The sequence below is a fragment of the Podarcis tiliguerta genome (assembly GCF_965153285.1).
Source record: "Podarcis tiliguerta genome assembly, chromosome: 2".
Lineage (NCBI taxonomy): Eukaryota > Metazoa > Chordata > Lepidosauria > Squamata > Lacertidae > Podarcis > Podarcis tiliguerta.
In genome coordinates this window covers 76,572,078-76,644,166 of record NC_139535.1, presented here as the reverse complement: position 1 = coordinate 76,644,166, position 72,089 = coordinate 76,572,078, and the positions used below count along the sequence as shown (strand labels likewise).

Here is a 72,089-nt window from a genome sequence, read left to right as displayed (position 1 = left end):
TGACTGTCAAAGAATGTTTAGTTCTTCCCAAGGAGAGAGACTACACAAACACCCACGTATCAGAGTGGAAGAATCAGCATGCCTCTATCACATGAATGGAATACTTTTCTATATGGGCAAGACATCATGTCACGCACTGGTACCCAAGTGCTCACTGCTGATGCTGCCAAGTAATTGGCAGTGGCATTCTAGAGCTCTCTGTCCAACCCCAGCATTTAAGTGCTTGGAAGTAGCCTAGCAGGGAACGGTTGCATGTTGCATTTTAGGGGGCATTTGCAACCCAATTGTTGACACATTGATCTCCATCTTATATAACAGTGGGTGGGGGGCAAGTGTTTTGTAAGATTCAGCAACAGAAGCATGCCTCTGAATCCCAGTTGCTAGGAATCATGAGTAGGGAGAATTCAGTTGCTCTTCAGTCCTGCTTGCAGGCTTCCCACCGACATCTCCTTGGCCACTGAAGTAATAGGATATCCTGTACTAAATGGGTCATTGGCCAATTCAGGAGGGCTGCTCCTATGCTGTAACCTGCTGCAATGTGAATTCTCTCAGTTTTGCCCATTTCAATCATCAATGTTTATTTCTACTTATATATATTTATAGTAGGTCTTTTTTTTTTTTACTATATTTTAGTAACACTTCCTTCCATTTTATTATTGGCTTTTTAATTTTCTCTATATTGGTAAGAGCATAATTAGGATGTAATTTTACCAAAAACACACAGGAGCTTCTATTACATTTCATCTCCCCTACTTATGTATTTCAACTTCCTTTAGGGCAGCAGAGGGAGAGATCAGATACACCCCCAGTCATGTCTAGACAGCCCCATCCTGAGTCAGAGCATTTATAAGGACATAGGAAGACTAAAGGCCTGTCTAGCCCAGCATCCCATGATCAACCAGATGCTGATGGAAAGCCCCCAGGCAAGGCATGAGCATAGTAGCCTTCTTCTGCTCTTGTTCTCCAGTGACTGGTATTCAGAGGCATGGCATGACACACTACACATTTGTAATTCCCATCAATTAGAATCAGAGGCATACAGGGATGAAGGTTCTTGGCCAGTTTACTAGATAAATCAAATTCCTACTGCTGTATGTCAGCAAAACACAGACTTTCCAGGTTTCGTTATGAGTTTTGGGGACTCCCAATGCTTGCTTCAAAGAAGAAGTGTCCAAGCTGTCTGCCACTGAGTCAGCCTCAGAGTCTTCTTCAGTAGCCCTTGGGTAAAGTTCATTTTCCATCAGAATCTTGCATTAGAGATGTGCATCCACTTTGAAGAAAAACCAAATACTGAATCGAAATGGTCTGCTGTAGAGGTATATGCACTTTCTCAAAAATTATGTTGGGCTTCTTTCATTGCTTAGGACCTACTGTGGATAATCAGAAGGATGTTTTTACCATCTTCTTCTCCTTCTCCAATTGAATACGTTTCTGAACTTCTCCCAAGGAAACAGTTAAATTTGGCACAGTGGCGACAGTGGCATAGTTTTGTGACTGACAGCTAAAGTTTACAACCAGGGAATTATTTAACCAGGTCTCTTCAATCCATTTCAGAGGGTACTGAAATAACATAGCAGAAGTTATTCTAATATTTTCAGCATTCTTTTGAATATTGGCTAATAGGAATAGCAAAAATGAAAGAGTTGTGGACTTAGTGGTTGTTCTGGTTGTGTGGCCTTCTTATTCCAACCCAGACCAATGCTTTCCTTACTCTTGCCATTGTTCATTTGTTTGTGTCTATCATGAGTCTGTTTTGGTAAGTTACTTAACCCTTCATTCCTGCCCCTCATTTTGTAAGGATCTAATTTCATCAATGTACACCAGTGGTGATGCACTGGTTAAATCACAACACAAAACTGATGAACTACACATATGTCATCTATGAAATCAATTTTAGAAAGCAAAGCGAAACCATAGAACAAAAACAGAATGGTGGAAATCCACTCATACCACTTATGGATCACCAAAAATGATTAGCAATGTGCAAGCTCCCTTCTCCGTTCAGAACTGGCTTGAAATTTAAAGGCTTTCTTGACTGGTATTTAACCCCAGCCCCCCTCCCCAAACCCCAATACACCCAGAAATGATCTGGAATGGGGATAATATTCAATGTTGGAAATGAAGGGAACTAATTGATCAAAATGAAAGGCTTCTTAGTTACATTGTCTGGTCACATGGTTCACCACAATCGATGAGAGTTTCACTGAGAGGACTGTGTTAGCAGCCAGGTTTGGATACTTGGATACTGAATACTGATCTTGCAGTTATAGAAATTTGTTTAAAAGGTGGAGGGGACTTAGCTCAGTGGTAGAGCTTTGCACACAGAAGGTCCCAGGGTCAACCCACAACATCTCCAGGAGAAGCTAAGAATTTCCAATCTGAAAATCTGAAAAACCGCTGCCAGACAGCATAGACAATGCTACGTAAGCTTAGATGGACAAATGGCCTGACCCTTTATAAGTCAGCTTCATATTCTGAGTCAGAGAAGAACTTCTGGGTGAAATGCCACTCCATTTCTAATACAGTCAAGAATTATGCAGTGAACAAAGCTGGTATGGCCTAGTTCTTTGTGGGACTCTGAGTGTTCTTTGGAATATTTGTAAAATGGCTCAAACTGGCAGGACCAAGTGCTATTAATTGTTCCTGCAATCAGTCAAAAGAGCAAGATTTTGCCTGTTGTATGAAAAGCCAATCAGAGTTTCTTTGTGAAAGCTGATTATATATATTTTTTCAAATCGTAATCCAATTGTAAATCAAATATTGCTGATAAATGTTAGATAATCAGCAGAAGAAGGTTTAGCCAATCATATTTAACTGCATTTCATGTCTCGAGTTCCAAAATACTAAAACGTATTAGAAATCAGAAGTTGTATTACATGATTAATTGTGAATCATTATTCTATCTCACTCAAGAAAAAGGATTTTCAGATAACTTTCTATAAACACTGCCCTCTTATATTGCATCCCCCTGCAAAAATTAGGTGTGCTGTTATGTATATTTTTCTGTATTTACAAAAAATGGACAAATTCATTTTTTGTGCTTCCTATAGATTTTTATGTACTTATTATGAATGTGACATTGAAGTTCTGTAGTTTTTATGCTATGAAGCAGTGGGGAGGTAGGGGAACATGTGCTGGGAAATGTTACTTTAAAAAAAGTATTAAAAACAATGTTCTGACACTTTCCTGCACAATGAGGTCTTACATTAAGCATTTATGACAGCTACAAATTCACAGTATGGGTTTGATGCTGTAATAAAAAAAGAAAAGAAAAAGAAATTGGGTCCAACTGAGATTTTACAACTGGAACAAAGTGTTGAAAATTTAAGACTTATCTCAAAATTCTCTATGTCTACAGCTAAGCTGCATATCAACTACATGAAACTCTTTCCAGGACAAAAAAGGGCTGGTAAATTAGAGCCTTCGGTTATGCCAAAAGACAAGCAACTTAAATGAAACGCAATCACCAAGGGTCAAAAATTTCTTTGGAGTTAATATCCTGAAATTAAAGAAGTTCATAAATGCCAATCCATTTATAATTCACTTTTTACATTAATTAAGATAGAACAGCCTTAGAGCCCCTTCAGCATTACAGTGCAAAAATCAGCAGTCTGGAGTGCAGGAGTAATACATTTAGGATTACAGTGCTGTGTGGCACGTTGCACAGGGCTAGGAACAAGGACTATATGAACACCCCTTTTCACGATAGGCTATCTCAAATAGAAATGCATTGAAGTTTTTCCATTCATCTTGTGGGTCTTCGCAAATGTTCTGCAGCAATGCCTTTGATTAGGCATCAAGCTTCCAACTTTATTCAGATGTTTTACTTGCATAAATATGGCTAATTAGCTCCAGTTCTTTTCTTTTTCCAATGTGTAGACTTCTTTAATAGTGTGAGGATTGGATGGGGTGTTTGATAGCATTTCTTTAAGTGTATTTAGCAAAATAAATGAGCAAACTTGAATTCTTAGCTCTGCCAAATGGTGTCATTGAAATCTACGTCTGGAGCATAGCTCCAGGCTGTTGAAGGGAGAACATGTTGTTGTTATTTCTGACGATATCATCACCATCACCACCACCACCATCATCATAACTGAGGTTATATCCTACCCTCCCCCCCCCAAAGGAACCTAGGGTGGCAAACACACATGCAGTTTTTAAAAAATAAAATTACAAATAAAATTAAAACATATTTAAAACATCAAAACAATAAATCATGTAACCAAATTATGTCTCAGGATAGGCTCACCAATGTCAATGTTGTCTCCCCACTACAGTTTGTATCCTACACAGCAGTCTGTGGCACTCCAATGTAGGGTGGACATTTATGCACTACCTAAAAAGAAGATAGTTGGCACTGTATTTTTGTTCATATATTAATTATCATGGGGAAGAACTGGGCCCTCTGTGTATGCTCCATTTGTGATCCAGGTGCTAACAGTTGATGTACAACTTCAACCCGCCTGCTGCCTGTCCTCATGCATTTTTTTACCATTAAACTGAGATTAGCATAGGGAAAGGGCACCTTCTATTAGACGACTGTGCTCTATAAGGTAGGACACCTGGCCACCTTACTCCTAAGCAAGGTAACTAGCTGGTGTTCTAAATTTTCTATCTTGGATAAGGGAAGTTGTATATTCTGAAGCTGATTTGTTTTTAACCTTCTCTTCAGTTTGTATTAGCACAACACCAGCACAGCTGGATACTGTGGTGGGGCAAAATGGAGCAAGGAATTGTAATTTGGCTGATACGGGTTTGCAGAAGGGTTTCAAGGTTATTAAGTTATTTTTTTACAGTTCTGTGTAGCACCTTTAAGACTAACCAGTATAGGCTGAATCCCAATACACATCACAGTCAGGATGGAAGCCTTATGAAATTCAACAGTGTTACTTGTGAATAGAAATTATTAGGAGTGTATAGTTACTGTGGTATAAACCCATTTCTGGCCATATGAGGTTATGTCAAAATAAGTTCAAGTGTAGTCCCTGCAGTGTTGAAATTCATTCTCATGGAGGGCAATCCTACATACACCTGCACAGAATTAAGCCTTGCTGATGGATAAGCATATAGGATTGCAGATTAAGTTTGACCTTTTTATGGTTCCACAAGTAACTTTTCAGCTATGTTGCAACCCAGAGAAATGAGTCACATGTATTTTACCATATTGTACACTTCAATAGCTTTTCGTTGTGAAGCAGTTTTTTAAATCTGAAAATAAATAAAATGGATAATACTCTGCAGCAATCTTTGGGCACTGCAGCTGCTATTTTATAACACTTAACTTTGCACATCACTAATACATAGACACTGAGATTTATAAACAGGCTTCCTGTATGTATGTGCCTCACTGAATTCAGTGGAACCTACTTCTGAATATGCATGCTTAGCGTTGCACTGCCAGTAAACTAACTTGCTTGTCTTATTCTCAAGTAATATTACTTCCTTTTCTTCATTTGTTTTATGCTTAATGTATCTGTATTGTTAGTTAGAATACAGGAATTTAAGAAGAAGTCTTTTAACATGCTGGTTTCCACCCAGTAGTTTACAGCATAATTTAAAAGGTGTTTGTGGCCAATTCGCTGACTGTTAATTGTGTTCCAGGAAATGCTTTTATGTGCCAATTTGTATTGCAGTAGTGAGGCATGAGAACTACAGGCCCAAGTATTACCTCTGTTATCTGAACCTGCTTCCTGAAACATCAACAGGCACAGGGTATTTTTTTTAAGTACTTCTCATTGTGTTCTGCTCTGCTGCGCCAGTTCAAAATGGCTTTCTGTCTCACTCCACTGGTTTCATGGAGGTGGGGATTGATCTGTGAATCTCTTGCATGATATGTTTGAAATATTTATCTGAGGTTGAGCTGTCAGGAGGTGTCCAACTCACTCATTACTAGGCAGCAGAGGGAGGCAATGCTGTCAGAAAGTTATCATTTTCACAAGATATAGCTCTGTTTTGATTTTTATGGACAGCAGGTTCTACGCTTTGCTAGACTTTGCTCCGGAAGAGCTAGTTACAGGGGACTTAATTGAAATACTGAAAATGTTGATGCAGTGCAGTAGTGAATTACACAGTAATGTAAAATACCTGATTATCTTTAGAATTCACTTTTTTCCACCCTCTGCTTTTCTGCCTATTTTGTCCCTGTGTTTACCATCTCTGCTCCCTCTTCACCACTTCCCTTTTTTGTTTTTCTTCAGTGGGCATATGTCAGTAGTTGCAATGTCCAGTTTAATAATGGTTTGTGCATTGCTTCAATCAGAGTACTCTACTGATTTCCTTGGTACTATAGGGAGGAAAAAAGAGAGAGAACAAGCTCTACAACAAGGTGCATTGAGGGAAATTGTTCTGGTAAGACCCTGTGCACCAGTAAACACCTTCCTTGCCTTCCTTACATCAATCATCAGGTTGGCTCTACCGCCGATTACTTAGTAAGGAGTAAAGCATCAAACAAAGCAAGACAGGTCAATTTCCCAGTTGTGTCCATCCATTCCTTCCCCATGCCACCCCTGAAATAGAACATTGCAGTCCATTTAGTGAGCACCCTCTGTTTAGACCCACTCCTTTCATTAAATGTGGAAACTGACCGGCATTTTTACATTATACAAACTGACTAAAATTGTATTTCTTAAATGTTTCTGGTGTTTCAAAATCATGCGATGCTGTTGTAGGAATTGGAATGTTATCTTTAGCTTAAATTACAAGGTGCTGAGGCATGTCACAGTTTATCATAAGTCCTATTTTGGGGTTGTGCAAGCATTTTTTAAAACCCTCTATATCCACTGAATTTGTGGCACTTTTTCAGTTTTAGTAAAGGACTGCTGATTGCATGTTATGAGATGTCGTAAACCTGCAACAGCCTTATTTTAAAATAATTCCATTCAAATAATGACACATGGGATGAAAGTGTTACCGAGCAAGGTGATTTAGATACAGTTCTTTCTTTGCGTATATTGTTTACTCTAGTGTGCATGTAGAGTGAAAGTCTTGACACTTCCAGTATTTTGATAATTTTATATTTGATTCTTTATGTCAGTTGACAAAGTATGTTTACCCAAATGGGAAGGTTCCCAATTGTAAATTGCAAACGGTGAGACAGTCATATCATCTGAGGCTGCAATCCTATACTGACTTAGCTGTGTGTAAGCCACATTAAAACCAATAGGACTTAGTTCTGAGTAGACATGTATAGGGTTGCACTGCTACAAATATATCTTTCAATACCTCTGCTCTAAAATGATTAGGGGCAGAATCCATCTTAAAAGGGTACAAACAAGAACCAAAAAGTAGAACATAATACAGTACATGGGGGTAGCCCGGGGGGGGGAGCTGCCTCCCCTAAATCAAATAAATAAAAAGAACTAACTAACTGCATCACAGATAACCTGGTTCTGCCCCCCCCAACATAAAGCCTGCCCCCCCCCCAAATAAATCATGATACGGTACAAATTTTCTGTAACTGAATAAGGTTGTGTACACATTAGCAGCTTAAAACACTGTGAGGTCATTCCCACCCCTACTGCTGCATTTCAAGTCATGTTTGCACACTTTTGTGCACAGCACAGAGGCAGCAGGGATGTATTCATCTCATGTGCATTACCTGTTTGGTTTCCCCAGACTTGCAACACCCCTGAACTCCTATTCATGAAGCTGTCATCTGCACATGTGCAGTGGCTGTCTCAAATTGACAAACCTTAGCTTAACTGCAAAGTGAGTGTGGATTGTGTTAGCAAGTTGAATGGAAGCCATATCAAGCAGCAGTACTTCTCAAGAAACCACATGGTATATATGGATTGTAGCTAACATCACATAGATGTGACATCAAACACCAGCCATTAAAATATGAAACTCGCTACCATACATATTTAGAAGTGGCCATTAACCTGGATGGCTTTAAGGGGGATTTAGATAAATTAAGGAAGAAAAAGCTATCAGTGGCTACTAGGCATGAGGGGTATGTATTGACTCCAGTGTAAAAGGCAGGCAGTATGCTTTTGAATATCAGTTGCTGGGAATCATAACTGGAGAGAACAGCATGGCTGCTCTGCTCAGGTCCTCCTTGTAGGCTTCCCAAGGCATCTGACTGGCCACTGTGAGAACAAGAAGCTGGCCTAGATGGGCCTTTGGTCTAACTGACCAGGACTTTTCATATGTTCTTTGAATGCCCTTAATAATGAGGAACACATTGGAAATACTAGGCTAGTGAAGGAATTAGAGCCTTTTGCATACAGTTCATTAGAATGATAGAGAAAATTGAAAACGTAGAAAAGGGGAAACTAGCCTTCTCTCTTTTGAAAGGTGAGTGATCCTTCCTGTAATTTAGACATAAAATAAACACTACTCCACCAATAGCTAACATGCATGTGAACCTCTAATGTGGCATCTGGTGGGGGGGCGGGTATCACAGTGGCATGCTCTGACTCCAACCTTGAATATGCCAAGGCCAACATCTGCCACCATAATGTCGTATACACACTTATTCCGCCCAAATATATGCCTTGAAACTGCTTGGCTTCTTATACTAGTGCTGGCAATTGGTCTCACCCCATCTATTAAGTAGCAGCTGTTGACAGTGCTGCTCCAAAGCTGAGAGGGTTTTTTCTTTAAGAAAGAGAGAGAAGGAGAAGAAGAAACTTTTTCATAAGAGAGAGCACATAGAGGCTTCCTTTGCCAACTCCTTCAGGGGCAGCAGGCCAGCAGCTCTATTCACCTAACACCAGCACAAACCTGCCCTGGAAGAAAAAGTGGACTGAGGGTTGGAAAGCTTTTCAGAGGGTAGCATGACAGAGCTTCCCAGAATTGTCCAACTTTCCTCTTGCAAAGTGTTCTTATCATTACTGCAGGGAACTTTTTGCTCTTGGAACAGCTGTAGCAGGGGATAGGATCATGCTTCAAGTGAAAGTTCCTGAAATCTATTCATTGTTGCGGTTAGAATGGGGATACAAACCAATGTTAATAGGGTGGATTATTCACAAAGAGGGAGTCTTAAGGATTGCCCTCGATTGCTCTTAAGGGGCATTTTCAAACGACATTGCTCTTTTTCTTTCTTTTGCTGAATTTTAACTTCTTCTATTTTAATTAGGCTTTCCTTAGCACTCAGTTCAGTAAGGGAGCTGTGGGTGCATATCTGCGTATTTAATTTGTTGAACTCGGCAGTTACTAACGTTGTTAGATTAAAGAGCCAAAATGTTATGTATTCAATTATCCTGTTAAGGTAATGTTATTTGGTGTTACCAAGAAAGATTACTTGTAGAACTGACACAATTTACTTACTGTTGCTTAATAGTGCAATCTCCTTGATGTCTTGGAGCAAGGTGCACTGTAAATCCTTTATTTTTATTTTTTTTCAAGGGCTGATCATTCAGTTAACTGTATAGAGCAGGGGAATGTGGTAGAATTAAGAGATCAAAAATACAGCTAGAGAAATTGTGCTGCACACTAGATATTGAAGAGAAGTTCACTCATGAAAGTTTACATTATAGTATCAGAAACAGACAATTTTGTGATGCACTGGGGAATTATGTGTGGCATGGAGAAGCTATTGTGTGGAAGCAGGGTTCAGAACACTTATACATTTATATTCCCTGTTATTGCATCATGAACCTCAGCAGAGTACATTGTGTTCCTTCCCAAACTGTCTGCCATCCAGATACAGATCAGATCCAGACCTGCTTAGCTTTTGCAAGGTGGATGCATCATGTGCATGTGGTAATCATGTCTCTGTGGCAATCGCGCCTTGGATAATTGTGAAATTTGTTGGCCTTTTGGGGGAAGAGAACTGTGATAGGCGTTTATCAATAAATCCATCAATTAAATTTCTGTCCCACTCTCCCTTGAATGAGCCAAGGGCAGGAAACATGTGGAGATACCCCACTACTGCCACGACAATGTCAGGGGTCTCCATCCTGCTGCCTCATGTGTTTTTAAATTCTTCTTGAATGTTAACAATGAGTGTGACAGACACTCTTCACCAGGGAAAGAATTTCACAAACAAGGAACTGTCTCCGAGAACATCCTATCTCGGGTAAGTGCCAACTGGGCAGCACCCAGAAGTGGCACCACCATTTGTGTAAGTCTTTAGTGTCACTTTCTAAAAATTGGCCATTGAAAAAATGCATTTCATATGTGCCTCCCTGCATGCAACAATGTGCATGGAAGATGAAATACACACCAAAAAAATGTGGTTCAGCCATAGAAACTTAAACATCTTGAGATTCTTGGTACTAAATCCTATGTGGTCACTTTGTACTAGCAGAAGCACCTTTTTTTGCCAAGTAAAGCACCTATTTTTATTTTTATTTTAAAAAAACTACCCTATCCAATGCAGAGTCCTCAAACTCCAAAAACCTTTGTCTGAGGTTTCGGTGTGTGGGGTGACTAGAACAATATAGAAAATAACATAGTGAGCTGCATTTGGTAGGAAGGGGGATTTGGAAAAATGTGTTGTCTTGCTTTATGGAAGCAGAGACACTTCTGCTAGCACTGAGACATCACTGAATACAACTTTAATCTCCAGAAGCATGGTAGGGCAGCTGTATTTTGTACAAAGCATCTTGTTTTCCTGATTGACCCCAAACTGCCCCCCCCCATTTGATAACAGTTAGCACTAAAGTGAATTCCTATTGAGTCACCCAGCTCAGATCCCATAAGGAGAAAATATAATCCTTTGACCACAGGAATCAATTACAGGAATTTTACTATCTCATTATTTTTCAAAAATAGATTTTTGCCAAACAATTTTCCCAATACCTTTAAAGTTTCTAATGCATTTAAATAAATTAAATAGGAGAATTAATCAAATAGTCAGGAATAATGAATAGCTTTAAAAGTTCTACTCAGTTGGAAATACTGAATTGCTTTGTATGAAATTTGGTATCAATAATAACCCAAATGCAGAAAACAAGTGAAAAGTGTTTTATAAGAGCCTATTAAGAAACATTGTGTGGGAAAATTCTACTAAGATAAAAGTAAATTTTGACACAGTGTGTCTGTAGGAAGTAATATTAACAATGGGCATATGCGAACATAGTTACAAATCAAAGAAACTGCCACTTTTTAGGCTATAGAAGGTAAAGCATTAAAGGGTTTTTTTTTAGAGTGCTTTGTCAGTAGTGATATATAAGCACCTCAAATAGGTCATATTGTTCTGTGAGATTAGATGGAAATGAATTAAATCACAATGGCTAACTATTTCTATGAAAAGAGCTATGTGTGTGCATGTGTGAGTGAGTGAGTGAGCATGCATGTGTGTCAAGGACAGCTCACAGATTTTTTAAAAGACCACTTCATTTTAGATAGATTTTTTTCTCTTGTGAAGTATGGGTTCTTCTACGTATGTTGGTATGTTACTACTGCTGCTAAGAATATGTTTCATCATCCTGAATCACATGGAATGATGACCTATGGCATGGATGGCCCCAGGACATACAATAGGTTTAAGATACCACTGCATATGAAGAAAATCTCTCCTAATCCTGAGAGGTGAGGGAACAGAAGTAAAACACCAGTGAGAAGCAAAACGAGGTATTGATCGGGGGTGGGGGTAGGGTAGTGAGCCAATAAAAAGTCCTATTAGCAGCAAAATTAAATGAGTGTATTATCCTACTGGGGATCATGTCATGACAAGGAAGTCTTAATAATTTCATAAGGAAATCCATCTCTGTGGCAAGCTGGTAAGGAAAGAACAAATACTGACCATTGGTTAGTATATTACAGAGTAAAAGCAAAGACCCCTCTAGTGCTAGGATTATACTATTGTAATAGTATTTATCTTTCTGCTTTGTAGAATTGTGTTGGGAAGCATCAGAGAACAAGATTATGTTTATGATAGATATCTATCATCGTACTTGTGTATTAAACTTCTTTTTAAACCATTCAAAGATTGAACTTGAATGATGTACTCATAAGAAGGATTTTTATTTTAAAAGGTTGTTGGTGAAATTTAATATTTATCCCTATGCCCTCCAAAAAAAATATTTCAAAGAACATTGTGACTTTAAAATATCATTTCCATCATGCCTTCTCTTGTGTGTTTTTATATTTAAAGAACACAAGGTACTTTTACTGTTTGTGATTTAAAATATATTTCAGTTCAATTGTTTCCATATTATTTATAGCAATTACAGCTACATAGGTTCTACTGAAAGGTCAGGAAAGACCCCATAGATTATTTGAGCGGTAACATTTTAAATATATGGGAAAGCAGGAAAGTAAGGTACATCAAAAGATGTTAGCAAGAGCTGGTTATATTTAAAAACTACTATAGTCCAATAGATTCTAGGCAGAGCCAGCTCCAGGTTTAAGAGTACTCTTGGAAGAGCAGTTGAAATGCTGTGATGAGCACTGGCTTAAAGCTGTCATCTGAATTTCCCACAATGCCCACAGTATAGCATCACTCTGGAGTATTGTGGGAAATGTAAATGGAAGACAGCCCCCAGACCCAGCAACCAAGTGCAGGAGGACCCTCCCTGAGCAGATGTCAGTTCAGTTGTGGGCCTTGCCACGATGCTAGGGCCCTGCCAGCTGCCCAAGGATGCCACAGGCTGGCAGCAAACCTGATTTTACATGAAAGGTATTCCTCAAGGTTAGGCATAAAAAACATTCATGTGAACAAAGATTTGATAACAAGGAGTCAGTGGGACTCAGTGCTGGGTGATCTTATGCATATTGTTGGAGAAATTCCATTTTGCTCCCAAGAAATTGTTGATAGGATCTAATACCCACTTACCTAGAAACGAATTAATGCCAACTTAATGCAATGGTTTGTTTGTTTGTTTGTTTGTTTGTTTGTTTGCCATTCACTCAGCAAAATGGTTTCTAATCAGTTTTGAGTAGACATGTGTAGGATTGGACTGAGAGCTATGCTTTCAGTGGAATATAAGGGTTAATATCTCTGAATGGGGTCCAAGATTCTTAAAAAAAAAAAAAAAAGCTTTACAAGTTTTATTTTATGTTATCTGAAGCAGAAAATCAACACTCAATAAGTGTGAACTTCTTGAATTACTTTTATATTGCCCACAAGACCTTGAAAAACACAATTATGGCTGAACTTCTCTACACAGTTACCTGTGACTAAGTCTCACTTAACTCCATGGAATTTCTGAGTGTGTGTGTGTGTGTGTGTGTGTGTGTGAATGATTGTGCTGCAAGCAAAGGAAGTTTAAAAAACACATCAAATCCTGTCAAACTATCATAGCAGGAATACTGAGGAGTATATATTTAATTATTTTTATACAATAAAGACAATTGAAATTTGTCATCTTCTGCTTGTATCTAACAATATTTGTGGAGTTGGTACTTGCTTAAAAATGTACCTGCTCTTGCAGTTCCTCTGGGCCATGGAAAAGGAGAGGAAAGGAATTTGTGTACCAAAGCATGGAGTGGAGAAAGGGACATTTCAGAGATCCAGGGTGACCAGCCCAAGGATGCAACCCCATTATTATGAAGCAGGAGGGGAACTGGGACTGAATTGTAAATTCCATTTCATTTCATTCATTAGCCTTATTAGTCGATTGTCACTTGAAGGTCTCCAAGCGACTAACAGAAAGAAAATAAAGATATACAATACATATTACCATAGTGGAGGAAAGTGAGAGGAATCATATAATACATTAATATTTCATATAACATAACATCCATTAAAAACATATTCAAATAATAAACAAAGCAATGCTCAGACCCACTAGTTAACAAATAAAGAAAAATAAACCAACCCTCAACCTCCCTCTAGTCCATTATGCTTGAGGATATTTACAGCAGCTTATTCTCTTGTATATATGCATCTATTGTAGGGTAGCCATGTGTCCTCTATTTATAGTCCTGTATTTTGAAAAGCTGTCAGAAAACAGTCTGTTTGAAGAGCTGTCTGGTTTCAAGATAAGAAACCCTAAAAAGGGAGTTCAGGGGCCTTGAAGTTGCAGCCGCCAGGACAGCATCTTGATAGCAGTCAGAAGAGACACACGGGTCACCTGCTCAAAGGCTTCCCCACTAGTGTGACGTGTACTGTTTTTCAATTTAAGGTATAGTAATCATTTCAAATTTGAATATATGCATATTACCATATGCATAACTTTATGCAAAGCAATGTTCTCTTTTGGTCTCTGTTTTAGCAATGTGTGAAGTGGCCATCCTGAACTATTGTCAAGATCTTGTGAGATCTACTGGAGCCAGTCAGAACCAGTGCTGGAGAGAACAAACAACATTCTGAACAGCATGTTGCTGGCCAAAGCCTTTTTCTAGAACAGAGAGTGTGTCCTCATGCTGTTAAACTACGCCTTGTAGAGAGAGGGAGGGGGTATGCTTCCCTATGTGATGGCATGCTCTTTCAAGATCTATCGTTCTTTCTCAGCCGTACATGGAAATGCCAGAGATGAATGAGGGACCTTTTTCATGCAAGGCACGAGCTCGCTCTGCCACTGACCCACAACCCTTCCCTGAGAAGTACTCTTCTGCGATCCACATTTGTATGCTTGTGTTTCAAAATTTCAGTAATACACAACTGTAATCGGCATAAAAAATACAATTTGTTACATTTCATAGCTGAGTGGGCATTTGAACCTGTTTATCTGACATCTAAGTCCGAGTCACTAGTGACCTGCGGCTCACAGCTTCTTGTATAAGCAGGTTCTCCTTTACATATCTGATCTTCTGGCCTCCAGTCAGAGTAAAATAATTTTTTAAAAGTTTAGTATGATTCCGTGATTTGCTTTATTCCGTGATTCCTTTGGTTTGCTTTATTAAATGTTGCAATGGGTCATAGCAAATATAAATGCTATCTTCTGTAGCTCATCACACATGGATCTTGAATTAACATCCCTTAACATTAGCAGAATCCACATTGTAGCTTCCAGCCATTAGCATTATAAAATCAACTTAAAATATATACTAGACTTATATATATTTCTCCCAAGGAGTCTCCCTGGTTTCCTGATATTAAGAGTCTTTAATTATTGAGCATTTGGTGTTGCATGTTGTTTACATCACAGGGAATGTTTTTGTTCTTCTAATAAGAGACTTCACATCATGTGGTGGGAGAGAAAAAGACTGTGTGCACATACACAAATCAGATGCAAATGCGGAGTACAAAGTAAACTAGCTTCATATCATTGCTCATAGTACACATTTTGTCAGTTTCTGTAGAATGCTGGTAGATAATTGGCCTGAGATGTAAAGGCTCATTCCACTGTTCAAGGAACAAAGAGAGACAGCTTTAGCCCACGAGGCCATATTTTGTGAAACGTACTCGTCCTTTCTCTTAATGAGCTGAAACACACTGCTATTCTCTCCGCTGTAAAAAATCAGTTGCCCTTTATTCTTCATGAGCTCTATGAGATATTCAGACTGATACCGTTTATTCTAGTCTTTATCATCTTATGGTAAAGTGGTCTTTCATACTATGAAGATAATATGTGCTGTCATCCTAACCAAATGGAAATAATGATAGTGCTCCAGGAAAATCTCTTGAGCCTAAACCAAAAAAACAGATACTTCCATGCAAAACTTTGCTCTGGCTTTAGTAAGATTTTGAGGCATCTTGTAAGAATGAGGACTCTTGCAACATGGTGCAACTTTCAGTATTACTGTCAAAGAGGGTGTAGATCACTGTTACTCATCTACAGGTGTTTTTTAAAAAAGCAAAACTGAATCATATAGCCCTCCACAAAGGAGTTCCATGTAAACATCAGTATAGGAAAGCTCTTGATAACAAAGTTTTATATATATTATTTTTCAATGGCACAACAGCAGTCTTGGAGGAGACAGTGTGACAGACATGATGGTATCTGACCTGATTCCTGAGATTTACACAGAGCACTCTCATTGCCCCCTTCTCTCTCTCTCTCTCTCTCTCTCTCTCTCTCTCTCTCCCACTTATCCTTCCTGTATACATGATAAATACTCAAAGAAAGCTAGAAAGGCAAGGGCCATGCATCTCTGAGTCATTAGATGCATATTTGAGTTTTTTTCCATCACAAGAAACTATATAATATATAAAGTTGTATGTTCTGTTTGTTGCGGCCTGTCCTGGGATATTATAAAGGCACTTTCCTCAAATGGAAAGTGGATGTCTTCCTAATTCTGAGTAAAAATGATGGGGCATGAGTGGCATTGTCTTAAATCAAGGATGGGGAACCTGTGTGGACATGCAGTTCTTGCTGGCATACATCTCCCATCACCCCAGCCCACTAACCATCCTGGGTGATGGGACCTGTAGCTCAACAACACCAAGAGTGCCATAGACCCCCTACCCCTGTTCTACGTATTAATAGCAAACTCATTTTCCAAGTGGGGGTAATTTTATAGCTAGATATGCAGAAGTGGGAGGTATCAGCAGACCCAAGAGAACCTGACAGTTTGCAGGCGTACTGAGGAGAGAGATAAGGGATAGAGTGGAGAGAGTCTGACTGCAGTTCTCATTAAGCCAAAACCCAGGAGAGAGAAGGTGCTTCATGTAGCCATTGTACACACTGTTAGTTTTGTGTGTCTCTGTGTGCTTGGTTTTTTTGTTTTTTTTTTTAGAAGTCTATCTAAGGAATGTGAGAGGCTCACAGGCTTACAGGGCAAGTTGTGAGGCCTCGGTCTGTTTATTTTTATTTTTATCTCCCACCTTTCTTTGAGCTCAAGGTGACATACATAGTTCTCCCCATTTTATTCTCACAACAACCCTGTGAGGTAGAATAGGCTGAGAGTGAGTGACTGACTTGAGGTCATATAGCGAGTTTCATAGCTGAGTAGGGATTTGAACTCTGGTCTTCCAGGTCTTAGTCCAACACACTGGCTCTATGCCCAACCAGTGCCCCAACAAGGAAATGTGGGACAGTATTCATTGGGATGGCAGCATGTAAGGTAACATGACTGTCCCTAATAAAGAACAGTAAAGTGAACAATCCTGTGGTTGTGCCTATTTTTGTGCAGGAAGAAAGGGACTAAGGGTATGGGAAGCTGTCCTTTTGCTGTACCCCTGCTCACAAAACCCCAGCACCAAATTGACTTCATCTTATTCTAGAGGATGGGGGAATTCTCTCAAAGAGATTTTATGACATGCATGGGGAGGACAAGGAAGTTGTCCCATTATGAGAGACTGGATTTTGCCCAGAAAATGGGGCAGGAGGGAATGGAAAGATTTTTATCATGGGGAAAGGCATAGTTAGCTGGCTAGAACTCTGTATAAGAGCACTCAACTTATCTTTTGTGGCTCTCAGTTATTTCACACTCTAGATAATGGAATGAAGCAGGCAGGTAAACCATGAATAACTTTAGTGCAGTTAAATCTTCATGTACTTGACCTCTGACAATACCATGCTGACTTCCTTAAAACTTCCCTTATCTCATTTTTCTCTGGTTTTGTTTTGTTCCTGATCTTTCAGGATGTCTCAAGCACTTTTCATTGTACAACAGCCTTGGTTATTTTGGGGGGTTTTTATCTTTTAGGAACTCTCACACATCTATTGTTTATATTGAGTCTTTGATATTCTAAGTTGAAAAACTAGCAGGTGACAGAAAAGCCTTTGCATTTTTAGGAAAACATTGACAACCTGCCAGAATAAAGGAACATAAACATTGTAAACTGCTGGTCTTCTCATCCATATCATTTTTACTATAAATTCCCTGGAATGCATGGCAAAAGACCCCCCTCTCCCTTTCAGCAATGCCTGCAGGAAAGGTAATAATAATAATAATAATAATAATAATAATAATAATAATAATAATAATTTATTTATACCCCGCCCATCTGGCTGAGTTTCCCCAGCCACTCTGGGTGGCTTCCAACAAATATTAAAATGCAATGGTCTGTTAAACATTAAAAGCTTCCCTAAACAGGGCTGCCTTCAGATGTCTTCTAAAAGTCTGGTAGTTGTTGTTCTCTGACATCTGGTAGGAGGGCATTCCACAGGGCGGGCGGCACTACCAAGAAGGCCCTCTGCCTGGTTCCCTGTAGCTTTGCTTCTCGCAGTGAGGGAACCGCCAGAAGGCCCTCGGCACTAGACTTGGTCGTCCGGGCAGAATGATGGGGGTGGAGACGCTCCTTCAGGTATACTGGACCGAGGCAGTTTAGGGCTTTAAAGGTCAACACCAACACTTTGAATTGTGCTCAGAAACGTACTGGGAGCCAATGTAGGTCTTTCAAGATCAGTGTTATGTGGTCTCGGTGGCCACCCCCAGTCACCAGTCTAGCTTCCGCATTCTGGATTAGTTGTAGTTTCCGGATCACCTTCAAAGGTAGCCCCACGTAGAGCTCATTGCAGTAGTCCATGTGGGAGATAACTAGAGGATGCACCACTCTGGGGAGACAGTCCGTGGACAGGTAGGGTCTCAGCCTGCATACCAGATGGAGCTGGTAGACAGATGCCCTGGATACAGAATTGGCCTGCGCCTCTATGGACAGCTGTGAGTCCAAAATGACTCACAGGCTGCACACCTGGTCCTTCAGGGGCACAGTTACCCCATTCAGGACCAGGGAGTCCTCCACACCTGCCCACCTCCTGATCCCCCAAAACAGTACTTCTGTCTTGTCAGAATTCAACCTCAATCTGTTAGCCACCATCCATCCTCCAACCGCCTCCAGACATTCACACAGGACCTTTCTGTGCAAATGGTTTGATTTGATTAATTTACTTCACTAATCTATTTTTATTCTTTGAAATGACTTTCACAGTTGGACAGCCTGGATATAGGAAAGGCTCATAAGCAGGGAGTGTAGGTGCCCATGGAGATCATCTTAACATATATGTGGAGCTAAATATTCAGATAACTTAGCAGTTTTGCAGGACTCCATGATGGATAAGGGCCTCACCCAACAGAGTCTGCTAAGTGCTATGGCAGAAAGATTGTGAGGACAAAGTAGGGTGGAGGCAATGCCAGACCCATTCCTATGCAGTTAACCCCACTTCCCTTTTACGCGCGCCTTAATTTGATGTAATAGTTTACATGTTTCATTGTAGTTGTACAATCTACAACTGTACAATGAAACACACACACACAGTTCTTGATTGTCTATTTTTCTGCCCTTTTGCACTCTTTAGTAAGGAGGAAATGTGAGGACAGGAGAACTACTTTGATTTCACATATATTTTAGCTTGATTGCCATTTTATTAATTTTCAGTAATTTGCTCTTGTGTAGCAAATATCAGCACTTGCAAGCAAATATTTACCACAAAGTACTGTGAAAAGTAACCTACCTCATAGGGTTCTTGTGAAAATAAAATGGGGAAGAAGAAACGCATGAATGCCACCTTGAGCTCCTTGGAGTTTAGGTGGGATGTTGGTTGGTTGGTTGGTCGGTCAGTCAGTCAGTCAGTCAGTTAAAACAATTACTGCTACTTCCTAGAAGAGGAAGAAACATGTGGTGGTGGTGGTAAGTGACTCCCTGCTGAGGGGGAAAGAGGCAGCATTGTGTGGAGGTAACAGGATGTCCCAGGAGGTGTGCTGTCTTCCAGGTGCAAAGATTCCTTCCTTCTGATTCATGCAGGTAGAAATGATAAAGCCAGACACAGCCTTTAACATATAGCAAAGAACTATAAGACTCTGGGCAGGAAGCTGAAGGGCTTTGGGTTGCGGGTGGTTTTTTAAATCACTCCTTCCTATTGAAGACTGTGGCCCAGGAAGAACAAGGACAATACTGGGGGAAATTCCTCTATGACCTTTTTAATGCATTGGTTTGTGCAAAACAAAAATCAGAGTTTGGTGAATATTCTTTAAATGAAATTTCTGATCCTAAGGTGGCATCTGTTTGATTTCTGTGAGAACAGAATGCTGGACTAGATGAGCCACTGGTCTGATCCCATTGGGCTCCTCTTAGGTTATTTATGTCCCATTGCAGTTCTGAAATGTACCAGATGTCATGGGTTAACTTTAGCTCAAAAAAAAGCAACTCCTTTCAAATCACCTGTACAGTGGTACCTCAGGTTACATACGCTTCAGGTTACATACACTTCAGGTTACAGACTCCGCTAACCCAGAAATAGTGCTTCAGGTTAATAACTTTGCTTCAGGATGAGAACAGAAATCGTGCTCTGGCAGCACGGTGGCAGCAGGAGGCCCCATTAGCTAAAGTGGTGCTTCAGGTTAAGAACAGTTTCAGGTTAAGAACGGACCTACAGAATGAATTAAATACTTAACCCGAGGTACCACTGTAAGTAATGGCTATCTCATTTTCTCATTCATGTTAGCTACCATCCATATTAACTCCAAGTTTGTCGCTTTCTCCATCCAAATCTCAGTGACATCCAAAACAGCAACACTGGATTCACCATCATATCACACTATATTTTTTGCAAATAATCAGTAAGAAACTGGCTGTCAGAAACATGGGCTTAGTTTCATAGAATTCCTAATTTTGTGCATTAGCTGTAATACTTCAGTGCTGCTGATGGAGGTTCACTTTACTGATTGTCCTTCCCATCCAAGCAAGCTTTTCCATATAGATAACTCACATGCTACTTTTCTACATGGGTAGCATTTTGTGCGCATTAGGAAGAGCGTTCTGTCATCTGTGCCCACACCTGGCGTCTGGAGTGACACAGCCAAAACACCACTTTACCAACTCAGTGATACTTTGTCTCTAGCCATCCTCTAGCATTCATGGATGAAAATCAATAGAGTGACCCATTAACAGTAATTTCTGTCCATTTAGATCCATTGTGCTCAGGACTCCCTTGTTCGAGTCATTACACTTCCACCAGAACCAATGCTTTTCATCATTGCTTCATTAGCTCAGCATACAAAATAGTTTTGTTCCATAGTCCCAAGAGTTGGGTAGATTTATTAACCAACTAGGTTTCTGTTATTGGGCTGTTTTTCAGTGTGAGCAGCAGAATGAACTGCAAAACATAGAGTGGAAAACTCAAAAGATGATTCCAGCTCTAAAGATGAGAAAACTAAACTTTGTCAGAAACGATTTGTGCAATATAAGCGTAAGACATGTATGAGAATTTAGAAAAAACATACTACATTAATGTTTGTATACATTTATTGCTCTCCTCCTTTTTGATATGAAAAGTTGGTATCCAGTTCTATTGCAAAAATATATATAATAACCCCCAAAATTATCATAAATAGCAGTGACTATGGCAATAGCTTACCGGTATGTTTTCCACCACTTATTGTGAAAGAAATTGGCTTGGATCTGGAGATGTCTTGCATGAGAAGAAAACCAGTTGCCCTCTGACAATGCAGCCTTGCCAAGTTCTTGCAGGGAGACCAGCAGTAGGTGTATCCAAGCCAATTACAGTCAGAGCCACCCACTGACTGATGGTAAGATGGCAGACAAGTGAGGGCTGGCAATTGTCTGAGACTGGTGCGGCAGCCATTCATTTGCCCTGTAATGGATCAGCCTTTACATAATTGCCCAATCCCTCTGCAGCCTCCATGCCTCGTTGTGCAGAGAGCTTTTAATTTTTCTCTCTTGGTAGTTTTTTTTTTTTTTTTTTTTTGTTATTGTTACTGATTGATCTTAATAGATTGTTATGTACTGCCCTGGGAATATTTGAGCCCGTAAGCACTCAGGAGCAGTTTGGGGAGGCAATGCAAGGAGGTCTCATGGCAGGAGGGGAGGAGCCAGGAAAGCTCCATTGTGCAGACAAAGTTCCAGTCTTGTCAGGATCCAGCCCGTCTTACACAGAATTTATTTGTAACTGTATTATAGAGTCCTCTCTCTTTTTGAACTAAAAGAAGGGGTGATCATTCATTTTATGGAAAATGGGGGGTTAAATAAATATGTTATAGAATCCATGCACTAAAACAAATGAGTTCTGGGAGGTCATGCATACATTTTCTCTATTTTTGTTAGTAGCAGCCAGGCTACTTTAGGATTACAAGGAGGATGGGGACAGAGAGAGTATTTTTAGTTCAGTCTCTTTTTAGTCGAAGTCCTGGATACCAATTGCTGTTCACCCAAAGAAAAAGGCCCAGAGGGATTCTAAAGGCTCTGGGGACCAATGAACAAAACCAGCAATGCTATTGAGCCTTAGGAAAAAGAAGCTCCAGAGAGAATGTCTAACCAAGCTAGTTAGAAAAGTTTACTAAAGCTACAATCCTAACCCCACATACCTGGGAGTAAACCCAGTTGAGTTCAATAGGACTTACTCAATTTCTGAGAAGACATGGTTAGGATTGTCCTGTAAGTCACAGCCCTACCCTAGGTTTTCCCGGCTACTTTAGCCTTTGATAACATTTTTGAGGCAAAAGAATATTCCAGATGTTGCTGAACTACCACTCCTTTAATCCCTAGCCAGTAGTCATGTTTCTTAAGACTATTGGGAGTTGTAGTTCACAATATCTGGAGGGTCAAAGGTTCCCGACATCTGCTTTGAGACATCTAGGAAGAGGTCTTTTTTATGCTCAGATGCACACATTTGTTCAAGAATGAACAAAACCTAGCCTTTGGCCTCTAGAAAATATGAATCCAGAGAATCTATGAGAAATATAAATACGAAAGATGAAAATTCTGTTGAATAGTAAATTGATTATAATGGGAACATTGCTTCTTTTGTAAAAACATACAGTTTTGAGTGCCAAATTTATTTTCAAGCTGCATAACAGACAAAAGCCTACTAGAACAGAAGGCAATTGTAAAGAAATTGTTCTTATGATTAGTATGAACCAACAGAACTCCTGCTATGAAGTGGTGCTATGTGTAAGAAAAGGAGGAAAAGTCTGTTCATGATATTGAGCAGAAATGAATCAGCACTTTTACCTGCAGGTTCGACACATTTAAAACACATTTTACTGGCTAATTAATTATACATTACTAAGCTATAACAATGACATCATATTCCTATTGATAGCAAGAAAAACCCTTTAGAACCCAATACCTGGATGAATTTCATTTTGCCACGTTGTTTCTGTCATAAAGTTTTAGAACTGCAGTTTAAAATAAAAGATGAGTTAATAGGATAGAAGGAAGGGATTGTTCCTTTTTCCTAGCTGTATGTCAGATGTGTCTGAAATCTGCATACCTCAGATTTACCTGTGGTGCAGTGAAGGGTGGTGCAGATTACAAAACCTGGCGTCGTTCTGCGTCTTCCTAGAGCTGCCCTTATACTTCTTTTAGAATAATCTGTTGAGGTAAGGTCAGTGAGAAAAGGTTGACAGAGTGTAGTGTGACTAAATGTATACCTTCAAAGCTGCATTGTGTGAGCAAAGGAAACAAAACCACTTCTGCTTGGACAAATCAGCCCAGCTGAAATCACCCATTTTCTCTGGGTGCTGCCAGGTGACATGTTGTCCCACACTTTCCAGCACATTTCCCCATCACTTTCCTTATCGCAAGAAGTCTGATCTTTGGGGAAAGCAGGTTTGCTGTGCACATGTTATCCACAGTGTATATCCATTCTGCACCCGGTGCTTTTTACATAAAAATGAGGTCCCAGTACTCATAGCTTGATAAAATGTAAAATGCCTGTGTCCCTCGTTCCTACACCCCTCCCCATTTTTCAGTTGAGTTTGTGATGAACTTTTAATTTAAAAGGGGGGGTGATCTAAAATAGTTGCTTGGCAAGATAATAATTTCATTGGTGTAGAAAATAAAAAAGTTGCTAGAGAAGAAAGGCAGAAAGACCTTATAGTTATAATACCATAATCCTACTACTTATATCCCCACTAACCCAGTAGAGCCGTAACAGGCAGGAAACATTTATTTATTGCTTTTTAAAAACACACCTTTGATTCCCTTCCTGAAACAGATCCCATTGATCCATTGGTAAAGTTCCAAATCCCCACCACCCATACCTTTGTTGTGCCTGAATACTCACCCTTCTCCTCTCCATTGTTTGCAAAATTGTTTTTTGCAATAACAAATTCCCATTAAATCCTTTTTGAGTGGTATGCCTTTGTTCTGATATGCCTAACTTTCTCTGGAGTACGCCCTGACATCAGGCACTACCTAGCCATTTATTTTTAACTCCCTCAAGATGAGGGCATTAACTTCTAAAATTGGACTATGGGAGCAAGTATTTTCTCTTCCAGCTTCAACTTTTTAAAATATTAATGTTTGAATAACTACATACCAGTTTGTTGAGAAATCCAAACTGCTTAGTAATTAATCCTTGCTACTGTACCACCCACTTTCAGTGCTATATAAACTCTGTTTAAATATAGAATGGGTGGCTACATAAGTTAAACAGCAACAGAAAACCAATAATGAAGCCAAATTGAATAACAATACAGCAGCACTCCTAAGCAGCTGAAAACTAACATAAATGGCCATGTAGCAAACAGAAACTGAGGTGCCTCCAACCCAAAAAAGCTTGGCTGTCACAGAGCTTCTGCTGCCCCCTCCCCCCATAGCCTTGCAAAGCTGGGATCCGGGGAGGGTGGTGGCGCCTGCCCACCCATACTAGGGAGAGCCCGGGGAGCCGACGTGGATGTCAGAGAACTGGACTTTCTGACAGGCAGAGAAGAGACAGATACAGTGGCAGGAGAGAGAGAATTCCTAAGGGAGGGTGGAGAGGCAGTTAGCCACAGGAATTCAACCTTTGTACACAGAGAGCAGGAATTCAGTTGCAAAGCTCAGATAATGACATAGACACAGAAATGGGGGGGGGTGCAAGCACACACACACCGATCTCGTAGACTCACAATATTAGCCGAGAAGCGTGAAATGGACAGGAAGAGAAGGTGGGGTTTTTCCTGTTGGGGGGAAAGCGGCGGAGCTCAGTTCCGGCAACTGTGTCATCGGAGGAAGACTGAAATTAGCGGAGCTCCAACCAGCTGGCGGAGGGTGGGGAGACCCAAGCCTTACAGTGGACTTGGCAAGTGCAAAGCAGCCACCACCACCCCACTGGCAGCCCCAGTGCAGCCCTGCCTGGTGCTCCTCTCTGCACCACACTTGGGGGGGGCACCTATTGCGCACTCCCTCAAAAATCTGCACCTGGGGCCATGGCACCCCTGGCACCCCCATGCTATGCCTCTGCCTGTACATCATATTAGAGCATTCCACCGGGAAAAAACCACTGTCTGTATTCAAGTTGTTCTTTCTTGGGAAAAACTGCATTTTGATGCATTTCCCCCCCAAACCAGATTCAAATTGAGAAAAAGAATGACAACTGCATTTAAGAGAGAATGGAGATGGGGTGACTGATAAGCAAAGCTTTACAATAGTCAACAAAATGAAATTGAATTAGAATAGCCAGCTCATAGGCTTCCAAGTAGCATCATTGTGGGAACAGAATTGTGGACTCAATAAGTCTTTGGCCTGGTCCAGTGTAGGACCCTTCTTATAATAGTCTAAATAAGGTTTTTAGTTTAAAAATGACAAGCCATAGAAAGATTATAGTATGTTTAGTAGAACATATTGGATAGAAGTTCATGTAAAAGAAATATGAGTATAGTCCAAGAGGAAAATGATGCAATAATTTCTGCAGGTAAACCTATTTAAAGAATAGATTAGCAATTGTAAGATTATTGTTTGATTTACGTGTTGTGTATTAATTTATTTTTTAATAAGGGCTCTGGAAACACTTATCTCTAGGATTCCCAGCACCTCAGCCAAACCCATTTCAAAGACAGAACATGTTCATGTGTCCCCCACACTTTAAAAATACATTTTGTTCACTCCAAGTCTTTTAACTTAAAACATCAGCGCAAAATCTAGGAAATGAGAATGTAGAACTCCTCTCTTTTTTTCTTTTTTTCTCCTTTTGCAGCAATAGAAATGTGTGGAGATGAAATTGGAGGCATTCTGTGATCGGGCAAATTATGTGTACACTGAGCTTCTTCTGTGATGTTCAGATTGGCAAGCAGAGGAGTGAAAAGAATTGGCTAGGTGATAATGGGATGGAGAATTCCCGACATGTGTTCTGTCACTTTAGGACTGCAAGGGAGATTGTGATCACAAATTATTATCCCCAGGTGATTTTCACAGAACATCTACAAATTCTCTACTCCTTTCTCTAGTCCCATAGTCAGCAGGGGAGAGCATTCATTCCAGCTGGAGAAATAATAATCTGGTCTGGAGATTCTAAACCCCTACAATCACATTCCATTGTGATGGGCATAGAGGGAGAAACTACTGGTCCAAAGGCATTGCCTTCAGAGAGGAGGGTCTCACCTCAATCCAATAAATGAGTGCATAAAGATAATCATTATCCTCTTCCTAGTCGCTATCCACTCCCAACAATGTTTTTAGATCTCAGGACTCCTCTCCTACAAAAACAGGTCTCCACCTCCCGCAAAGGAGTTGGCTGAGTTGAAGGAACTATTATAGGAGATGCAGTTAGTTCCTTTGATTTTGGAAGGAAGAGGGGAGAAATAAGATGAATTCCCTGGATTAGAATGGCTACTTTAAAAGTTATGGCTACTTTAAAAGCTTTTTTGGCTCATATTTAAAATAAGGGGCACAGTATATGTTATGTTAAATGTATATATATATTTGAGGAGGAATAGATCCAGTCTCTAACTGGGGAGGGGATTGGTTCTTTCCTTTGCACCATGCTGCCAGTTAAATTGTCTATTGGAAACTGCTAGTTGCCCTTGGCACCAATTGGAACATCCCTCCCACAGCAAGTAACAATGGGGGGGGGGGGTTGGGTCATCAGGACTGTGCTGCAATGGACTGTGCTGCAATGGAAAGGGCTAATCACTGACCAGCTCCAAGCACTCTTAGATTAAACTGGTTTTCTGTATCTATTTCAACTGTTTTGGCAATCAGACTCTTTTGGCTGCACTGTATGTAACCAAGATTGCATTGGTTGCACCTATGTTGGGAGACACTCTCAGTGACTCTCAATACGATTGATCATAGTATCATTCTAGGTAAACTGTCTGAGTTGCAGCTGGGCAGTTGGGCTTGGCAGTACTACCACTTGCATGGTTAACTCCATAATATATTGCTGGGAGCATACTGTTCTGTTCTGTTCTGATTTGTTCTGTTCTGTTGAATCTACCTATGAATCCCAAAGGATTATCTCCCATGCTGTTTAATATCTGCATGAAACTGCTGAGTGAGAGCATCTGAAGTTTGGGGGTATGTTATCACCAATATGCAGGTGACTATTCCTCCTTTATATCATAATCAGGTGAGGCAGCTGCCATGCTGAGCCAGTATCTGACCGTGGCAATAGACTGGATGAGGGCAATAAACTGAAACGCAATCCGGACAAGACATAAGCACATTTAGTAGGTGGTTACTTGACTTGGATGCATGGAGTTTAATTAGTTCTGAATGGAATCATACTTCCTGTAAAGCAGGCATGGCCAGACTTGGCCCTCCAGCTGTTTTGGGACTACAATTCCCTTCATCCCTGACCACTGGTCCTGTTAGCTATGGATGATGGGAGTTGTAGTCACAAAACAGGTGGAGGGCCAAGTTTGGCCATGCCTGCTGTAAAGGATCAGGGGTACTCCTGAATCTGTCATTGAAGGCACCCACTCAGTCACCTGCTGTCTGATGGGAAGCAATCAAATTCCACCCCACCCCCATCAGTCTCTCAACCAGGGATCCCAAACCCTACAGAACAATATCACAGTGGCATATAATTCATTCAAAAGCAATCAAATGGGGTGCTGCAAGTGCCCTCATCCCAATGCCAAAGGGACAACCCTCTGATGTGTCAGCCTACCATGCTGCTGCAGCTGGTCTTATAAAGTCTTTGGACTAGCCAGATTTGCCCACACAGCTTTTGGAGCTGCCTCCTCTAGCTACAGTCAGTGGCTCAGCAGCAACAAAGAGCAGTTTCCCCAGTTCTGCAAGCAGCTACAGTGGTACCTCTAGTTACAAACTTAATTCATTCCAGAGGCCTATTCTTAACCTGAAACTGTTCTTAACTAGAGACGTGCTTTCGCTAATGGGGCCTCTTGCAGCCGCTGCACCACCGGCACCCGATTTCCGTTCTCATCCTGGGGCAAAGTTCTCAACTCGAGGTAACTCTTCCAGGTTAGCGGAGTTTGTGACCTGAAGCATTTGTAACTCGAGGTACCACTGTACAACTTTAGATCCGGCCACTAAGAACTCACAGACATACAGGACTAGAATTTTAAAAGGCATAAAAGACTCTCCTCTTGTTCTTGTCCTCCTTAGATATTGGCATCTTATAATCATAATTGTCATATTATAATCATCATTATCATCCTAACAACAGCAACAACCCTCTATTGCATGCACCATGGTCTTAAACCTAAACATTTTGTTTAGAATTAAGATTTTGGTTAGATTTTGGTTTGCTAGAAAGGTGCTCCTTGTGTCTTCCTCTGTGTGTAAGTAAACCCAGAAAGAGCAAGGTGTGAAGCTTACTTTACTTTATTGTAATCTTCGTGTTTGGATCAGGCAGAATACTTTTTCTGCTGATTGTGAGAATTTAATGCTGATTTCCTCTGGAATTATGATTAGATTCATGCTGTACATTCTATAAGGTGGGGCCTTGTATGTCCTTGTGAAGGGTCACAAATACAAGCCCATAACCACATAGTTTCCATGTGAATAGGAGCATGCTTTGCTTTACACATGATGGGGTAAAGATTTATATCACTAGCTTCAAAGTGCGAACTATTATCCTACCATTCTTTAGAAAACATTGGAGTGGTGTGCTCACAACAATTTACCCCAGGAAAAATTATTAGATTATTAAGGGATAAAGATGTTTTAACAGAAGTTTATTCTCTTTTTATTTTAGTGCATGTGCTATATAACTTGAACTGCAAATCCATTTCACTGTGTTGCTTTCACAGGAGGTTGAATGTGAAATTATAGTTGGTTGGTTTTCCCTCACTTCCTGTGTTCTAATTGTGTTTCTTGAAAAAGGCTGTGTACTGTTCATATGCAGATGATAATAAATTAAATAACTGTAGAATAAACTGCAGCTGATTTAACTTGAATTGGTACAAACTGACATTTTCATTATGCTATTATTCTTCCTATGTCCCAGTTTTCCTAATGTGAGCATTGTGTTTAGAACTAATTTTCAAATATTTCACATTTCTTAATACTATTTGTCTGATTAATTAATGCATAATACATCCTGGAGACTAATTTGTTTATTCCTAGTGGACTCATTAGGAAGTGCTGTATGCATAAGAGATTAAATTTTAAGAGAGCTACCTTACAATGATTGAATCATACGTCTTTTTTCCTAAAGCCTGACAATAATGCAAGCTATGCTCCTTCCTTGAGCATGGTGGGGGTGGTAGCATTACTTCATGCTTTTGAACTTCATGTTTTTGAACAATATTTTTACTTTTGTGAATTGTGGAGGGGTACTGAAAAATGGAATATCTAATATCTATATGTGTGATTTACTTGATAATAGAATGACTGGATGTAGTTGATGCAGAGGAACTTATATTCAGCCAATTATAGCCTGCTTCCCTTCCCCAAGTCTGAGTAACTGTCTCATTGAGCTGTAGAGTTGGAAGGGATCCCAGAGTCATCTAGTCCAACCCCTTGAAATGCAGGAATCTTAGATAACTTAGATGAATAATGGCAGAATGCTGCAGTATAAAGACAAAATGTTTCTTTCTTTTAGATAGCTATTGAAGGGAAATGACTTTTATTTTATTTTAACCTATAATAACATATGGTATTATTTCTCATTCATTACCAATGTTGGGAATTGAGGTTCAATTTGGAATGGGGCATACAGTGGGGAACCCTTTTGGGGGCTTATTCCATTTTCCCTTTCACTGTTTTCCTGATTATACTCACAGTCATTCTCTCTCACACACACCAAACCTCTATTTGGCATCAGGGGAAACATGTATATTTAAAACAAGAACACTTGCCCTAGGCTGGGGTTGCATTCTCTCTGAATGAGACCATGTGTAGTTTGGCAATGCTCCTAGAGCCATACTACAGCTGCATTTTAAAGGTCTGGATGACCTCAATGGTTTAGACTGCCTATTACCAACTTTGATTGGTATGCCACCTACAACCAATCCTGAGCAGGGATAGCCTTGGCATAGTAGCTGTATTGGTAGCCACATGATTAGACTACCATAATGTGCTGTATGTGCACATTAACTAACTACAGCTAATTAAAAGGCAGGTGCTAGCTTCTGTACATCCAAGGTGAGTGCCTCTCAATATCTGAACCCCATATTGGTTTTGGCTAAATTTAAACCCCACCCGCCTACTACCCTTAGTATTGCAATATTGTCATGAGAGCGCTTGGACTAAAATTATCAACCAAAAGCTTTACTTTTCTGGTTTATAACCGCAAGAGTTATTAACACTGGGCTTCAGTAAAGCAAATAATTTAATTAGATAGTGCCTATATGATATTGAGCGACAGAATTATTTGGCTACGATAAGGAAATTTTGCCGATGGTATAATTATTTTCCACCTTGTCATTTTGAGACATTGGCACCCCATCTGCAAAATTTAACAATTCCAAAATACAGGCATGCTTTCACTTTCACAAGTGCTTTTACATAGCACACAACCGCTCGCATCGCAGCTGCCCTTTCACCGCCATTAGCTGTCCCAATTCCACTGTCGCAGCCAATAAACCGCTGCCCTTGTTGCAGCAAGCAGGAGCATGATTGGCGGCCGCTGGTGGTAATCAAGCGGTTTCTGCGACACGAGCGGAAACCACCTATCAGCTACCCGATCACCACCAGTGGCTGCCAATCACACTCCCGCTTGCTGTGACAAGTACAGCTGTATATTGGCTGTGACAGCGGAATCGGGAGGGCTAATGGTGTGATGTGAGTGGTTGTGTGCTGCGTTCTGGTGGGTGAGCGATTCTCAGCATTCCCCACCACCACCAACAATAAAGTGGCCAATTGCCACTTGCAGTCTCGGGCTCGCACCAAAAACCCATTTGCCCACCGACCCCTCAGCACTACCCGTGTATAAGACGACCCTAAATTTTGAACCTCGTTTTGGGGTCAAAAAAGCTCATCTTGTACACAGAAAAATACGGTAGTTTCTGATAAATTTTACAACTACAAAACCTAGTGGCAATTGTTTCCAAACGAATGAATGCACTCTTGCCTTTATTCCAAGGCACACTGATATTCATAGCTCGGGGAGCCCAACAGCTCGTTATGTAATGTGTATCTATCCTTAGCGTATTGCATGCCATTCTTCTTTAAGCCTGCTTGCAAAGCTGGATTTCCAAACAAGTGTCCTTCCAACAGAACGAGAGGTGGATTTATGCATGCTTGTGCACTTTACATAATAGATATTGCAAAAGTAATAATCGGCCTTACTATTAGAAGGATTATTTTTTCAATCAATTGTTACATAGTTCTTAAGACAGACTAACTCTATAGCCCTATAAAAGTCTATTTTTACTTGTACAGGCTCATGAAAAATGCTTAAATTTTAGAATCATTCTTTCATCCCTTGTAAAAAAAATTGACTACTGATGGGCATTAATAATAATAATAATAAAAAGCTAAGAAATCGTTCAGTATTACTGGAACATTATTACAGTGCTGTTGAAAGCAAATTTTCTGTAAGAGAATTTGCTGGTATTTCTTCTCACAGGATATTAACTGTTTAAAGTCTAGTCATAGTTAATATCACATTATTAGTGAAATAGGCAAAGGCTTTTTCCCTTTACTTTAATTTCAGCTTGCACATCACTTTTAATTTCAGCAAGCATTTTATAGAAAAGAATCTTGTTTTTCTCCTATACATAAAGTAGAGAAGATAGAGTGACAGACAGACAACAATACATGTGCTGGTTAGTCCAATTTGGTGACTATATATCCCCCAGGAATATCTATTTGTACACAGATAATGGAACAACTGAAGTTTTGTGGGTAGGGCTTGCAAGGGATTATGACGAGGGAAGTTGATTTGCTAGTGGAAATCACTCACATTGCTGTGGGAAGATTAAACAGACAAAAGGGAGATGCATCCCAAAACTTATGGATGCACCCATAATCCCTGACCTTTGGTCATGCTGGCTGGGGTTATAAGAATGCAAGTCCAACAACATCTGTAGGATCACATGTTCTCCACACCTGTCCTCCTATAACTACCTGGCGGTAGAAGCAATGGGATAACTAGAGCACTCCTGATCAAAATGGTGGCCCGTATAGTCCAGCATCCCTTTTCATACAGATCCTCCTGGACAATCCACAAAAAATGCTAAGTCTTTCTTTCTGTTGCTTTCATCCTCAGTAACTGATATTCAGTGAAACATTGCCTCTTGTAGCTAGTTACTTAACCATCCTTCCTAATAAGCATTGAGGTTCACTTATTCTCCATGAATCTTGTGGCAGTGAGTTCCATAAATTAATTGTGCATTATGTGAAAAGCATTACTTTACTTTTATGGTTTATGTGGCTTCACGAGACATAATGTAACTGTGCATCATCTGACTGGCTAGCTTTCTCTGCTGCCAACCGTGTCTTGCACCAGTGGCAGGATCTGCTAGCTAGGCAGTAAACTACAGTGCTAATGGAACCATCTCTGCCTTCATGCTACCTCCCATTCATTGCTAGTAAGGATGTCCTACCACTCTCTCATCACTCACTCACAGTCAATGCCCTCAGGGAAGTCAGAAACTATCTCTCCCTCAAGTTACTGTTCTCTCTAGTAGTCACCGTCACTACATAATTTCATTATAGGAAACTAAACATGAAATTTCTAGAGATATTAGACAATTTCTAACAGAACTGAAAACTCACAAAATTCTTCAGGATCGAAATTAATCCTAGAAAAAGGCTACAGTTTGATAACTTGAAGACTTATTTACCTTCTCATTTTTGTTACTGTGTACTAGAAATGTACTATGTACTTCAGTAAGTGAGACTGAACTACAACCAGGGTGAGCTATGATCTCATTGTGAGTCAGATGATTCACAACATCAGTTCACTTCCTCAACCTCTCCCCATTTCCAATAAACTCACACTGCCTTTATTTAAAATGATTGCACCAAATGGGAATTTAGTAGCAACATTTTTGGAATGTGCCCTGTACCAATGATTAAATTGAAAATATCAAATCTTTGAAATTCTCTAAGGAAGGAATTTGTGTCGTTTATAAATGTGTATCGGGTGTCCCACCCCTTAGAAGGAAAAGTTGTTGTCTCCTCACTTCAAGGAACCTAAAGCATAGCAAGAAGATTGTCACAGTTCTTCTCTGGGAAGAATTCTGTGTTCAGTAACTCTGACAGATTTTTGGCAGGGGGGGTTGCACAATCAATAAGATGGTTAGACTTGGAACTGGATGACAAAACTGTGAGCAAACAATAGAGAGGTATAGCCACTTTTTGTTGTATGTTTTTATTGCATTCAGCACAGACCTAATCATTATAGCTGTCTTTTTATTTAATGTGAAACCTAGATCTCATATAGGAGGTAGGAGAAACTTTATCATAAGCCATTTTGGTACTTTAAAGCACCATTGATACCATTTCAATAATTAACAATGAATTATGACATTCTTCCAGTTGCCCTGGATTCTTTAATATTCATAGTGGCAAATGCCAACTACTTCAAGAGGTTTTGGAAAACAAGCATCTGATCTGTATCTTTAAAATCTTAACAAATTCACATTTTTGAAACAGAAATCGTAACTAATTCTAAATCACCCTTGTGGTATAAAAACACATTTGATAGCACATATTGAGTTATGACAAACAGAGTGTAATACAACAAACATTTACTCAGTTAAACACTCTCTGTCCAGACAGTGTTTCAAACACTTTAAAAATGAATTCACAAACATTTATCATGTTCTATGGGTGCTTGAGGTTTGCAGGGGAAGTAGGCAATGTCGGTTGAACAGAGAGTATACAGGACCATGGACAGCTCCAAGGAGCCCTGATAAGATAAGTTGGTAGAGCAAACAGAATGAGTGTAGTAGGCTGTAGCTCCCAAGTTGTTTATAGGAACCTTCAGTGGTGGCAGGCATGTGTTCAAATGCTGTGATTGATGTTTCTTCCTTCATACATAGGAAATCCATAACATTTGCAGCATCCTTATGAAGGACATTTTGCTAACACATGTTCTATGTTACTATACCAGCTCACAGGTAGACCAGCAAAACAAGCAATGTCACAAAATAAAATTATTTTTTTCTTTTCTATTTTAATTAGTGTTATGTATTGTGAGCTCCTAGTAGCAAATTATTTGGTGGGTGCTGCTTGTGCTTTTAGAAAAATGTTCTAGGCTTAATTTTTCTTTCCAGTGAACTCTCAAAATTTAATAGATAAGAAAAACATTTGGGATCGGAGAGGGGCTTCTTTCATATCCCAGTTTTGTGAATGTGCCTTTTTGCATGGTGTTCTGTTTGTCATTGTTGTGCTCCACAAGGACGGCATCTGTTGATGAGCTAGTGTCTTAAGAAGTATTCCAATGATAAAACAATACTCTGTTTAAAAAAATTCTCTTTAATGACAATAACATGTTTTGAATGTTATCCTTAGTAATTGCATTGCTGTAAGACCAATGTTGCATATTTTCCAACTATAGACGTTATTTTTTATTCTATTTCCTTTTCAAGCTAAGGGATTATTGTTTTACTGTTGATAAGGTGAATATAGTTAAATTACACTCAACTATGAATGTTGTAAGCATTTTAGGGTGAACATAAGAGTATCTACCCATTTGTATCTATAAATAATTAGAAATCAAAAGTAAATATTAAGTCAGTCTGTAAGGAAAGGTAATAAAAGGTGAAGAAAGATACTAGAAAATCATAAGGCAAAATGAATGAGGCCATTCACTCTTAACACCTACTTTTGTGGAGGTGGTAGAGAATATGATGGCGGCTTTCCTTAGGGGCAGAAGCAACATTGGCTTGATTTAACATTTGAACAAGATCTATAGCGAGAAAAGCAGTTATTTAATTAAAGTGTGTAGCATTTTTGTTGTATTTGTCAAATGTTCCATCAAAGAAAAGAAGTATTATTCATGCTTATAATGTAGCCTGACATTTATTAGTCATCTTGGCCATCAAACAGAAAGCTCTTTATGTTCAGTTCTATGAAGAGAGTTCTCCCTTAACCCAAGATCACATATTCGTGAACCTGTTTTCTGTGGCGATGATGCTGATTGTTAAGTACAGCAGCATCTGTCAGTTCTGTCACAAATATATTGTTATTGTCTCAGAAAAAGGAACGCCAAATGTGCATGCACATTTAAGAAATTCTTTTCAATACATCCTAGCCTTTCAAATTGTGTGTGTGTGTGTGTGTGGAGGGGGGGCATGCTATGAATCAAGAACACAAGGTGAAGGACAGAGTGAGCCACTGAGCCATGCATCCTGCTGATGCTTCACTGAGAACAGATGGTATTCTGAAACAGTCCATTTGTGATCATTCCATAATAAAGATTAAAGTTGCATATTCCCTACCAGAGGTGCTTTCCCTAATCTGCCAATTTAGAGAGAAAGTCCTTAGTCTTCCTCTTTCTAGAATTTATCTTCAATTGTTGCATTTTGATTAGTCTTTCTATTCAGTAAAGGTATGTATATATAATCTATCTGTGAAAATATTTCAGCTGTGTGTCTGTTTCTAGGATGTTTCAGGATGATAATTAGAAAATACACCCAAGGCATTTCTCTCCATAAAGCTGTCCTTGTGAGCTAGAGAGAACAGGTAAGGGTGTGGGTGTTAGAGCAAGGTGACAGCTGGGACTGAGAGCTGAATGCACAGCAGGAAGGCAGATGTAAGTTAATTTTGTTCTTGTCATGAGTTGGCAACAAACTGTTATTTCCATTGACAATAATGGATCTAATTGGTATCATGACAGGCTGTGTGATGGCAGTCAAGCACACAAGATGGTTACTGAGAACAAATAAAAACAGACATTTTGCACCTGCATAGGGCAATGAGCTCACTCTCTTTTTAGGTTAATGTGGTGGCACTTTTGCCACTTTTTCCAGCTGCAGTTTTAGATGTACTTTTACTGCTATGATCCATTTTCACCTAATCTCCCACAGAACAGTTGGGTTGGTCTATTCCACCTGGTGCTTTCCTGTGACTAATTGAATTTTATGAGAGCCACATAAAAAGCACAGAGAGTAACAGTGTTGGGCCCAACTACAAGGCTGCAGACAATAGCTATGATGCAGTGTTTGTTTATTCTCTGTCTATCATACTTTGGATCAGGAACTGATCCTATTTTTTGTACAGTTCACGAGCAGCAATTCTGTCATTATCGGGGAGGGGCAAAAATAGACACAAGTTTGCATTTGCATAATGTAGGCACTCCTCAGTGACTGAATGAGGACATTTGGGTGCAAATGCCTTCTGCCTCCATGAGCTTATTATTGGTAGTTATACAGGTAACCTGCACCAGTGGGCGGTGAAACTGTGATTCAGTGGTTCAACTCCTGGCATCTGCAGAGGGGGTGAAAGTTGGAGATACTCCAATCTGATATGCCAGAGAGACACTGCCAGTAAGTGTAGACAATACTGAGTTAAACACATCACTAGGCTGACTTGGTATAGTGCAGCTTTCTATGTTCCTAATTAATATATTGTATGCATTTCACTATATATTCCATTAGTCCAATCCGAAGAAATAGGCAATTGATAGTAAAATATACCAGTTGCTTGAAGACAGCATCGTCCCACAAATACTGTATGCTGTCATTGTAGGAAGAGCAAGGATTTTCTCTGACATTGTGGATTCTTAATCAGAAGGTGTAAAAGTGTGTATGATATATTATTTTACCTGATAAACAATTTGTTCATCCTTTACCATGACTTCCTGACAAGAAAGAAATACTGTTTTAGAGGAGCTCCCCCCCCCCACTAAGCTTTTGATACAACTCCCCCTTTTCTGGAATCCAAATGACTAACTTAAGCTCAGACACATACTTTAACTAGATAAAATCTAGTGTTGTAAAACATTCAAAAATGGCAAAGCATGGCAAAGTGAGTCCAGCAGTTACAAAAAGCTATTATATATGCTCCTCTACATGCCCTGTTGAGTCAACCTGACAAATATATGGTATTATTAATAGAGCTTTTTAAGTAATAGGTGTGTGTCAATTAGTGATCATAGATGCCTTGAGAGGAGTTGGGCAACAATGTGGCCATTTAGATTTCTTCGGCCTCAAACAGTGGGATAAAAACAAAAGATCATATTTGGTGTCTATGGATTGGATTAAAATAATCATCTATAGTAGCAGGAGCCAGCACTACTCATCATCCTGCTAGTGCAATGGGGGTTTCTACTATCTCTTCCCAGTGTGTGCCCATCTCCACCTCCCAAATTGGCTGAGTGGGAGTTGGGAGAACCCAAAGAACAACATAGGAAGGAGGAGAGAGGCAAGTGTTTCATCTGATAAGCATCTTTAGTACACCTGGGTACAGCTCATCAGCCCCAGAGATTTGAATTTATTTAAAGTGGCCCTTACTTACCATCTCTTTTCCTATCTTGGGCTGCAGCCCCCCTCCTTGCATAATTTCTTTTGTTGTCACCAGGTTGGGCACTGCTTTCCTACAGAGACAAAGTAGGTATTGAGCAATTCTGCCTTCTGCCTATCACCCAATAGCATTTATCTGCACACAGGACCTACTACTTGCTTTTTTTTCTTCCTTCTCCTTCAAACTTAGCCCAAAAATCTTTTTAAAATTGTATTTAACCTGCCTTGCAAGCCTGAGTTCATTCTGAGCTTTGGCCCACCTGACCTTCTTCCTGCAGCTGTTTGCTAGTTGTATATACTCCTCCTTTGTGATTTCCTTTTTCTTCCATTTCTTATACATGCCCTTAAATCTCAGCTCATCTGTCAGCTCCTTATGCAGCCACACCAGTTTCTTTAGATGCCTCCCACTTTTCTTGTTGGAATTGTCTGCATTTGTGCTTTCAATATTTCACCTTCAAGAAACTCCCACCCAACATGGACTCCGTTCTCTTATTTCTAATGATGGAATCTCACCCACCAGCTCCTTAAGCTTTTTGAAATTATTGATTTCCAGAAGAAAAGTGCACATCTGAATACAATGAATGGTTGTGTAATTTATACTGGTGTAGGAATCAAAGATACCAAATCTCCATTTCTTTAAACTTTTAGTCATAATTTTGTTCTCTGGCTTTTAATTTAAAATTCACATTCAGTGATTGTAGCCATGCAACAACAAGCACTGATGGGGAGCTGAGCATCTTGAGGATTATGTTGGCAAACACTGTTAAATTGAGTTTGTCATCTTGGTGTGAATGTATCAGAATTATGTTTGCTCTTAAATGTATTCCCATCAACATGCAATGAAACTTTAAGTATCATAATATCCTGTGTGTGTAATTCCTACAGGAACGTGTTTTGTGCCTCTGCTGATTAGCAGAGCCTTTACTGATCTAAAAGTGAGATGAGAATATGTCTTTGGAAATGGACAGGTAGTCCGATTGATTCCTGGGTTAATTTAAATGATATAAAAAGGGGCATCAAAGGATTAGTCAAAAACCTTTTTTAATATCCTTAGGATTTCATTCAGTGCTGTAATTTTTAATCCATAGAAGGATTCAGAGAGAATACTCATGTGGTGAAAACTGAAGCAGAAATTGTAAGAGAGAGTGCATAGAAAGAAAAACTGTCAAGCGTTTATATCGAGGGACAAGCCAAACCAAATGAAGATGTGAAGTAGTCCAAGAGTGAGGCACTGCCATAAATAGATTCTAGTGTGATGTTTAGCATTGTTTCCAAATGTGTTTCTGCCGTGTGGCCTGTGGATCATGAATTTATATATTATTGATTTATTTCAGTAGCTTTCTCTCCTGCCTTTCTACATCAAAGCGTATTTAAGGTGACTCAAAATAAAACAGCTACAATTCATAAAATAAAAATTACAAATGCTATGCAACAATAAAACAGTAAAAGCAGCTGTTAAAACATAATGGAAAGGCCAAATTAGGACAAGACTCCCTGGAATAAAATAATCTTCGCCACCTGCCAAAATGTGGGTAGCGACAGAGTCAAGTAGTGCTTCTCCTTAGGCAAGCTGTTCCACAATCTGGCATCACAACTGAGAAGGTAACCATGCTGAATCTCAGCCAGTAAGAGGAAGGTATCCATAACCGAGAGGAGTTCTAGGTATGTTTGCTAGAGATGATGTTTCCAAAGGCAATTAGCTTAAGATGCAACCAAGTAAAAATAAAGCATAGAGCAAAGCCAGAAATTTGAACTGAGCTCTGAAACAAACTCATAACCAGTACAGGTGGTTAAAGATCATAGTAATATGATCCAATCTTCTGGTCTTTGCCATAACTCTGGCAACCACATTCTGGATCAAACTGAAATTCCCATGCTTTCTTCAAAGACAGCCCCAAATGGAGTGTATTATATTAATCTAACCTGGAAGTAACTAGATGCTGGGTTTGGCTTTTCAAGGTAAGAATGCAGGTGCCATAGCAGTTAAGGTGATTAAATGGCACTCTGGGTCACCAATCACACCTGAACATCCAGTAGAAGTGCTGGACCCAGAAGCCCCCTTAAGCTGCAAACTTGCTTCTTCAGTGGGAGTTTCCCTGTATCACCAGGTCCTCAAGGAACTACACCCCTGTCCTGGTCCTGATTAAGATTCAGTTTTTATACCCTTATCCAATCCCAAACAGCCCTAAACACTTACATATCTCCTACGTATCTCTTCCATAGTGCTCCAATATATCGCTGTGGGGTATAAAGATTCCCCCCTCAGATATTGCATCAAATGTTAAAAAATGAATGGAAAAGTTATTTGCAGCCCCACTGGCTCTACTTTTTACATAACTTTTGCATTGGCTCTTGTTAGTGCCACAATCAAATGTTTGTAGCATTCCCAGATCAGGAAGACATAAAGGACAGGAGAAGAGAAACATACCATTCTATTTGTAATCTGCAGTGATGGGGGGCGGGGAAGCAAAATTAACTGTAAACCAGATTGAAATGCGAAGTGAAAATGCCATTTGCAAGACAAGATCTGAAATACTTTATCTATCCATTAAGCCAATATTATACACAATATTACATAATACAGTGGTACCTTGGGTTAAGTATTTAATTCATTCAGGACATCGTTCTTAACCTGAAACTGTTCTTAACCTGAAGCACCACTTTAGTTAATGGGGCCTCCTGCTGCTGCTGCGCCGCCGGAGCACGATTTCTGTTCTCATCCTGAAGCAAAGTTTTTAACCCGAGGTACTATTTCTGGGTTAGCGAAGTCTGTAACCTGAAGCGTATGTAACCCAAGGTACCACTGTATTAGGAATATTTATCTAATTTGAAATAGGTTTTTTGGCTTGTGGGATGACTGCAGCACACTGTGATACAAATGTGCGTTGCAAATTACAAATGACTACATTTTAACACTTGGGAAAGAAAGAATTTAAATTCCCAGAGCTTCCATTTTAGCAGACTGCTGGCAAACATCACCAAGAATAAATTCCATGGAATAACAACTATATGATTTAAATTATGCAGACATCTTGAAAATAGCCAACTTTAAATGCAATGATGGATGTATGCAACTGTAGGCGAGTTTGGTATCCAAAACGAAAGTTACTTTCTGGCAGCTTTCAGCTCCATTCATCATAAGTAAGAAACATAATCCTGCAGTTGCCTGATACCCATGATGCGTAGTGTTGGACAAGCTTCCCTCTGTACTGTTTATAAATTCCCATATCTCTCAAATTTGTAAGTCCCTGCATTACAGAAATCAGACTCAGACTGTGCATCGCCCAAATTCTGGAGATCAAACCCAGCAGTCTCCTTGACCCACCCTCTGTCAACTGCATTTGGCGACAACACCAAAGCAAGATGGATGGATGCAATTCAGTGTTTGAAGGTCTTGTTCACAGGCAGTTGTAAAGTTGCTGGTGAAGAAAAGTTTTAGCACAGCAGGATTCTTCAATAACCCAGCTACAATCTAGCTCACAATAAGGGGACAGATACAGGTTGGCAAGTTGTGGTTTTAGTAGCAATGTTAAAAGGTCTGCCTGTGGTTATTTTTAATGCCTGAAGGCAAGAAAATAGCCAGGCATTTGTTAATGAAAACTGAAGCTGATCAATGACATAACGTAGTCTCCATTCACAACTCCTACCTGAATCCTGAATCCTGGACCAATTGCAATTGCCCATTTTTGAAAGTAGCCCAGTGTTGTTGTGGTGGTTGACAATAATGTTGATGGCATCATCAGTTGATCTGTATGTCACTTTTCCATAGGAAACAATGTCCAAAGTAGTTCATGCATCAGACTAGAACAACTGAATAAAATAAAACATTTAAAGAAAACTTATTAACAATTACAAGACAAATCGGCAACATTTAAATAGTCATAGGAACAGCATATCAACAGGCCAGTCAAAACATATAATGTTAATTCAATATAACACTAAGATACTGGCACCTTTTTTTCTTAAAAAAATGCAATGAAACAAACCATATTTCAAATCAGGAAGTGTCAAGTTTCAATGTCACCTCTGCCATGACGTCACTCTGGGCTTGCCCATACTTCCTCTTGTCCCACTGTTTCCAACAGGAGAAAACTGCTCTCTAGCGTTCAGTCGGTGCAAATGGCAATTTAGGTTTTCCTTAGATTGCCATTTGTTCCAAACTATCTCTAAAGAGCAGTTTTTCCCTTGGAAAGGAGTGGGGCCTAGAAAGTGCAGATCAAGCAGAAAACCACTTAGACTCGTGCTTTCTTGGCACAGCAGAAGCAGAAGTGTGGATGAGACCTCTGTCACAGCCTCACCCCCCCCCCCCGCCACCGCCACCCCAGCTGCAATATGGGGGATAATAACATAGACTTACCTTACAAATTTGTCATAAGGATTTCAACTAGATAATATGTGTGACACATTTTTATCACCTGAAAATACTATACAAGTATTAACTACTACTACTATTATTATTATTATTAGCAATGAAAAACAGTGGACAAGGACAAATAGTAGCAAAAATGATGGCTAAAATCCAATAGTGTCCATTAGAGAGCAGAAGGGAACACAGCTCCACCTTCTTCTCCTTTCCCCTTGGGACTCCCAAAATCTGCTGGTAGTAGGGGTAGTAGCAGGGTGGTATGGGGATCCTCTGAAACATCTTGGGACAAAAGAGAGGAAGCAGGGATGCATTTGCACACCTTTATGTTTTTAATAAGACATATTGGGCAAAGTCTTATTCAAAGCTGTCCCCTAAACAAGACCACCACTGCCATTGGAATGGGCCAGCAGAGAAGCAGGGAACCAGGGAACCAGACCTTACAAAACTCATAGCAAAGTGCATATCTGGGGTGGGCAAATCAGTTTCCTTTGAGTCTAGTTCATTTTCTCATATGTTTACCCAACATTCTGTTGACTTGTAATGTGAGCCCATGTTCAGTTCTTGGCACTGCAGGGAGGGCTGGGAAAGCTCTGCCTGAAACCACAAAAAGCCACTGTGAGTCAATATAGGAATACAAAGCTAGTTGGACCCTTCAGTTTGATTTTTGTATAAGTTGGCTTCTTGTGTACTTTTCTGTCTTCTCACAGAGTTGTTTTGTGTAATATTGTATTTAAAGTTTTTGTGGGGGTTTTTCATCTTGTTTTGCATGCATTCATGTATATATGCATAACTGAGTGACCGTATTCCATTTCCCTTTCGCTCTTAATCTTCTTAAGCATCCCACAGGAATTCTCTCTAGGTACTGAGAATGCAGTTCGGACTGCATCCTGCTGCTTTGTCTCTGCAAGTGTTTTCCCATCATTATGCTCTGTACCTATCACAACGGTACCTTTTGTAGCCATATTCCTCCTTACCTACCTGCCCCTCAACCTATGCATGCTGTCTGGTTTTTCTCTTTTGATGTTTATTTTTTATTTTATTTGGCCTTTCCCCCCATACTGCAGCACAGTCCACGGGACTCATCAGTACATCACCTTTTCCTTTCTGCTTTTTGTCTCCTCAAAGAAACATCACTTTGCATTTGAAAGCCTATGTTGCTTTGTCCAAACATGTTAGTGGTGAAATTATTCCCTTCCTAACTGAACTGGTTGTCCAGATGAGATGAGAAAGGATATACTCTTACATCTAAATAAGCATGGTTTTATATGTAAGAGAGACACAAGCATATATATTTTAATATATTTTTTTTAAAAAAGATTGAAAACCCATATTTTTACAAGAGATGAGAACGGTTACTGCATTTAGAGAATTGCAAAAGCCAGCAGACAACAAAATTTTGATCGGTAAGCCTCAGTAAGCAGGGAATGGACTGCATAGTTTTGACAAGTAATTCATACAATTCAAATTCCTAAAGCAGCCCTAAATCTATCTTAGAGGCGATAAGAGCATGAATGACAGGCCAGGTCTGATCTTTCTCGGAAAGGGCACAGTTGGCATATTAGAGTTGTTTTTAAGCACACACACTCCTAACCACTGCCATCACCAGAGCATCGCTAGTACTTCCACTGTGAACCTTTTGCTTCAAGAGAACTGCAACCCCATTCAGATCAGGCTGAGTACAACAGTTCCCTCAATCAATAGCCCTTCTATCTTGTTTGCATTAAGCTACAGCTTGCTTACCCTAAGCCAATTCAACATTGCTATCAAACACCGATTCAAAATGTCCATAGAATGCCTGGGATCAAAAGGTGGAAATGCAAGATATTTCTGAGTATAATACACATACAGATAATATCCCAGCCCAAATCTCTTGATGATATCTTCCAGTAGTTTCAAGTACAGTGGTACCTCGGGTTACAGATGCTTCAGGATACAGACTCCGCTAACCCAGAAATAGTACCTCAGGTTAAGAACTTTGCTTCAGGATGAGAACAGAAATCGTGCTCCGGTGGTGCAGCAGCAGAGGGAGGCCCCATTAGCTACAGTGCTACCTCAGGTTAAGAACAGTTTCAGGTTAAAAATGGACCTCCAGAACGAAATAAGTTCTTAACCTGAGGTACCACTGTAAATGCACCACTTAATAAACCAATAGCTACTGGGTGAAGCAACAGTCTTCCAGCTCCACTCACGAGGACCTACCTCCAAGTAGGACTTGAGCTGTTTCAAAACATATACACATATACACATATGTATATACACATATCCCAATCCTGTCCCACAGAGATGGTTCAAAGTAGATTGTATGAAAGCCACTAAGAGATCTAGGAAGATCAACATGGTTTCATTATTTTTCTCTGGCAAAAGTTATCCCCAGGGTGATCAAAGCAGTTTCTGTTCTGAACCAAGATGGAAATGCCGTATTCTTCCGTCTATAAGATGCCCCCCATGTATAAGACACCCCCTATTTGGGGGGGGTCAGATTTAAGAAAGTGGGGGGAGATGTATCAATATATAAGACGCCCCCTAATTTTTGATATTATTTTTTAGGGGGGAAACCTAGTCTTATACACTGAAAAATACGGTAATTAGTTTCAGCCAAGAACATGGAGCTGTTTTTCCACTTCACGCTTTATCGCCTTACCCAGAAAAGGCAAATTTGATACTGTGTGATTGTTATATAACCAACCAGATCAAGTCATTTTTTTTCTTTTTCAGGACAGGTTTTATTGTAGCCTCCTTCAGGACTATTGGAACCTCAACCTCCCACAGTGAGAAATATATCATTTCTGTGACCCAGCTGGTAATAAATGCTTAACTGTGGGAGGGGAAATTCCAATAGCCCTTGCAGCAATATGTAAATGCTGTAATTTCCATTTTTAATATTAGGAATAATAATGAATATTATTTACATTTTATGCTATTAGGCCGGATTGCATGCCATGTTGACGGTTCTCTTCTTCAGATCATCTCCTTTTAGCTGTACTTGACTAGAGCCTGTGGCAATTAGCTTTATATGTTTACATGTTACCTTATGATCACCACCATCTGTGTAGAAAATGAGACACCTGTTAAATTTAGATGTACATGTACATTTCTAGCATAATGTGAAAATACCTTGAGGAGACAAGGGAAGTATGCAAATCTTTTTACTTCTGAAGATTACATTCTGACTGTGGTTTCTTTCAAGTCTGTTCCATAGCTGTTCTTGGTTCAGTATTCTTAGTTTTTTCTTGCTTTACTTGGTCATGTTAATATATTTTAGAATGTTGAAGCCCACTTTTGGCCAAAGTTGCCAATCTACCCCTTCTCTTTGTATTTCCATTTTGAGATAAAGCCATAACTATTTTATGTTAATATTATGTACAAGTATGACAATACAGTGTTATATGACTCTGTTAAATGTTCTTTCCATTTGCCTTGTCAATGTGATAAGGAATTCTACCCCTTCTCTTTGTACCAGATTTCAACTGTCTGTAACAGCATAGTAGCCTAAAGTTACATTGTGTTCATTGTCTCCGAAAAAATAAGCGTTGGAATAGAGCTCATCAAAAGGATACATAATACTGTATATCAAACCCTCTGAAACATTTCCTGTCTACGCTAACGTGAACAGTTATCATTCTGAATCTGAACCCAGCAAGCTAACAATCAAATTCGCACAGAGGCCACTGTTCACTGATTGTTTTGAACAACGTTAGTGGGGGTTTTATCTTGCAAATAAGGAACATATCTATTTGTAATTTTTTTAAGGGCACTTTCAGAAAACTGATATGGGAATGTACATGAAGAATAGTTATATTGTTCTGACTACTTAAATCCATACTGATAACCTAAACATGATTGCCCCGTATCTAAAGTTAGAGTCAATACCAAATTTGGTCACAATATTTCAGCTTTAGCAGAATTATCCAAGGCCTTTGGTTTTATACTGATGTTTTTGGAAGAAAGGTAAACTAGTTCTGATACAATTATTAAAATATTAGGTCCTACACTTACTCTACATGGCAGGTAAAAAAGAATCAAGGTGAATTTTCAGGATACTGATTTTATAAAGCAATTTAGAAGAAAACTTAAATGAGTTGAGATATAAAGTCAAGCAAATTTCTCAAAACAGTGAAGGTGGGAATAGTATACATCCCTACTCAATTTTAGCATAAAATTAGTATTTGATCATTAATAACAAACAAATATTTGAACAGCAAATAATTTTTGTTGTTACTAAACCAATGGAAGCTTTATTAAGCTACTAAAATGCACATGTTTAACTGTATCTGCAATTCACATAGAAAGTGGGAAGAGAGGTTGAATTGGATTTCAAGAGCAAATGTGGCATACCAGTAATGGTGCTGAACCTTTCCCCCTATCAGCAGATCCTCAGACCCTATTCTTTATGCGATTGGGAAATATTTCGGTTCAGATACACAGATGTGCTGTAGTTTAGTTTGGCTGTCATATTGGAGCAAAAAAGGCCATAAAATTCTTCTAAGTCAGTTAAATTGTAGAGCGGGATTCACTTAACCAGCCCTGTCAGAATAAACCCTGTGCAAGGACTTCCTTTTGCACAATGGTTTCCCCCCTTCCCCTTATAGACCCCCAAAATTGGTTCTGGGGGGGGGGGTCAGGAGAACCCCTAGAACAGTGCATGGGCGAAGGACATTGAGGGTCGTTCCATATGGCAAGCTGAAGGGATGTAAGACAACAAGATCTCTGACATCTAGAAAATAATGAACCATCTCATGATTTCCTCCCATTACATAGCCAGATAACTTTATAACAGTATTATTTTAAAGGTGTAAAGTGTGATCTGGGGACAAGGCCTTCTTCATTAAGACTATTTAGGACTCAAATATGTCTGGAGAAAGTACTGGTTGCAGGCACATGAATCAGTCAAACAACCATTGCTCACTTGTTGCTGAAAATCACTAGTTAAAAAGGGCATATTTATGTAGTCAATGAATATATTGAAATGTTTACAAATAAATCTGCTTCAGAATAACTGCAGTTGTGGGAATGAGGAACTGAGAATATTTTTGTCTTACATAAATAATAATAATCCACAATGCTTCTGTTACTGATATAAAACCATAATGCAACAGAAGGCAATTTTTAAAACAAGAAGTCCGACGGGGATGAGCATGCTAGCTCACCTCCTCCTTGCTGCCATCCGACATGTGGAGGGCAATTGTGCTCTCCATGTGTTTTAAAGACCTGTGTTTTCAGCATCCCCAGAAGCAGTGATGGGTGGAATGTCAGCCAGTTAATTGAAGGTGAATTCTGATAAGACAGAGGAGTTATATGTTATTGGTTTGGAGAGGTTTGGAGGTGGGCTGATCTAGATAGAGTTGCATTCCCATGAAGATGACTTGGAAACATCTACTGGTACAAAGGCAGCAGCCAGATTGCTGGCTGGGGTTCTATTTAGAACTCACATAACAACTATTCCAAAACAGTGCACTGGCTGCCAGTTTGTTTCTGCATCTGGTTCAAGATGCCCACCCTATTGTTTAACGTGCAAAATGATTTAAACCCATATTTCTGAAATATTGCATCTTTTCCTACAGAATCACCTGGATATTAAGACAGCAGGGGCTCTCTAGAGGTTTGGAAAGTGGCAGGTCAGGAAAGGGCCTTCTCTAAGTTGTAGAAGGTATAACTGGCACCGTCATGGTATGTCTTTCATTATATGCTGAAGACATACCACTTCACTGTGACCTTTGATACATTTGTATATTCTTCTAACCTGACCTAGGACCATTTGGTGGAGGTAAGAAAACAATGACTACAGCAGCCACCACCACCACAACCTTTAATTTGACATATTAAATAAAATAATGGACATGTGAAGAGGTACAAGGGAATATCTACATAAGCAGAGATATAGACTGGATATAGTTAATGCATTTATAATATACCCTACACTTTAGGTTTACAGGACAGAGAAAACATATATACTAAAACCCCAAGTTAACAGTAAAAAAACACAACTAAACAGAATATATACATAATATCAGTAAAAATTTAGAATATAAATCACTGCAAAATCATAACAGCCCAACTAAAAGGCAGAGGCAGAAAGGAAAGACCATTCTCAGTTCTCCTGCACCACCCACACCTGCTGACAAAATGAGGATATTATGTGCATATTTATGGACTCAAAACATTAAAATGTTATTGTCTTTGTTGTCCTCATCTATAATATTTCCCTTTGCCTTTTCGTTACAAAGTGAAGAAAACATTGGATAATGAAAACAATCTTTGACTACAAACGTCTTAGATGTAGCTTCTCCCCCCCCCCACCCCCCATCTTTTAAAACTCTTGCTCAGAGCTCAGACTCAACTGAAAGACTTAGATGGTAATTGCTAGACTCTTGGATGTTAATGTTCAAAGCTTTTGTATCTTTTCGGCATTTGAAGACACAAGTCACTAGGTACAATGCAGCAGATGACATGCAAGGGTGTTAGAAAAATCATTTCTATAAATTAATTACCATTACTAGCTTTCATATTCTTTATTAATCTAGAAAAAACAAACATCAGAATAAACAAAAAGTTAAGTTATACTATGACATTACATTAATTTAATTTAAAGGGTAGCCCCATTACGTAAGATAGGTAAGTTTAAAAATACTTTGGTGTATCAGTTTGGACAGACTTAATAAACTCAACACCTTCACTGAAGGTTGAAATCATCTTCACTTTATATGATTTAATTTTGCAATTATTTTGCTTATTAATTTCACTTTCTGTATTTCAGATCCAATGGCATAAAGGCTTTCATTATGATTTTTTGTCTCTGTGGAGGACTGCCACTATTAAGATATGTGGGGAATTTTGTCCACTTACGCACCTTTCGTTTTACTTCTAGGTGTATGATCCTACCTTTTATTTATAAAACTCCGTATTTAATTGGATATAAACCTTCAATACAGTTTAAATATTTTTTACCAGTTTTTCCTAATCCTAATCCATTTAATTGAACTACACCACATGAAAACACTAATGTCAGTCTGATGGACTTCCTCCGGCTTTTCTCTGAAGTCTTCCTTCTAGTCTGGTGCTTGAAGACCAGTACACGGTTTCAAAGATATCACAGTTGCCTCCTCTGGGAAATCTTCCTGCTTCCCAAAGATCAATGTCATCCTGCCACTGTGGCCTCAAGCAATCCTGGAAAACTGTCTCCAAAGTCTTCCTGTCTCAGCTCCTGTCTTCAATGGTTTTCAACTTGCCTTCTGCCTTTTCTTACAATCTTCAGTCCCTTCTCCTTTTGACTGTCCTCCCATTACATTCTCTCTTATCAAAAACCATCAGATTTTCACTGAAATTCCAAACCCTTATTGCTCTATGACTAAGGACCAATGATTCTGAGTAAAATGTCCACTAAAGGGCCTATTACTATCCAATCCTTTTCAATTCTCCTGGTACGATTAAAAGCAAGATTCTGCTGTTAAGTATCATAATGGGAAACTTCACAAGCATGTAGCCACCTCTTTTGAGACTGTATCAGCCTTGCTTCTTCTTGGCAGGCTGCCAACTGAGCACCCACCCCTACCAACCTGTATCAATTCAGAAGTGAATTGCCAGTTAATCTCTTCACTCTTTACAAAACAATGAGTCTTTATAACAAAACAACACTGGTGTTTTTAAATTTTCCCTCACAATATAACCATTTCCTCATACAACATTTGTCTTAGCTGTTACAGCAATATAGTTATATTTACCCCAAAACAAAAACTTGAAAACCTAAACCTAAACAGATGAAGTATACCACTTGCGTGTGAGCTAGAAAAAGTGCTTGATTTGTATAGAGCTACCCTTCAACGATTCAAGTAGTGTGTGTGTGTGTGTGTGTGTGTGTGTGTGTATGCTAACCATGTTGAGTCACTTCTGTGTTTGGCACAGAGTTGGTGAATACAATTATTTTTTTTTAGAAGGCAGTATCTACAAGAGAACCTGAATATTTAACACTGTCTTGTTTAGGATGCTTAAATGCCAAGATGGTCGTTGTTTCCTTGAAACCTGTTCTCATGTACTTTCCTCTTAAAAATAAATTGATTTTGGATTTTTTTAAACGTAGGAATTGGCTCTCAAGAGCCCAATAAAAGTGTTCTCTTTAAAAAGCCTTAAACACCCGCATTACCTTATTTTGCTTATTCAGTGGATCTAATAAAATCTGGATGCTTTGAAGTATTGATTGGTGTAAAAGTGGTTTAGTGGCAGAATCATTACTTTTTTAATCTTGGGACTGCCAACCCTTACTCTTTTCAACCTTAGTTCAGGTTCTTCTATTAAGGACTGCCATTACTAATTGTTTTTACACATTGCTGGGACATTTCTAGTTCAAAAAGTTTTAAGTTCTTCAACAATATCTTAGTGTCTGCATTCTTGAGACAATCCTTTTTAAAAAAAACTTGATATATGGTGGCATGGATAAACAGAATGTAAGAAAAGTAGCAGGTAAAGATAAAATATAAATATGGACTTTCTGATTAAATTTTTAACTATTAATCATTGTTGCAAGTTGCTTTTTGTCTCATACCTGGAACTGGTGTTACTATCCCATCTTCTTTGTCACAATGAAAACATAGTCCATGTTTGAGCTTCCATGACTACAGTTACACGAATTCACCAGAATTCTGAAGAAAAGGTCATAGAGGGATGATACGTCAAAAAGAATATAATTAACAGTCAGAAAGATTAATATCAATGGTATTTAGTGAAATTGCCTTTTAGAGGAACACTCATCTATTACTTTGATACTTAACACTTTCTTGCTGCTATAATGTTAGTTCGCTCTAAAAGCTTAAAAATATAGTCTCCTGTGACAGGGTGTCACACAATAAGCAAGCAGAAATCGGGGTTGTTAAGATAGTCAGTCACATTTGTCATAATATATGTAGTTCTTATCACCACCCAAGTGCAGACATGATGGAGTGATTTAAGGCTTAGTGCAGTGAGGCACTAGGCTCCACCTCAATTGCAGGGTATTCTGGAAGCCTTTACAGTCCACAATGGCCACCACAAGCAGAACCAGCTTGCCTGGTGGGATGGAACTGCAAGGCTAAATTCCTGGCAGTGGTGTAACTGCCACTTACTGGAAACGAGAGGAGGAGAGGTGAGGTGGTAGCAAGGTTGGAGTGATGCAGGCACAGTGGATTGGCTACCTCAGTGTGCCAATGCTACATGAACCTTCCTGCCATCTCCCTCCCAGTAAGCAACAACAACCCCAGTCAGGAAGTAAATGTTGTGGTTCCTCCCAATGGGGCAAGCTGCTTCTGGATATAAGGGTGCATAACGTAAAGTAGAGGCTAGGGTTTTTCTTTAAGATTTTTGGCTCTAGCACATAACTCTCAAGGGCAGCCTGTGGTCAAGGATGGTGGGAATGGTAGTTAAATTATTGAGAATTCTCTGTTACTAACAAGCAGCCCCAATGGGAGAGGCTTTCAAGCCAAAATGTGATTCTCAGTTTTGCTATTAATCACATTTACTGAATAACAAACCTGACAAGATCATTCTTGCAGTATGAGGTGCTAATTTTAAATCATAACTGTTTTACTTTTCTTTACTTCAAAAATCCTTACTGGAACTATGTGCTCACGCACAGTGACAGAGTTCAAGGTGGAAAAAAAGAAAGCAAGAAAAGTATTCAGTGATACAGTGGAAAGGGAAGTAAAGACTGTATGGAAAAATAGAAGAGACTGCGGGGGAAGGAATGTGTCAACTGAAAACAAGTTATGGTATAGAATAATTCTTCTCTTACAAATATATTCATCACCTGAAAATGCTTAGCTATAGGGCTCTTATGCTATTAGTTTGACACTTAAAGAACATGAACAAATTTTGTACAAAATAATGCTAAGTGGAGGTCTAAATAACTCTGCCTCCTAGTTAGATTGAAACACGTGGCTGCTGCAAAATTTTATTGTGATTGAGGGCCACTGAGAGCTGGATAGACCTTTCAAATTAAAAGAAAGGAAACTTTTTGTTTTGGAAGTATAGCTATATGTTGCTTCAGAATGGTGAATCCTCCTAAAAATAAACAGGCCAACAGTATCCAACAAAAAACTTGCACTTATATTCAGTTCTAAGGGTGATGATTTGATTTCAAGCAAGGTTTCTCTAATTAAAAGTCACAACACTTCAGTCTTTTAAAAATTCAAATAAAATCATTTGAGAAGTCAGGTTTGTAGGAAATAAAAGGTTGAAAAACACTGACGTAACTTCTTTATAAAGAAGAGGAAGAACTAGGAACTTGAGACCTTATCTGCCCTTTGACAATCATTTCAAAAAGAGCAGTCCTTATGTTTTTCCCGTTCTCCCCCCCCCCAGCCCCCGCAGCCTTCTATATGCCTTATCAATGTTATAGGGGGAAAGTGTATGCCATAAATCCTGAACTGTGTGCATGTGTATGTGCACGAGAGAGAGAGAGAGAGAGAAACAATTGACAACAGAGGGTTCCCATCTCAGTCAAGATTTCTTTTATTTTTAAGGGGTGGAGCCATGAAGAAGGAAAAAAGCTTTCCAAAAAAATGTATAGCATCCTATCCATCCTTGAATATATTTATTAACTGAGAAGATCCAATAGAAAATTAAATTGTACTATGCAGGGATACTATAAAGAGATACTATATAGGAATTTTCCTTTTAAATATGTGGCTGTAATTTAGAATGCAGCATCTTACAAACCTGAAATTACAACTATATATATATATATATATATATATATATATATATATATATGGTCTTTTCTAATAACTGTCTTTGCTAAGATGTGTGTTCCCATGAGAATACTTCTGCTTCAGCTTCTTTGCTGGACAGAAATTGCAGCTGGATATTCATTTCACAAAAGGAAACCGTAAATGAGCCATGTAAATGCTGCTGGGATATTATGTGCTTTCTCTCCCTCCTGCTGTTGACTCGAGTTCCTCCAGAGCCCTGAAACTACACAAATCACCTTTGTGTTCACAAAGTGGTCCTTCAAGGATAGTCTAAAAATTGAAGAATAGGATGCATACACACAAACAAACAGACAAAATGTAGATAGGGGTTCTGGTCACTTCACTGAATGTAAAATCAAATGGGAACAGCAGCCAATCATAGCTGCCTGGAGAAGGTGCTTATATGATGCACATGCGTATCGTAGTTAAATTTCGCATTTTCCAGTGTGCACTTAAACTGTCATAAGTGTACATGTAAAATATATTCTATGAGGTGACTGTAATAAAGTATCCTATACTCGTGGCTCTATTAGGGGTGTGCATTATCCTATATGCAATTATAAAGACAGTTAACAATGCAATCATGAATATAGCGGAATGGAGCTTGTATTCGTATATAATAATTAGAAGCATAGATGTAAAGTAATTAGGAGAATGAAAATCACTATGTGTTATTCACTGCTGAACTAATGGGTAGACGTAACAGCATATCAAGAAGAGTTTGGATTTGATATCCCGCTTTATCACTACCCGAGGGAGTCTCAAAGCGGCTAACATTCTCCTTTCCCTTCCTCCCCCACATCTAACACTCTGTGAGGTGAGTGGGGCTGAGAGACTTCAGAGAAGGGTGACCAAGGTCACCCAGCAGCTGCATGTGGAGGAGCGGAGACGCGAACCCGGTTCCCCAGATTATGAGTCCACCGCTCTTAACCACTACACCACACTGGCTCTCAAGCCATGGTTCAGGCTCCAATATCCATGAGACTCTGGCTGGATCTACACTGATCTGTAAAAATGTTTTTTTAAAAGCCCCGTAATATGGCTCTGAATGCAATTTTCCTTTGATGAGGGATCGCTGCTCTACAGCGCCCTCTGGTATCAGATTTTTATAACACATTCTAAACATTCTAACTGATCGGTGTAGATTAGTCCTCTGTAATGGCTCAGTCTTAAAACAAAGCTTAATTCAGACTAAAACAAAAGTTATTTTGTTATGTTACTCACGGTTGGTTTTACAGCCATGACAAATAGACATCATGGAATTCAGTGCAAGGAAGGTTAAAAAGACACAGCCTAGTCCTGTGAAAATTATTTATGTCGTTCTTCATATCTACATTGGTTAATACAGTAGAAGCAGCTTAGTTTTGTTTCTGTCTCTCAGCCAGGCTAATCATCACACTTTAAAATCTTGGGTCTGATTTCACTATATTAAAGTCATATTTTAACTATAATGGGATTTGTATCTGTCCCCTGGAAATTATTTCCAGTGCTTCAGATTGCAAGTGTTTTGAGGGTTGTTCTGCTCTTTGGTGTAAGAAGAATGGAGTGTTTTTTGAGGAATATTAAATTATCTGCATATATCTCCTCCAATCATATATTTCCTTCATATATTTCCTCCAATTCTTGACAATCAATTTTAAGTCTCACCCATTGGCCAAATTTAAGATGAATAAAGTTTCTGCCATTCCTACTAGGTTATCTGTTCTCTGAAATGCAAGCCAAGTGTAAGCCTTACAGTATGATGTTTACTCTAGCTCTGGTTTAAAGCATTAAATTCTCATGCTACTCCTATTAAACCACCATGCTTGTACAGCTCTTAATAAAACAGCAGAGGTTGGCACAATCCATCTCCTAAAATAGATCACTAAAATGATCTCTGAAAGTATATAAGTACTGCACACTACTATGCCAAATATTGACTTCCCTAGCTAACTCTCCATCACATAAAACTTATGAAGGCAATGTAAGTAAAGTTCAGCTGAAAGTAAAATATTGCAAAATGAATGGAGGGCATTTGTCAAAATGCTAAATTGGGAAGTTAAATAAGCACTGCAGTTGATCAATATTTCACAATGACTCACTCGTTTTCATGAAACTAGCAGGAGTGGAAACATAGAAACGTTTTCTATGCCAAATCAAACCTCATTACCTGATACAAGAGTCCTATGTACTGGCATGGCAACTTAGAGGAACTGGTCTTAAGTATCACAGCCAAACTGCTGGAACATCAATAGTCACTGGTGCTGCTCCAAGTACAGCAAAAGCAAGCATGGAAGGAAGCAGGAAAGATAAAGTTCTTTAATAGCAGGCATAGAACCCATTTGTTAGAGCCACCTGTACATTTATGTTCACAACAGAGCACTTTTTGTTTGTTTGTTTCATTTTCCTTGAGTTAGTTTTCCATTTATAACCTTGCATTTTAAGTACAGTGGTACCTTGGGTTAAGTATTTAATTAGTTCCGGAGGTCCGTTCTTAACCTGAAACTGTTCTTAACCCAAAGCACCACTTTAGCTAATGGGGCCTCCCACTCCCTCTGCGCCACCACCGCACGATTTCTGTTCTCATCCTGAAGCAAAGTTCTTAACCTGAGGTAATATTTCTGGATTAGCGGAGTCTGTAACCTGAAGCGTATGTAACCTGAAGCTTATGTAACCCAAGGTACCACTGTAGAGGAGTAGTGAAGTGCTCAGAAATATCATGTAAGAAGAACCTTGCTGGATCAGGCCAAGGCCCATGTAGTCCAACATCCTGTTCTCATAGTGGCCAACAAGATGCCTATCAGAAGCCCATAGCACTCTCCCCATTGCCTTTCCCAGCAGCTAGTATACAGAAGCATATCCCATTCCAACAGTGGATGCAGAACATAGTCATTATGGCCAGTAGTAGCCCTTGAGGAATAGTCATAGGAATTCCATAAACATCTCCAGTTTTATCAAAAACAAGAGAACATCTCACAGTTCTGCTAGATTTTTGTCTAGCTCCCACAGATCTGGCTAGTGGGAAGGAACATCTTCCCTTCATTGATGAAGTTGTTGCCAGTGGCAGCCAGTTCCCAGCACCTGTTGATCCATGACTGACATGGTTGTTGCTTCAGCTGCTGAGGTACAAAATCACTATCTGTATTTCAGTGGAAGGGCCATAAGATGTGGTTGCTTATCTGCCATACCTTCTCTTGAGAACTAAGAAGCTGAACTCATCCCTAAGTGTTCAGTACAGGACATAAGATAGGTGAAAATGATTACACTACAAGTGTTGATGGAAGAAGATAATTACACTACAAGTGAATGTGAAAATGAATTCCTTATAATAATTTGACAGCAAAATTGACTTAAATATAATGGAGATAATATTAACAGCAAAATCTTGTACAGTCCACATTTTAAAATTATTTGATAATATATGGTCTACAAAAGTAGTTTTAAATCACAGAGTAGATGGGTTTTGACTTTTTTTCCCCTCTAAAAGTTAAGCTTATAAAAATCCTCTCCTGTGCATAATGAAAAATCTGTAGTTATAGTGTAGCTAATTGACTGAAATGTAAGTTTTTGGATGGAAGGGATCTTCATATGTTGTAAAACAGGCAGATATTTCTCTTTAGCTTTGAATATATTGTGTAACGTAATTGAATTTTTAAAAATGATTGCTGAAGGAGGGTGAAGTCAGATCAGGTCTTTTAATCCTCAAGTTCATTCACAGCTGCAGACCAATGTACATAGAACTATGTTATTGCAATTCAGTCATGCAGGACCTCTTAGGGCATGAAAATTTCTGCTTGCTTTCTGTGCCTTTGTAAGTAAGAGCATCTTAAGTCACATTTTGCAGCTCTTAATAGAATTGTCATGCTCTTTTCCATGACAGGACTGAGCACACTTTTTCTGCTCTCACGTTTGGTGTTATCTTTAGTCTATCAATCAGAATTGAGTCTGGAAGGAAAGGGTCATGGCAGGGTGTGTTAGTGTGCATGTGCTGGCCTTGCTTTTGGCAGAGTGCTGTCTACTGTGATTCGTACATACACTGTACTTACAGACAACAAGGCTGTGACTAGTTTCCACAGACCCAGCTATTTGCTTAGTACATTTGAGGATGTTCTTTGTTTCTAAAGAAGTATAATATAACAATGTGCTCTTGGTGTAATTCACTTACATCAAAGGGCAGGATGTGAAAGATTCTCATAAATTCAAATACTTCCCACCTATGCATGTGCAGGCAGCATCATATATTAGAATATATTGGTCTTCATTGTGCCCAAATGAGTATATACTTTTTATTCAACCCAATGTCCCATTTCTGCCCTTGCACACACACTCAGCTGCTTGCAAGCAATATCTTCTACAGCAGGCACATGGAAGCTTTTGCAAGAGCCACATTACCTTTGGGAAACCCTCTGAGGGCCACACTCCAGTAGCGGATGAGGGCAGAGGCAAAGGTAGGTGGTTTAGCTGGACAATCAAAGTCATTTCCCTGGGTGTGGTCGCTGTGCATGCTGACAGCTTCAAGGACCCACAGGTGAGAGGTGGTTGCAGGGTGGGGACCAAAAGTGGGCAAACTACCCCAGAGCAAGCACAATGTGTCCCCCACCAGAGGTACTACCCCTCCCCTCATACACCCCATTCAATTCAATTGAATCAAATTCCATCCAGTGATTCTAGAAATCTTAGTGTACAGAATGAATTAATCTATTTTAATCAAAGCAAAGGAAATACATATTGGAAACACTCAAATGTCATATCAAGCCATAAAGAGAGCAATTTAGGAAGGGTTTATACAAATAGATAATAATGGGGGAAATGCATGGGAAGAACAGGATACAGCCTGAGAAATGCAAGATGGAGCGATAAAAATACGAGCAACACAAGATTGCATCACTGTTTTGAATCTCCTTATGGCCTTACCGGGCCTGCCTTCCAAATCTTGGCACCCTTCTGCCTAATTTACTTTATTCTGATACAGAATGACCTTGGACCAGCTATTACTCACGGAGGAAAAGGCAGTGTGGGGATTTAACATTGAAGGCAAAACAAAGAAAAAGAGGAAAACAAGGGGCAGCACTAGAAGGTAAAAAATACAAAGAGAAATAAGAAAGTCTCAAAATAGTTTGAAATAAGATTTATTCCTGAAAGCACAACATGTTTCATCAAATATCTTCCTCTGGGCATGTGTAAAAGAGGTGTAGAACAGCATAAATCACCTGAATGAATCAATAGTAAAGAATATGCATAATGAAATACTATACTAGCAGTGTACATTGTATTTATTATATGGTTTATATAATACATTGCTATATATTCTGCAACATTCTTAATCAAAGAATGAAAGATATCATTGATTAATTTAAACTGACACTAGTTTTTAAAACCATACTTTCTACATCTCTAGTTACTATAATGACACTTGTACCAGGAATATTATTCTCAGAGGGAAACTGAAACACTACAAAATTCAGCTTCTTGTCCTGTAGCCCTGTGGATCAGGAACTACTAGTTCTTGGTGCCTGGACAGATTCATACCATACATTTAAACATCATGATTTCACCTAAAGAATCTTGGGAACTGTAGTTTCCCCTCACAGGGATACAGTTCCTAGCATCTTGATCAAACCACAGTTCCCAGGATTCTTTGGGAAATCCCATGTTCTTGGGATGTCAGATGACATCAGAGGGCAAATGCAATGCCACTCTCTGATTTAATGTTCAATGGGGTGGGTATAAGGTGATTGTCTGCATTGCCTGCCTACTATTCCTCTTACTTTTACATACATATCTGACATGTTCCTTACTAGTGTCTGCCTATGTCCCCAAGGTGGTTTACTGGTTCTGGTCTTGATCACCTTACACTTCCCCATTTTCACTTCAAAAATACTGCTTCAAACTCTTGCCATCTCTTGCTCTGATAACACAATGTTCTTCACTCCTTGAGATATATATTAAGCCAACCAATATACCACTTGTGGAGTGTATGAGTGTTAGGAGAGGGTAGTAATTATAATATAATACAATACAATACAATACAATACAATACAATACAATACAATACAATAATACAATACAATACAATACAATACAATACAATACAATACAATAATTTTATTATTTATACCCCTCCTATCTGGCTGGGCTTCCCCAGCCACTCTGGGCGGCTTCCCACAAAATATTAAAATACAGTAATGCATCAAACATTAAAAGTTTCCCTAAACAGGGAAACAGTTTTGTAGTTGTTGTTCTCTTTGACATCTGGTGGGAGGGTGTTCCACAGGGCGGGTGCCACTACCGAGAAGGCCCTCTGGCTGGTTCCCTGTGACTTGGCTTCTCGCAGTGAGGGAACCACCAGAAGGCCCTCGACACTGGACCTCAGTGTACAGGTAGAACAATGTGGGTAGAGACGCTCCTTCAGATATACTGGAACAAGGCCATTTAGGGCTTTAAAGGTCAGTACCAACACTTTGAATTGTGCTCGGAAACGTACTGTAGTGTACCTCTAGTGGGGGGCACATCATGCTTCTTCTAGGGCAGTTTGTCCGCCTTTGTTTCCTACCCTACGCTCAGCAGACTGGCTCCTAATAATAATTAATAATTTTATTATTTATACCCCACCCATCTGACTGGCTTGCCTAGAAGCTTTCAGCATGTGTCACACCCTGGGAATGGCTTCAACCTGCTCACAATAAAAAATATGGTATGGGAATTATGTTAACACCTAGGGATGATTGAGAAATTCAGTCTTTGCAATCTTTATGATACAAATTGACACAGTCGGCACCCAACCCCACCACCCAGACTAATGCACAGATTGGAACACAGCTAACCATTGGAGTTCACACTTCTCTGCATGTTGCAACACAGTTCTCAACTCAGACATCATGTTGCCATGTATTTTAAAATGTATAATTTGAGATAACAGAGATATATTTAGAAATGTGTTTTTTTAAGAGAAAGTACATTCAAAAATGCATATTTATATATGAATTTTCACACATTTTTGTGAGGGGGCTGAGTTCCTTTCAGGGAAAAGGTTTATGAGTGAGCACATGTAAAAGGGGGATGGTCTAGAAACTGGCTGATCGCTCCATCCCTTTTGGCATCATTACTCCTACAGGCATGCAGATTTCCATGCATACAATGCTTGCAGAGCAATCAAGTCTGCTTCCTTCCCCCATAGTTACTGATGCAGACAGCTGGAGCCGAACAGACTGTACTGTAGGGGAGCAGAACTACCGGTATATCTGGTTGTTCTGGGTGTTCAGCTCTTATTTTAATATCATACATATTGGTCCCACTCAATATAGGAATATAAATTGAAGAGCAAAAGATTTTTAAATTTCTCTGTGTTTCACAGAATTAAATTGAACAAGTGAGGGCTGATTGATGTGGCAGTTGCAACAGCAGGAAAATCCTACCTCATGCTGACTTACAAATGGCTCAAGCAATACACCACCAGAAACCAAATTCAGCACAGACTTTACTTTTGACACACTAAGGTTAAGTAGAGCTATGCTGAAACTCGGCACTGTTTGTCATGAAATCCACTCTTTGGTGATTTTTCAAGGCCCCTTCTAAAGAATTTAGCCAGTCTTTTACAGAGTGCACACTCTCAGTTACATTCATGCCATTAGTGATGACATATGTGAATGGCTACATAAATGTTGTAGCATCATATGATCCCTTACTGGGTGGAATTCACCTTGAGACTAATTGTGAAGGAACAGAAGCAGCAAAAGCAGCCAGAGGAAAGGAAGTGTCACTGAAGCAGCATTAGCAAAGACAAACAATGGCATTGACAGGCATGAAAATGGTGAATATGGTTGCATGATTTTTAATAATAATAACAACAACAACAACAACAACAACAATAATATTGTTTATATCCCGCCCATCTGGCTGGGTTTCCCCAGCTACTCTGGGTGGCTCCCAACCGAATATTAAAACACAATACAGTCATACCTCATGTTGTGTCCGCTTCAGGTTGCGTGTTTTCGTCTTGCATCCCATGGCAACCCAGAAGTACCGGAATGGGTACTTCTGCGCAGGAGCGCCAAATCACGCTGCGCACCTGCACAGACGCAGCACTTCAAGTTGCAGGCTTTGCATGTTATGGACGGGCCTCTGGAACGGATCCTGTCCATAACACGAGGTACCACTGTACAGCATACATAATTCATACACCACCAAAATACATGTTTGCTCAAGACTCAGGTATACAGCATAGGAGAACAGAAATGGCGGGGGGGGGGAGAGAATGTTACTGAACAGCTTCAGTAAGAGTTTGAGGGCAAGACAAGACATTATGACTACCAAAAGTAAATAAATACTTGAGCACTTTCTGCAGCATATGTGCATAGTATGCAAGTAAAGCACCTGGACACAAGCATGTCAGGGACGTGATCAGGCCAGATTTCCCAACTACATGTAAATCTGTGTTTAAAGCTGCACCGAAATGCATATTTTACTTCCATGTTTATGTATTCAATGTCTAAAACATCAGTTTCACACTGGTATTTCAGCAATAATAGTTGCATTAGGGTTGGCCTTGAGTGATAGACTCTCCAAGTGTCCCTATTTTCCAGGGAATGTCCCTAATTTAGAGATGCCATCCCGGTTTTTTATTTGATCCCGGAATGTCCCACTTTTCCTTAGGATGTCCCTATTTTCATTGGAGAAATGTTGAAGGGTATGGAGTTATCCGACCCCTGAGCCGTCTGAAGGCAATCCTGTATAGGGAAGGTGCTTTTTAAAAATGTTTTATTATGCTTTTTATATATGTTGCAAGCTGCCCAGAGTGCTGGGGCAACCCAATGAGTTGTGTGGGGTATAAATAGCAAAATTATAATTATGGAATGAGACGTCCCTATTTTTCATCAAAGAAATGTTGGAGGGTATGGAATTAGAAGAGAGGCAATTGTATTTTAATAGGCCTAAAGGCATTTTCCTATTTAAACCGAGTCTGCATAGGGATACTGAGCAGTGAAGAGCAAAAATGCTGTGGATGAAAGATAAGTTTTGCATAGGAGAGGCCAAGATGAGGAAGAAGAGTGAGATGAAGAACACAGCAAGAAAAGAAGGGCAAGGGAAGCTCTGGAGTGCCCTCACAGGGGTGGGTCTTTTAGGAGCTCTCATTTAGGAGATAGGTAAAGATGCACCACTTCTGCCAGGCTTTTAGTAGAGAGCAAGTTTGGTAAGAAGCATAGCTTTTGGGAAATTATGCAGTGATTGGAATTGCTGTGGATTTGCTGATATTGGGTTGTTTAAAATAAATACATAATATAATACAATGAAGACAACAAACTAAAGAATAAATTATAGCCACTGAATTAATTCCATTAGCGCAAGGGCTTCTGATTGTGCAACAGGACGCTATGTGCCTCTCCTTGGCCTGTGCCCCCCTCCCATCTGTTCTGGAGTTTCTCCAACTCTCTAGAGCAGATTTGGAAGGTATGGAAAGAGGTGAGAGAGAGGAAGTCCTGATGCACACATGGAACTCCTTTCACTAACTAGGTGGCTTCACTGGATGCAGCCCTCAACTGTTATTATATAGTTTGCTGTCTTCATTGTTTTAGATTATGCATTTGCGTCATTTTTAATTTGTAAACCACCCGGTGGCAACGGGCAGCACTGGAATCCATAACTAACTATCTAACTAACTATTAAGAAATACAATAATGAATATTATGTTCAATCTAGGATTACTACTTGTGGCAAAACTGGAGAAGAAAACTGATTATATCTATTAGTTTAAAAATAGATTTTTCAAAAAAATCACAGGAATCAGCCCTCCTAAGGTAGAGAGGAGGATTTGTAGCAGTATATCCACATATACACAACTGGCTTATGCTTTGTTCATTATCTTCAAAGGCACAGAGTGAATGAATCCAAAATGCACGGTGGCATGGAGAGATGAGAACTCTAGGAACTGAGAGCACAAAGTCACTTTGTAGCTTGGGATAGTCCCTCCTTGTATTCGCAAAACCACTTGCTTTGGATCCGAATTAATGCATTCCTGAACCATGCTGCACTGTGGAGAGCTGCTGAAAGTAGATGCCCTGTTGCCTCCACCTTTCTTCACAGAATCACAAAGTATACCGTACATCCTCATTTCACAGTTTCCAGGAGTGCTTGCATATGTGAGAGTGAGACAGTGGGAAATTGTAATGGTGGGAGCAGAATCAAAGCAAACTCCTTTTAATGACATGAACCTATCCTGTGTGGTTGCCTGTTCTTGATTTTTGTTGTTGTTGTTTAAAAAATATTATTTTGCTTTCCTCTCATCATAACATTGACCAAAGTTATCTAATATTAATTCTGGAATTCCCATTTTGAGTCTTGATGCCTCGTTTATCTGGAGCTGATCACAATTAACATCTGTTTTGAGCCAAAAGTACAGGCAGCACGTCAACTCAATGTTGTATGATATACATTTAGGCAGGTATAGATCTGATGAATTTCTAGATGGGGAAATAATGGGAGTGTGATTAATTGTGCCAAACGCCGTTTTTCCAACAGTGCATGACAATTCACTGAAGAGACAGTAAACATTTATGTTGCAATCTACAGGGATGCACAAGCATAAGGAGGCCAGAATTTCTTGGTTCCAGAGGCAAAGGTACCATGAAGGTGTGGGTTCAGTCAAGGGCACATACAGGGCTTGCCGATCAGAAGGTCAGCAGTGAGCTCCCATTGTTTGGTCCCAGCTCCTGCCCACCTGGCAGTTCATAAGCACATCAAAGTGCAAGTAGATAAATAGGTACTGCTCCAGCGGGAAGGTAAATGACATTTCCATGCACTCCTCTGGTTCGCCAGAAGCGGCTTTGTCATGCTGGCCACATGACCCGGAAGATGTCTGCGGACAAATGCCAGCTCCCTCAGCTTATAGAGCGAGATGAGCGCCGCAACCCCAGAGTCATCTGCAACTGGACCTAACGGACCTTTACCTTTACCTAGGTTGTTATTGACTGAAGGCCTCAACCCCTGAGTGCTGACCCCTGGCCACTTAAAGGGTCAGTGCCTTCTGCTGTAACCATTGGTTCCTTCAGGGTAAAGGGGTTTCTACCTGTGAAGTTCTCTCCTCGGGGTTCTCTTGATCTCCTAAGGAGTCTGTAGATCAACCATTCAAGTCTGGTGGCAGAAGCATCTTTTTGGGACTCAGGAAAAGCTCTAGTGTTTGTGCAGCCACATAGGATTCACTAGCAAGTGGCATTTATCTCTTCCTTGGAGCTGAAGTTGCCACAGGCCTGGATCCTGCTCCTAGGTCATTACAATTTCTAGAGCTAGGGATTTATATATAGTCTTGATCCTGTTACTCACAATACCCATATTCCACAAATTCCTCTGGTGATGATTATTCAATTTTATATTCCATTTTGGAATAAAGAAGAAAAATCATAGCAGAAATGAAGCAGTATTAGTGGTGGTGTCAGGAAGAACATGTAAGTATAGGTATATTTCACATATATTAATTGTTAAGAAGACCAGTTTAATGTTTTATGAGTCTTGGAAAAGAACACATAATCCGCTCTCTTCCAAATACATTGTTCAGATCCTTAAAAAGAATTTTAAAACAAAAAGTGACAGTTTAAAAATGCAAAGGGCTAGATGTAGTTGACATAAAGAAAAAATATGAACTGTTTTTTAAACATATATAATGCTGATTATAGAGTACATATCTACTCAGCTAATAAATTTATTTGTCAAACATTCCCTATACAATTAGGCAGCCATTGTGCAGAAAATTCTCCATCATACAAGAATTTACCTCCCTGTATGTGTCGCTATTTGGTGGCTCATTACATTTTTGTTTCTGTTTCTGTAAAGGGCAGATCCTCTCACTTTCTCTCCTTGAGCACATCTGTTAGTTGCAAAGAAAGTGAAGTGTTTGAGAAGTACTATTTCTAAGATTAAGCATTGCGAGATTATTGGAAGGATATGTGTGTGGCTTATCTGACATTACTGGAGAAGGAGTGCTATTTCTATAAAAGAAAGCAATGTGGTTCCTGTATATTGTGACTCAACATATTGGCCAAATTTGGACATGATTTCATAACTGCAGTTTATGAAGCTATGGGAAAACTCTGTGGCCACATGCCGCTCCTTTTCCTCATGGTCTGACTTCAGCACATAGATCCTGGCTTCTATTAAGATAGATTTCCCCATTGCATTCTACCTGGAGAATTCGGGCTTAATATCAATTAATAAATTGGGAGGATCTTAATCAACATTAAGCCAGAATTCTCTGGTGAATGGGAAACTCTGGCTTAATGTAGGGCAGGCTCTCCATGCCAATGGCATAGCTCAGTTGGTTAGAGTGGTGCTAATGATGTCAGGGTTGCAGGTTGCAGGTTCAATCCCCATATGGAAGAGCTGCATATTCCTGCATTGGACTACATGATCCTCAGGGTCCCTTCCAACTCTGCAATTCTATGATTCGAAGTAGAGGAGGGCGTAGTACATAGGCACAACTTCATTATAAACCACGAGGTTGTGTAAAATCACAGCTATTGAATGAGAGCACAGGAAAATTAATTCAGATTTCTGTGAGACCCAAGAAATTCATACCAAAAAAAGATCTTCGGTAACAATTGGTCATTACTGTGAATGTTCATATTTACTGATGATTGCAGCAGAAGTCCTCGTGCTTTGGCCTATATTATTGCCCCCACTAATCAACTGAGCTTCAATCTGCATTCAACTTTGAGTACTCTTCTTCTGTGCTAAGACTGCTAAGCATGCATAACATCTTCACAAAATGCCACTGCCTCAAATAATCAAACCATCCTGTGTTGGATTTGTGGCAGCTAGCACCAATCCCCGCACTGGATCAAGTCTGGCATAACTGCATGTAAACATGACCAGGCTGGAAGCTGTGTTGAATAGCAATGGCTGATGACATGAGACACTTCCATCTTGCTCAGCAGCATATAGAGGGGGAAAGCTGGCTGGGTCAAGGAGAATAGCATGTCGAAGTAGGGGAAATACCTTTGCCACAGCATGGGCAGCACAAGAGACATATTTGCTGGTGCAAAGCCTAGATGGAACAGAGCCTTCCTGGCATTGGGCATCAGAAGACAGAACTGAAATGCTGATAATGGGGAACTAGGTGGGAGAAGGAAACATTGGAATAAAGAGTATGCATGGAAAAGAGGAAGCCTGGTGAACTGAGTCCCAGGATTCCTACTTAAACATGGAACTAAACAAGGCTCTTCAAAAGACCTGAAAAAGTTTTGGGCTCTGATGGTATTCCAGGCTTGCCCTCCCCCATCTCCCACCCAATTAGACAGATAGAAATCATTACATATCCCTTTCAAGCTCTGAATTTTGATGTAGAAATCTGTAGCATCATTCAGTTGGTTATGTTTGTCATTGTTACCAACTTTATTTGCTACACAGGATTTTACCCCCACCCCCTTTGTGTGTGTTTTAAGTTCACAGTCTTGTAATCAATTGCAGGTTTTTCTACAATTAGGATAGTGCCCTGCGGGTAGGAGGTATTAGAAAAAGTGATTTGTTTAATGTTGAGATCACCTGTAATGTAGTAAACCACGTGTCTAAGATATTCTGTTATAAGTGCTGAGAGAGATTGGAAAGCTACATATGATTGAAATACTATTACTACAGGTTTCTGCTGTAAATGACTCTGTGATCTTCAGAGGAAGGGCAGTTTAGAAATTTAAATAATAATACAGGAAATAGATGTTGTCAGCTGGAAGTGATGGCCATATTAAATTCTGTAGTGGGATAGCTCTATTTCAGTTTGAAGCTTTACAACAAATACTTTATCTCCTCATTTTACTGGACTACCTAGAAAGTTCAAATCTTGGAGAAATGGATCTAGTGACACTTGGAAGATTCAGGAGGATGCCTTTCATACATTACTGCATCTGTGTAAGAGCTAGGAATGGGGGGAAATTCAGTTTTAAATTCTGTATTTACACTTTGCAAAACAATATGCAAAGCAAAACACAATCATCCATTGAAGTTTGCATTGATCTGAATTTTGCAATGCATTTCCCTAGCCATGTAAAGTATAGAAAAAAGTGTATACTGGGGTAAAGTGTGCACAGAAATGCATATAAAGGTAAAATAACAGAGTATTGTGCCTTGTAAAATGTGTATACTGTTTTGGGCAAAATTGCATCGAAAAATGTGGATTTTGGGGAGAAATTCCTCCTAAAACGCTGGGAGTTTTTATTAGGATTTTTTTAAAAAATGCAAACAGATGTGGAAATGTGGGTAACTGAACTTAAGACTAGGAAAAAAATGAGAAACTTGGAGAAACTAAAATTGACAAATTCACTCATCCTTAGCAGGAGCCACTTCCCCATTGTATGGTGACTGTAAGGACAGGACTAGTCTTGTTGGCCAATAATCAATACTATAATATTGGGAGGGGCCATAGGCACTGCTGTGATACTATATGGAGAAGGCTACAGAAAATACAGCCCTGCTGCTCTCCTTCTTCTGTGAGCTTGACATTCTCATAGTAAAAAGATTTGAGTGTGTGTACAAAGGAGTGGAAGAATGAAAAGAGCCCTGCCGAATCAGACCAAAGGCCAATCTAGTCCAGTATCCTGTTTCCACAGTGGCTGCTTAGATGCCTCTGGGAAGCCCACAAGCAGGATATGAGGGTAATAGTACTCTCCTGCTGTTGTTCTTCAGTGGCTAGTATTCAGAGGCATGAGTCCTCTGATCTTGAATATAGTATACAGCCAGCATGGTGTTGATAACTTTATCCATCACAAGAATAAATGAACTCTTTCTGCTGTTCCTTTCACCTACACACCATAGTTGAGGAATAGAAACCTTACCTCCAATTCTCATTCATAACCATGACATTTTAATGATATGAGTCTGATATGGGGGGGGGGCGTATTCTGAGTTTATCATTAACAGCTTAGTATTATGCTTCAGCTACCTGACACACATTATTACACAAATAAAGGAATCATTCTGGATGTGTGTAAACCCATCAAAATAGATCTGTCTTTGACTATGGTCCACCAGACATCAGAACACTCTGCATTCTTATCTATATTTACAATAGGGCAAAAAACCTACATATTTTTGATTCTTTTGGGGAAGCGATTTCATCATGTCATGCAATAAAGAACAAGCTGTGGTCAGCTGAGCTTATTGCAGGCTACCCATGCAGCCTCCACAAGCGAAGACACCTGCATGCTTAGATCTGTGGACAGGAGAAACATGTGCAGCAGCCCCTCCACTGCTAAACAGTGATACACAACAACATCCTCCAAGTTCCAAGAAGAATCATAGAATCATAGATTCTTTTGGGGAAGCGATTTCATCATGTCATGCAATAAAGAACAAGCTGTGGTCAGCTGAGCTTATTGCAGGCTACCCATGCAGCCTCCACAAGCGAAGACACCTGCATGCTTAGATCTGTGGACAGGAGAAACATGTGCAGCAGCCCCTCCACTGCTAAACAGTGATACACAACAACATCCTCCAAGTTCCAAGATCCATGCCTTTTGTCTAATTAAAGCTCCTCAATAATTACTGCAGTAGTTTGTTACAGAAGAGCCCCATTCGTTTAATATTTCCCAAATTACTTTAAAATAAAGCAAAAACATTATCTAGCTTTAAAACTTTTTGAATCCCTCCAGCTGAGATTTCAGTTTAAGCAAATGCAGCATTGAAAAGTAAAATGGGTTTTCTCGCACCCACCCTCCTCCAACTGAAGCAATCACAGAGTTTCCAAGCAAGTAAAGCTCATCATTTTAGACTCACTTCTAACTACCTCCTGTGTCTGCAAAAGTATGGGTTTCTTAAAGATTCAGCCGTTAGCCCCTTTGAATTACTTAAGTCCACGCTGTTTGAGATCAGTTGCAACAGCTGCTTAATTTACTAGTTGTGCCTCTTAACTCTTTCTCAGCTCTGCTTTTCATTATTGCAACAAAGGTAAGTGTTGAGTAAATCAAAGAATGGCAAGTATTTCAATCACCTGTGAAGCCATGTCTGCCTTTATAAGCCGCAGATATGAAAGCTGGTTCTCTGGTCTATTTGGACACAGAGCACAATAATAGGGGGACAAGAGGCAGCTGTGCTTTAGACCACATGAGGCAATTTGCAGACACATTTTAATTGCCTTTTAGAGAGCATGAAGGAGTTCCAAATAGTCTAATGAGCTTCAGCAGACACCTGTGAAATGATTTTAAAAGGCTATGTAAAACCCAAACGAAGTATGAAATACACAACAAAACCAGCTTGCATACTATTCACCAAGAGAATGTGGGAATGAACAGTTCAATTTATGTGCTCACATTCCCGCCTCTGAATAATAATGGAATCTATATGGACATTTTCCTGTAAATTTTCTTTCGGTCTTCTGATTTAATTAATAGCTGAATAGCAAAAAAGTATCAAACTTTTAAACTTGGCTATGAGGAAAAAATGTAATCTAGAATTGTCACTCACATCTATAAAAGGTAAACTATTGACTGGTCTTGCCAATAGGTTTCTGGGTGACTAGGAATTGTGAGAGATTGATTTCTTGGGCAGTGAGCCTAAAACTTTTAAAATGGAAACAAGCCCCATTGATTCCAATGGAACTCCCCAAGCAGATATACTTAGCACAACAACTTTTACATTTGCTGGTGTAATTATTGGGAACTGTCTTCCTTTTATCTTGAAACATAAACAAGAAAGCAGCATGAATGGTCACTGTCCCGCTGGGTGTTCTATGAAAACATTGTCAGGTTACACGCATTCAGTACTAGCTGAATGTCTTGTCCTGGCTGCTGCACTGAGGAAAAACAAAGTTATTGGAAATATAATGGATTTAATGTAAACCCTTCACCAGGGGAAGCACTATCACTCAGTTGCAGAGCATATGCTTTGTACACAGAAGAGCCCAGACACCAGCATCTCCAGGTAGGGCTGTCTAAAACTCCAGGGAATCACTGCCTGTCAGAACAGACAATACTGAGGCAGAAGGATAATTATCTGACTTGGTATAAGTCAGCTTCCGATGTCCACCATCTGTATCTTACAAAAGAAATCAGAAAAATAGCCTGTTATCATCACAGTACTTTGAAGTGCTAGGTAGAGATATTCCGGTGCAGAAGCAAAGTTTTATTAAGATTTCAGTTTTCAGAGTTGTCTTGAAGAATTGGATCAAAAATCAACTGTTAAAATATTCAGAAGGGTTTTACATGAAAATAATGTATACTATATATACTAAAAGCAAAAGTTTCTTACTAAATTAGCATCATTGACTTTCTTGCTAAATTAGCATTTCAGTGACTTGTGGTCTTTGTTTTGTCCTTTTTTTTAGTGGGGGCGGCAGGGGGAAGGAAGTGCTAAATACTTTTCACAAAAAGTGGCAGTGGAAGACACATGCACACTCTTTCTCTTACATTACACATACAGCTGAAGAATATCATTTTGACAGGCAAAAGTATATATTTGACACTTTGCATTTCATCATTTGAACTCCCAAGATTGATTTGTGGCATGCAATAATGTTGTTGAAGGCCCTCTTGGAAACGTTATAGCTCTGAAATGAAGAGGATACCAAATGTTTTGCTTTACTGAAAGGAGAAAGGGGGAATTTGTTGTTTGAGTGACATGAATGAAATGACAGTTCATCTCTCGAATACAACATTGTGCTGTGAAGTTGCTATATCATTACTTCCTTTAGCAATGAAAAATTCCATTAAAACCACCCCTATCAGTCACATAGTCGCCGTATTGTACAACTGAGGTGGATAGAAAGGACAAAGCTAACATTGGGAGCGAGATTCAGCACTATCCTAAGATTTGCTTAAAATAAATACTTGAGCTTTAAGGGAAACGTACACAGTCCCATCCCCACATCCTGCTTAATTTTTGTAAGGTTATCTTTTTGAATGCTTCTATACAATCTAGACATGGTCAGGAAAGAAAGTTAGCTGTTTCATTTGTCAACACTCAAAATAGTGAAGGCAGAAGACTCTTGATGAAATGAATCTTCCAAACATAACTTATACTAAATATGGCATTTGGTCTCTATTTCTGTTCCAGACAGCTCTCTTTACAGTACTGAAGGGGTAAACAGCAGAAAGCGGTAACACAGGATCAGAGTGCCATTATAACAGTCAGCATGCCTGAGACTTGGCAGCACAGTGTCAATAACTGCAAAAATAATGTGACACAGTAGTCAAAAAGGCTCAGGATGACAAAGCAGCATGTGGTAACGTTAGAATTTAATTCAGGACATTAAGTAGTAACTACTGAATGTGCAAAGCAATTAAAACAGCAGTGGAACAAAGATTCGTAGTGAGAACATGAGTAATTCCTCAGAAGGAAATGGATATGAAGGCGGGCCACTGCTCCTGCATTATCCACACTCGGATAATTCTCTTGAAACCTGATGATGAGGATGGTGATGGTGATTGTTGTCCCTTGGCAATGCCACAGAGGGTTCGCATCAACAATGCCTTTCAGGTTAGGGGTAGTGTTTACTATAAATCAGGAGTAGAACAAAACATTTCTTCCTAATTTTCTCAACTGTTCATGCACAGGTCTTATAAGTCCCTCGAAGGAGCTGTAAACTGAGGCAAACTCTGCATGTTCCAATTCCAGAATTAGTTTTAGTGAATTTTATTTAGCCCTATGCACGCGTTCTTTCTCCTTGTATGATTAGAGCCAAGAGAGTGAGGATATGCTAGCTAACTCCACCCTCTGATCAGAATTAGACCCAATGCCCTCCACTTACTGGAGAGGGAATGTCTGTCTCATGGGGTCCTGCTATACTCATGGAAGGTCTCTGTGTTATTTAGGACCTGAATTATGCAAACCACTTTTACAACAGTCTGATTTGAATCCAGTTGATTTCCTAAGATAATAAGTTAGATCATGTATGTTTCACATCATACAAGATCAAGCACTTTAATTTGTTTAATGGAAGCTAGTAATCATTGTTCAAGGAGAGAGACACAAAAAGTTTTTTTCAAGTTACAGATCTCGGCTCTATGTGGGAATCCCACTTTGTGCCTCCTGCAAGATGTCAGGGGGAGCCAGCCCAATGCCTGAGTGAGGACCACTGGCATGCTGACATCACTCTTGGCCAACCGCACCATAGACTGGACCCGCCCTTTACTGCAAATCGGTCAGCAACATTGATTGGCTCTTGGGAGCAAGATCTAATGGGCAAACTGGAGAAAGAGCTTGCTTTCTCCTGTCCATTCCAGGATTATAAATCCAGGCCATGGCTTTGTCATTGTTGTCACTGCCTTCCCCCACCCACACTGCTTATATTAATAGATGACTTTGCTGTATAAAGGCAAGCCACAGGTACAACTGGGATTTGGTGCAGTAAGGTTTTCACTTATAATAACAGCAGCTATATATATATATAGTTGCAACTGAGGGTTTTTCTCCTCCCCACAACTTTCTTTGTCGGCAGTGAACCATTGGGCAGGATCCATAGCTGGGGTCTTGGGGGTTTCACACTATGGCCTCAGGTGTAGCTCAGTTGGAGACTGGATTTAGCTACCACACATCCAAGTTGCTGGTGGGGCCCATGCCATTATGGACCTAAGTGTTCCCCAGCCCGTAGACAAGCTTCCCAATTTTTAAGCCGTGCTAAACCCTGGTATGTTGTATAACTAATAAAGTTGTGGTCATCTTTAACCCACATCAATCTCTGTACACTTCTTGTTCATGAACAACTTACTTTGCTATTTGCGTGTGGTGCATAGCATACATATTGACATCTTTTCTTTTCTTTTCTTTTGCTATTTTAAAATCAAGCCAGTAGT

The 72,089-nt window shown here is 39.6% G+C and overlaps 2 long non-coding RNA genes across 2 annotated transcripts; both read right to left on the bottom strand.

Moving 5' to 3' along the window:
* Positions 1 to 19,715: 19,715 nt before the first annotated feature.
* On the bottom strand, positions 19,716 to 23,952 carry LOC310670045. The gene is made up of 3 exons (XR_014507495.1): positions 23,745 to 23,952; positions 22,961 to 23,050; positions 19,716 to 19,815 (listed from the first exon to the last, which is right to left on the bottom strand). It is a non-coding gene; the product is annotated as an uncharacterized lncRNA (long non-coding RNA).
* An 18,224-nt stretch (positions 23,953 to 42,176) lies between these two features.
* LOC310670046 lies at positions 42,177 to 50,194 on the bottom strand. Its single transcript, XR_014507496.1, has 3 exons — positions 50,166 to 50,194; positions 44,539 to 44,674; positions 42,177 to 42,223 (listed from the first exon to the last, which is right to left on the bottom strand). It is a non-coding gene; the product is annotated as an uncharacterized lncRNA (long non-coding RNA).
* Positions 50,195 to 72,089: the final 21,895 nt, after the last annotated feature.